Below are 72,089 nucleotides of genomic sequence, written 5' to 3' on the forward strand. Positions count from 1 at the left end.
TCTATTGCAAACACGACATCATAAGTACAAGCATTCGCCACGTTCACTTTTATCATTCATTAGTTACTTATTATTAAACTAGTTAAGTATGCATAAATTTACGATGACTTACACATAGACAGACTTAGTTAAAAAAAGGAATAGTTGCTTAATCGGGTTTTACAATCATTCACAACCTTCTACTGCAAGCATACACCCAGAGAACACACATGAGGAGATAGTTTATTCACAATTACAAATTTTACTACTTTAATGATGCTGGTTATTTAGTAGTATTAGCAGAAAGCCAAAGACATGATATTATTCATTTTGTTTCCCTAATATATAACTGCACTTGCTAACTGTTGATTAAGCTAAGCTACTTATTAGACCTTAACCAATTTAGTTCACTAACTTAGTGAGATGTGTACTACTTACTTATATATAACCTCAATTATATTAGTCACTATCATTATTACTCATGTTCAATTAAAACCCAAAACAAGCAAGCAGTCAACTCAAGACAGCTACAACAGAGTAGAGCAATCAATCACATTCAATATGTTTGTGACAGCAGCACAACAGTTGATTGTTTCAGTTATAACATACAAGACATTCATCCAAAAATAGTGATCAAATACTTTTTGGAAGGTTTATGGAATGCTCTACAACTTTGGTACTGTTATCTCAATTTGATTAGAAACTTAACAAGGTTAAATCGTGACAAACGATAGCTCTGTTCAGCTTTAGACACATTCAGACTTGCGACTTCAAAAATTTATAACTAGAGACTCAGGCATTCAAATCAATTGATCCTAGATTTTCTGGAAATCTAATGAAACATTCTACAAATTATTTATAAACATCTTAGGTTGATTTAAAGTGTATCAAGAGTAAAAGACACTATAAGGCTTTGCTGTCCAGATTTGGACAGATTCAGTCTTCACACTTCAAACATCTACAACTTAATCTTCAGATCATCAAAAGGAGTGATTCAAGACTTTTTGAAAAGCTCATCAAAAGCACTACACAACTTTTATAATTACCAAGAAGCGATTCTATCTTTAACCAAGTCAAACAATTCAGTTTTCGAAATCTGTTCTGACAGTGGACAGAACACAACAACCATTTTGTAAAATTCATAACTCTTAAACTATCAGGCCTGTGGTTATGAAATTTTAACACAAGCAAGATCAGAAAAGCATCTACAACTTTCTTATAACGACCATGAACAGATTGCAAAATTAAATTGAGCAAACAATGCAGTTTCTGAAATCTGTACAGAATTTGGACATATTTAGTTACTGAATTTGTGAACAGCATAACTCCTAAACTGTCAGACCTATGGTTGTCAAATTTTAACATCAGCAAGATAATAGAGTTTTCTACAACTCTTTTATATGCTTTTTCTATAGAAAACATGATTTAGTTCATCAAACAAACAGCACAACTAAAACAGTGCGTGCAGTCCAAAATAGCAACTATAAATTTTAGCTCCTTTTTACTTTAAGAATTGTCATGTTCTAGAGACTGAAATTACTCTAACACTTTACTATTTATTAGAGTTGAAACAAACAAATTAGGACCAACAAGTCACTTACAAATTTTATCCGAGTCATTTCGTGCGCTAGAGTTATTACCACACAATTAACAAACACATGCACCAAATAAAGTACTTCGGCACACATGTCCGACATCACACAAAATTGTGATGAAATACTAATATTTAACTTTATACTATCATGACATAACCATTTAAACTCTAATTGGTGTTAAGGTGTAACTCAAGCATTCCATGAAACATGCATGATTTTGTTTTCTCCTACTTTTCACTAACTCGTGTAATTATAAAAGGGGTGTTATTTTAGCACCATAAGAAACTATCTAATTTGGGGCTGGAATTTTTATGAGGCATAGTTAATAACAAATTATGACTAATGTATAAATTTCACATGCCCAGGTTTTATATTTTATTTACTACAAAAATAACAAATTGTTGATGCAATAAAGCATGTGAGACAAGGTTAAATCTAAAACTAATTATTTTCTGTGGATGCATAACCATATCAAGTTTTCTTAGGCTACTATAATATCATACAAGGACAGTGGAACATCATTTTCCATTTTTACATCCAAATATTGTAATACCCACTTTGTAAGAAAAAAAATCTAAAAGGAGAAATTACATTCCTTTATAGATATGTGTGTGTCATCTCTATCCATTATTTCATGTGGATACCTCACTTACACAGATAAATAATTAACAAAAGAACACTACTCAAATAAATCATGCATCATGCTCGGATTTTCTTTTGTGTGCATATTGTGACAAAATAACAATAATAATGCTAGTAGAAATAAAACAATGACTTGAGATGAAGTTTTAATCCTAAATGGAGAATTAGGGTTTGAAATAGAGAAGAAAAGAGAAAATATTACACAATACCAAAAATAAATTTATAAATGAATAAAGTTATTCCATAATAATTTATTCAAATCATATATTCATTAATTTGATTACAAGTTCGCCACAAAAGGTTTGAATTCAAATTGGAGATTTAAAAAGAGAAAAAGGGAATTCAAATAAGAAAGAAAAAGAAAGAAAGAAAAACTATAGGCCTGGGCCGGCGTTGTCCATTTTGGCCCATTCGCCTTTTACCCCGTGCGGCCCACTTACCCAGCACGCACCGCGCACCGTGCGTCGCTGCCGTGCGGGCCATTCGCGTCAGCCTCTCACCTCACGCGCCACTCACGCTGCTGACCGGTGGGCCTGCCTGTCGGACCAGCTACCGCCGCGGCCGCACCGCCGCACTCCCGTTGCCAGCCTCGGCTCCGCGCAGATCGCTGGCATTGCGGGCCCACACTGGCAGGGGGGAGCTTCTTCTTCCCCCAACTCAACTCCGCCATCCGCGCGCTGGTGGTCAAGATCCACTCGGCTACGTGACCGAATCGCGCCAGAATCCACCAATGTCACTCGCCCACGCGGCCAATGGACGGATGGGCTGCGTGTCAGTCGATGCATGCGCGCTCCTCTGCGTATGGCTCGCTGCCGCAACTGACTGCGCGGGTTCTGCGGCCATGAGCGACTTCGGTTGAGCTCCGCGCGATTCTTCCGGTCCCGGTAAAATCTCGCCGCCGTGGACTCATTCCTTAACCGTAAAACCTCCTCGCTTTCTTGACCATCTCACCCTGTACCGCCACGCGCCATCGGGACCCCATCCTCTTCCCCGTAAACCACATTGTCGTGAGCACCGAGCGGAAAGGGTAGCCGCCATAGTCGACCCGAGCGCTCTTCACCACCGCGTCCTTGGTGTCGTGCCTGGGGGCTTCACTGGAGCACGAGGATGGTGTACGTGGCTTCAGCAAGCGGGGATTGCGACTGGGGACCTCGGGATTCCTCACCGTCGCAGAAAATGCGCCGCGGTTCCGCCCTCCACCGTGGCCAGGACCTTCTGCGATACATCGAGGGGTATGTCTTGGTTCATCGCGTTCATATAACTTAGAGCATCGTGTAGCACTCTTCGAATTAGAGCTTGGTGCGTGGTGTCGAGATCTAGGTTAGGCCGACCATGGCGCCGCCGCTGGGGACCGGTTCGCCGTCGTTGGGCACGGTCGGAGGGGGGAGATGAACCTCCACCGTTGGATCCCAGCCGACGGTCCTGATTAGAACTTGAGTGTATCTCTTTGGGGATTGAACCAGAACCGTTGATCATGAATCGTGCGGGTCAGGGTGGATCCGAACGGTTTTAAATCTGCACCGTTGATCGCCGATCAAACGGCTATAGTATCGCACCGCTTCACTTTGGATAGGATCTAATCTGGACCCTCGGTTTTGGATCGAGCGGCCAGTAGTATTCCATACCCCTTCGGCCATAGCACTTTGCATAGGAGCCCCCGTAGTATTTAAGAATCAACCCGCCGTACACTGCATAGTATTCTGTGTCTTAGGAATTTTATCCCCGAGCCCCCTGCACTTTCTAGAAAATGAGGCCCAGTCCAGTGATCATTTAGTTTGAATAAATGAAATAGAAAATGGATTTTTAATATGAAAATAATTACTAGAACTTAATAAATTCATAGAAAATTCATACTAACTCCAAATTAATCCATTCCAGTTTCTAAAATTTTTTTAATTTTATTCTCTAACACTTAGAGTCTCTGTTTTGTCATGAAAACAGTAATAAAAATAATCTCTCATGTAATCCTATTTCAACCACATAAAATCTTTAGAAATTCATATCTCAAAATATATAACTCCAAAAATTATGATTCCTGTTCCTAGGATTTTATTTTAATATGTAGAATATTTCTGTGTATTTTGTTTATATGTTTGGTGTAATGTTAATTTCTCTATATGCACTGTGCTTGTTTGTATTGTGGCGAGTAGAAGAGCCCGTGACCGAGGATACTGGTGAGAAGCAGGTTGAAGTAGCTGAGCAGGAGCTCATTGAAGGCAAGTTGTGCCCTTGACCACTTTTTACCCAATAATGTTCTTTAATATCACTTATCCATGCATAGGTTAATTTTGATGGGACCCAATAGGTCACCCTAGATTGTTTATCTCATTACCTTGTTTACCCCTGAATCACTTGGGTAGTTTGCTATTGCTTTATATGGTTTTGGGATAATCATTTATCACCTCTATGTTCCAATTCTTGTTGTTATTCTGTTTATGTTCATGTTGTTATCATTAATGTTAATTGGAACATAGAGCTTAACTTGAGAACCACGTGCCACCACAAGGGTTTAATGGGACGCCCTTGGCTGATTAACTAGGAAAGCTAGTGGAAGACTACCTTACCCGAAAGGGGCAAGGGCAGTAGGGGAGAGGTCAGTGCGGGGAGGTCCCTGGTTGATTTTGCTGCGATGGCGGTCAGCCAGGAACCCTGTACTGGATCTTCCCATAAACTGTAGCGGGTTTTCGGAAGCTAGTGGAACTTTGTAAAGGCCTCGTAGTGTTGCCCTGCCGCGCTTCCTAGGTAGAGGTGTATGGGATTCGCGACCCCTTGGCAGATGGGTAACATGACTTGTGGGTAAAGGGTACAACCTCTGCAGAGTGTAAAACTGGTATACTAGCCGAGCTCACGGTCATGAGCAGCTCAGGACTCTCTGATGTTTAAATTATGGAACCTAAATTCAATTTTGTCATTTGCATTGCATGGGTTTATTATTAATTTTGTTCTATTACTTTATTTAAGGTTTGGTATTTACTTACACTTAGTAATTGCTAATAAAATTTTGACCAACATTAAAAGCAATGCTCAGCTTTAACCATTCTCATTGATAAGCCTTACACTCCATGAGCTCCCACCTTTGGTGAGTTCATGTCACATTATTCCCCACAACTTGTTGAGCGATGATCATGTGTGAGCTCACCCTTGCTGTCTCACACCCCCCCACAGGAGAAGAGCAGGTGGTTCAGGAGGAGCCACAAGGCGAGGAGTATGATCTGATCTAGGTGGCGTTTCTCAGTTGACATTGGCGCCAACGATCCTTAGTTCGTGTTATATTTATCTTTTATTTTTGTAAGTCTTCCGCTATGTAATAAATACTCTGATTATTGTGACATTTATCTCTATACACTCTGTTATTATATATGTTGTCTTCTTGGCGCATGTATGAGATGCACCTGGCTTTGTTCCCTAAAGCCGGGTGTGACAGAAGTGGTATCAGAGGAAATGTTGACTGTAGGACGAAACCTAGATAGAAATGGACAAAACCCTTATCTACTTACCTTACTCTGACTCATTCTATACGCATCTCATCTTGATCTTGTCTCACCTTTTGCTATTCTACTCTGATCATTCTTATCTTTTCTACTCTAAGACAAGATGGATTTCGCACCTTGCAATCCTACCACTATGATCTTTTTAAGAGATAGGGAACCCAAGACAAAATTTAAAACTATTTTCTTTATTTATTAAAAAAATGTTGGTTGATTGTGCTGATGATCAATGCCTGATTTGCTTCTTTGATTGATTGAAATAGTATAGACGGGCATCTTAGCATGTACCACCATAAGGTAATGAATTAGCTTTAGTAGGTGACACACTTAGCTAATAAATTCTCCAAAGTAACATGCTTCGTAATCACTGCCTTGTCTACAATCCTTTCTTTCGTCCCCTATGTTTCTAACCCAAATGGGCCTATAGTGTTAGAAGAGAGCACTATAGACGTGATCCTTGGTATGTCATGGTTAAGAAAGGCAAAGACAGTATATACACTATGCTAAGGGAACCGTAGAACTCACCAGTTCCAAAGGACAAAGATTTGAAGTTGGAGTTGCAGCAACTACCGCCATCAGACTAGTGGCATTCTTAGTAGATGAAAAGTTTGTGGGTGACAACATCCATGCAGTTAGGGATTTTCCGGATGTCTTTCCAGAGGAGTTATTAGGGATGCCACCAGATATGGAAGTTGAGTTTGTCATTAATCCCTTACCTAAGACTGCCCCTATTTCTAAACGACCATACATGATGTCCGTAGAAGAGCTAAATGAACTTAAGAAGCAATTAATGGAATTACAAGAGGCTGGGTACATTCGTTCGGATTCTTCACCTTATGGAGAGCCGGTTCTATTTGTACAGAAGAAAGAAGGATCGCAAGGGATGTATGTGGATTATAGGACCCTTAATGATGTCACCGTGAAGAACAAGTATCCATTACCCCGCATTGAAGATTTTTTTTGATCAGATGAGAGGTGCTAGAGTATTCTCGAAGATCGATCTCCGATCCGGTTACCATCAGATGAGGATTAGACCATCGGATATTCCCAAGACGGCTTTCTCGACTCGATATGGATTATATGAGTTTACTGTTATGTCGTTTGGATTAACCAATGCACCAGCTTATGAACTGGATGAATAAGGTGTTTATGGAGTATTCGGACAGATTCGTCGTAGTATTCATCGACGATATTCTTATCTATTCTAAGAGTGATAGCGATCATGAGGAACATCTGAGATTGGTGCTACAGAAGCTACGAGATAACTAGCTATATGCCAAGTTTAGCAAGTGCGAGTTTTGGATTGGCGAGGTGCCATTTCTTGGTCATATTATTTCTAATGGAGGAATATCAGTGGATCCTGCTAAAGTTAAGGAGATAATGGAGTGGAGAGTATCCACTACAGTTACCGAGATTCGGAGTTTCTTGGGACTAGCAGGATATTATCGGAGATTTATTGAAGGATTTTCTGAGATTGCTAAACCTATGACTTCACTTTTGGAGAAAGGAAGAGAATTTAAGTGGGATGAGAAGTGTCAAGATAGCTTTGATCAATTGAAGAAGAGATTGATGTCACCACCAGTATTGGTTATGCCAGACCTACAGAAAGGATTTGATATCTATTGTGATGCATGTGGCCAATGCTTAGGATGTGTGCTCATGCAAGAAGGACATGTGATTACCTATGCTTCTTGTCAGTTACGGAAACATGAATTGAACTACCCCACTCATGACTTGGAGTTGGCAGCCGTTGTGCATGCACTTAAGATTTGGAGGCATTACATTATGGGAACCAAGTGTCAAGTATACACGGATCATAAGAGTTTGAAGGATATATTCACTCAGAAGGATCTCAACCTTAGGCAACACCGTGGGTTGGAGCTTATTAAGGATTACGATTTGGAGATTCACTGTCACCCAGTCAAGGCAAATTTGGTTGCAGATGCCTTGAGTCGCAAGGAGCATGTTCATTCAGCTATTGTTGCCCAGCTACCTGATGAGATTGTTGAGGACTTCAGGAGACTTAACCTGGGGATAGTTGCTCATATTGAAGGAGTTACTATTGATGTGGAACCTACTTTGGAGCAAGAGATCCGCAAAGGACAAATTGGTGATGCTAAAATAAAAGAGATTAAGGATCTGATTACTGAAGGTCGAGTTCCGGAATTCACGGAAGATGAGCAAGGCACTGTATGGTTCAAGGACAGAATGTGTGTTCCTGATATTAAAAGCCTTCGAGAGACTATTTTAAAGGAGGCCCATGATTCGGATTATTCTATTCATCCTGGTAGTACTAAGATGTATCAGGATTTGAAACGGAAGTATTGGTGGTATGGATTGAAAAGAGATGTAGCTGCACATGTGGCTATGTGCGGCATATGTCAAAGAGTTAAGGCTGAACACCAGAGGCCAGCTGGATTGTTACATCCACTGAAGATACCCGAGTGGAAGTGGGAAGAGATTGGTATGGATTTCATTACTGGATTGCCTCGCACCCAGAAAGGATATAATGCTATATGGGTGATTGTGGATAGATTGACAAAAGTGGCTCACTTTATTCCTGTCAAGACTACATATAAAGGTTCTCAGCTAGCAGAGTTATATATGGCTCGAATTGTGTGTTTACATGGAGTACCAAAGAAGATCGTGTCTGATCGAGGTTCACAGTTTACCTCAAGATTTTGGAGAAGCTTTCATGAGAATATGAGTACGAAGTTGAATTTTAGTACGGCTTATCACCCTCAGACTGATGGACAGACTGAAAGGACAGATCAAGTATTGGAAGATATGTTGAGAGCATGTGCCCTTCAGCATGGAGGAAGTTGGGATAAGAGTCTACCATATGCTGAGTTCTCGTATAATAATAGTTACCAGGCCAGTCTGAAGATGTCTCCGTTAGAGGCTTTATATGGCAGGAAATGCAGGACTCCTCTATTTTTGGACCAGACTACAGGAAGACAGTTCTTTGGGCCTGAACTGATTCAAGAAGCGGAAGAACAAGTCCGTATAATTCAAGAGAATTGGAGGGTAGCTCAGACCAGACAAAAGAGCTATGCTGAAAATAGAAGAAGACCACTGGAATTTGAGAAAGGAGATTATGTGTACCTCAAGGTGTCACCACTTCGTGGAATGAGGAGATTCAAAGTTAAGGGCAAATTGTCCCCTCGCTACATTGGACCATTCTTGATCTTTAGGAGAGTTGGGGAGATGGCATACCAACTTGAGTTACCGGATAGTCTATCGGATGTGCATAATGGGTTCCACGTATCTCAACTGAAGAAGTGTCTCCGTGTTCCCGAGGAACAGTTACCAATGGAAGAGCTCAGTGTTCAGGGTGATTTGATTTACACGGAGTATCCGATCAAGATTCTTGACACATTGACTCGAGTTACAAGAAATAAGGTGATAAAGATGTGTAAAGTGCAATGGAGTCACCACGGAGAAGATGAAGCAACATGGGAAAGAGAAGAAGAGCTTCGCATAGATTTTCCCCACCTTTTCCCTAGATCTTCCTAAATCTCGAGGACGAGATTCTTTTTAAGGGGGGTAGGATTTGTAATACCCACTTTGTAAGAAAAAAAATCTAAAAGGAGAAATTACATTCCTTTATAGATATGTGTGTGTCATCTCTATCCATTATTTCATGTGGATACCTCACTTACACAGATAAATAATTAACAAAAGAACACTACTCAAATAAATCATGCATCATGCTCGGATTTTCTTTTGTGTGCATATTGTGACAAAATAACAATAATAATGCTAGTAGAAATAAAACAATGACTTGAGATGAAGTTTTAATCCTAAATGGAGAATTAGGGTTTGAAATAGAGAAGAAAAGAGAAAATATTACACAATACCAAAAATAAATTTATAAATGAATAAAGTTATTCCATAATAATTTATTCAAATCATATATTCATTAATTTGATTACAAGTTCGCCACAAAAGGTTTGAATTCAAATTGGAGATTTAAAAAGAGAAAAAGGGAATTCAAATAAGAAAGAAAAAGAAAGAAAGAAAAACTATAGGCCTGGGCCGGCGTTGTCCATTTTGGCCCATTCGCCTTTTACCCCGTGCGGCCCACTTACCCAGCACGCACCGCGCACCGTGCGTCGCTGCCGTGCGGGCCATTCGCGTCAGCCTCTCACCTCACGCGCCACTCACGCTGCTGACCGGTGGGCCTGCCTGTCGGACCAGCTACCGCCGCGGCCGCACCGCCGCACTCCCGTTGCCAGCCTCGGCTCCGCGCAGATCGCTGGCATTGCGGGCCCACACTGGCAGGGGGGAGCTTCTTCTTCCCCCAACTCAACTCCGCCATCCGCGCGCTGGTGGTCAAGATCCACTCGGCTACGTGACCGAATCGCGCCAGAATCCACCAATGTCACTCGCCCACGCGGCCAATGGACGGATGGGCTGCGTGTCAGTCGATGCATGCGCGCTCCTCTGCGTATGGCTCGCTGCCGCAACTGACTGCGCGGGTTCTGCGGCCATGAGCGACTTCGGTTGAGCTCCGCGCGATTCTTCCGGTCCCGGTAAAATCTCGCCGCCGTGGACTCATTCCTTAACCGTAAAACCTCCTCGCTTTCTTGACCATCTCACCCTGTACCGCCACGCGCCATCGGGACCCCATCCTCTTCCCCGTAAACCACATTGTCGTGAGCACCGAGCGGAAAGGGTAGCCGCCATAGTCGACCCGAGCGCTCTTCACCACCGCGTCCTTGGTGTCGTGCCTGGGGGCTTCACTGGAGCACGAGGATGGTGTACGTGGCTTCAGCAAGCGGGGATTGCGACTGGGGACCTCGGGATTCCTCACCGTCGCAGAAAATGCGCCGCGGTTCCGCCCTCCACCGTGGCCAGGACCTTCTGCGATACATCGAGGGGTATGTCTTGGTTCATCGCGTTCATATAACTTAGAGCATCGTGTAGCACTCTTCGAATTAGAGCTTGGTGCGTGGTGTCGAGATCTAGGTTAGGCCGACCATGGCGCCGCCGCTGGGGACCGGTTCGCCGTCGTTGGGCACGGTCGGAGGGGGGAGATGAACCTCCACCGTTGGATCCCAGCCGACGGTCCTGATTAGAACTTGAGTGTATCTCTTTGGGGATTGAACCAGAACCGTTGATCATGAATCGTGCGGGTCAGGGTGGATCCAAACGGTTTTAAATCTGCACCGTTGATCGCCGATCAAACGGCTATAGTATCGCACCGCTTCACTTTGGATAGGATCTAATCTGGGCCCTCGGTTTTGGATCGAGCGGCCAGTAGTATTCCATACCCCTTCGGCCATAGCACTTTGCATAGGAGCCCCCGTAGTATTTAAGAATCAACCCGCCGTACACTGCATAGTATTCTGTGTCTTAGGAATTTTATCCCCGAGCCCCCTGCACTTTCTAGAAAATGAGGCCCAGTCCAGTGATCATTTAGTTTGAATAAATGAAATAGAAAATGGATTTTTAATATGAAAATAATTACTAGAACTTAATAAATTCATAGAAAATTCATACTAACTCCAAATTAATCCATTCCAGTTTCTAAAATTTTTTAATTTTATTCTCTAACACTTAGAGTCTCTGTTTTGTCATGAAAACAGTAATAAAAATAATCTCTCATGTAATCCTATTTCAACCACATAAAATCTTTAGAAATTCATATCTCAAAATATATAACTCCAAAAATTATGATTCCTGTTCCTAGGATTTTATTTTAATATGTAGAATATTTCTGTGTATTTTGTTTATATGTTTGGTGTAATGTTAATTTCTCTATATGCACTGTGCTTGTTTGTATTGTGGCGAGTAGAAGAGCCCGTGACCGAGGATACTGGTGAGAAGCAGGTTGAAGTAGCTGAGCAGGAGCTCATTGAAGGCAAGTTGTGCCCTTGACCACTTTTTACCCAATAATGTTCTTTAATATCACTTATCCATGCATAGGTTAATTTTGATGGGACCCAATAGGTCACCCTAGATTGTTTATCTCATTACCTTGTTTACCCCTGAATCACTTGGGTAGTTTGCTATTGCTTTATATGGTTTTGGGATAATCATTTATCACCTCTATGTTCCAATTCTTGTTGTTATTCTGTTTATGTTCATGTTGTTATCATTAATGTTAATTGGAACATAGAGCTTAACTTGAGAACCACGTGCCACCACAAGGGTTTAATGGGACGCCCTTGGCTGATTAACTAGGAAAGCTAGTGGAAGACTACCTTACCCGAAAGGGGCAAGGGCAGTAGGGGAGAGGTCAGTGCGGGGAGGTCCCTGGTTGATTTTGCTGCGATGGCGGTCAGCCAGGAACCCTGTACTGGATCTTCCCATAAACTGTAGCGGGTTTTCGGAAGCTAGTGGAACTTTGTAAAGGCCTCGTAGTGTTGCCCTGCCGCGCTTCCTAGGTAGAGGTGTATGGGATTCGCGACCCCTTGGCAGATGGGTAACATGACTTGTGGGTAAAGGGTACAACCTCTGCAGAGTGTAAAACTGGTATACTAGCCGAGCTCACGGTCATGAGCAGCTCAGGACTCTCTGATGTTTAAATTATGGAACCTAAATTCAATTTTGTCATTTGCATTGCATGGGTTTATTATTAATTTTGTTCTATTACTTTATTTAAGGTTTGGTATTTACTTACACTTAGTAATTGCTAATAAAATTTTGACCAACATTAAAAGCAATGCTCAGCTTTAACCATTCTCATTGATAAGCCTTACACTCCATGAGCTCCCACCTTTGGTGAGTTCATGTCACATTATTCCCCACAACTTGTTGAGCGATGATCATGTGTGAGCTCACCCTTGCTGTCTCACACCCCCCCACAGGAGAAGAGCAGGTGGTTCAGGAGGAGCCACAAGGCGAGGAGTATGATCTGATCTAGGTGGCGTTTCTCAGTTGACATTGGCGCCAACGATCCTTAGTTCGTGTTATATTTATCTTTTATTTTTGTAAGTCTTCCGCTATGTAATAAATACTCTGATTATTGTGACATTTATCTCTATACACTCTGTTATTATATATGTTGTCTTCTTGGCGCATGTATGAGATGCACCTGGCTTTGTTCCCTAAAGCCGGGTGTGACAAATATTTTTTATAAATCATTTAAAACTACTTAAGGTGCATTAAACACGTTAAATCACTAACTTAATCATACATGCACAATAATTCATGAAATTTTTACCAGTCACCAAGCATCACAACAAGAGTCTACTGTAAACATTTGAATCCATTTGGAGTACTAGAGCTACAGATCTAAAAATAACAAGCAAAACAATCATCTTTTTCCTATTTAACATGTTTTAATTAACACACCAAGAAAACAGTAAACAACCTACAAGTTTTATATTTTTCTTAGATGGAGTATGACAGCATCTAACTAACAAAACAAGTTTCATAATTTTTGGATTTTTATAAATAAAACTATGGAGAGAAGCAAGTTCATTTATTTTGTAAACCAGTTTTTAAATACGAATTTCTACAGAAAAACTTTTCCACTAAACCATACCAACATATAGATCCAATAGTTAGAGAATTTCATAAGGAAGCCAACAAAACAAGTTTCACGATTTTAGGAGCTCTAAAACTCGAGATATTAATATTTGAAGAAAGAGAACAAATCTGCAATTTTGTGTGTTTGGCCTTGGGCCCACTCGTCATAGGCACAGGGAGGTCTTCTTCAACCTCCAGCCATCTCCACGCAAGGGAGCAGAGAAGGGGCCGGGCTGGGAGGTGAGGGAGGGGAGACGGCCATGGATGGGGGAGGGCGCCATGGGGAAGAAGGAGGAGCTCCCTGCTCAGCCAAAACAGAGAAGGGAAGGGAGTGGTGTGTGGGAGAAGAGAGAGGGTGGGCTGCCATTTATAGAGCCAAGCTCTGGACATGTCAGACTTCACCAGCAGATGGCAGGTGATGGCAGAGCGACTTTGGGCGCCCATTTTCGTCGTTTTCCCCTTGGAATCGGATCAAGGTTACTGTAGGAAATATCTTCCTTGATGTACACTCTACAAATCTTGTACAGCACTTGAGGTAATTCGAGCAGTGGTTAGAGAGATAAAGACCCACGAAAATTGGTTTGTCAGTGGGTTAGAAAACAGTGGAAACTCGTGAAAATTGAATGTCAAAGCATGTCAAACGGAATCGGATGAATGCCATATTTTAATATGTTGTGCCCCTATTAGTTATTAACAACTTTTATATTTGGAAAAACTTGAGTTGTTCAATAATAATTTGGGAACGCGGGACGTCAACCCGAACGATGCTGATTTCAGACTTAGAAGAATTCGAATTCAGAAATCAGATTTTTATTCTGTCTTGATGGCACTGTTTGAGATACTTAGAAATTGAATCAAGGCATAGTTTACATATAAAACTTGTTGTATTACACAGGTTCTACAATGTTTATTAAAGGTCAATCCTCATATCTTGAATATAAATTAAAGTTTCACTTTGGTCAATGTAGTATCATTATAAAGCTCTCAATTATATTTTTAAGGCAATCAGACTATTTTCTTGATATTTTTTTGGCATTTTCTCTACATGAACCCTCAATAACTTTTGTTGTAGAGTTGATTTAGAGTGTTTTGGGAAAGTTTCCTTAACTTGATTGAATTTATAAATTTGCTTTTATTTAATCGAGCAGTCTCAAGCAAGCGTAGGATTTATAATTTCACACGAATATTTGGTTCAAACTTTAAGAAATCTTTAGAATACACTTGATAGATAGAGATGAATGATGACATAAAGATAACAAGATGATTTGCATAAGAATTAATTAGAGGTCGACACAAAGAGATCCTGCGGGAGAATGTGGATTCGGATTAAGTATTTGGACATAGACTGACTATCGAGAAAGCGGATTCGGACATAGATTAGATAACATCACAATTGTCGAGAGTCCGAATAAATGAGTCTGGACAGAAGTTGCGAGACGATATTGACTTTCGAATTTGCATTTGCTTCGAGAAATAAAAGTTTTAACAGGCTCCAAATTTGGCTGTTCTTGAGATCGAATAAATTCAGAAATTGGTGAAACCTTCACAAGTAACTTGATAAATGGAGATAAATATGATAAAGAGATAGAAATTTTCACTAAGCATCCAAGCTTAGGACAAATCTCCCGATATAACGCGAAACTGACACCTGGGGTGTCACAACAAGAACGCTGACTATATCATTCGTCACACTTCGGGAAAGGAACTATCCCAAGAAGAAATATTAGAAGCAAGACACTATGCCTAAAGATTGAAATATCCGAAAGGGACCTTAGTGTTCAATGGTAGTAACGAAGATGATTTTCTGTACTGTCTCTCGGATAACAAAGAAATATCCGTTTGCCGGGAAATAGGTAAGAGCATAGGATTCCCGAAGCTGGAAGATGACCTTTCGCTTTTGTCGAAGGATGAACTTGCTTACAGTCTAGCATACAACAGTATAAAGGTATAGAAGTTAACTTTGAATTTTAGAATGGAGTATTTTATTTGCTATGCTCAATTCTTTCCTACTCTTTGCAGGGCTTAATTCTTAGTAATGCCCTGAGGGCGTAGAAGAATATTGAAGACGAAAGCTATACAATGGCCCTTAATAACCTTTGTTCAGAAGTGATTGAACTGAGAAACGAAGGTCTGGAAAAAGACAAAATCTTAATTTCACTAGTAAACAAAGTAAAGGAAGACGAAGCTAACTTCAAGGATCAGGCCGAAGCCCAGAAAACTGAAATTGAAGACCTTCGGAGACAACTAGGCAAAGCTAAGGAAAACTGCGCGCTCGCTCAGGCTAATCAAGAAATCAGCGAATATTGGAAAAATCATCTAGAGAAAATGTTGAAGAACTTCGCAAATCCAAGGAAAGGTGCTTCGAGAAATCCTTGGATTGCGTGAAGAAATTGAAAACTAGCTTCGCCAAAGTGGGTGCCTACTCTGCTGAAGGAAACTTTATACGAGGCGACCCTGAGGGCGTTGTTGAATGGATAAATGGAGAGGCCGAAGCCTTCGAAGAAATTTTGAGTGATCGCGGGGATGTTTGTGCGTTTTCCGGTGCGCAAGGAATTTCAGCCATCTTGGAGAAGGCTGGATGCTACCATGTTAAAACCATGGCCCAGGCCAAAGCTGCCTTCTCCGTAGATGATACGAAGGATCCTTCAGCTGAAGCAACCTTGATGGGCGGAAAATTCTACAATGATGTCTGGGTGAATGGTGGCCGAGAGATGGCCCATGAGATTATAAAAAAGAGTGAAAAAGACACCCATGGCGCCAGAGCAGAAGCATAGCGAGCTGAAGAAGCTGCAGAACGCGAAAGGCGTATAGGTATTATTTTTTGGTTTTTTAGCTTCGGTACTTGCTTTGTGGCTTCAAACTAACCAATTTTTTCCTACTTCAGCTGAACTATCTCCGCCACCAGAACCGTACGATCCCCTAGCTGATCCAAAAATGAAAGAAGCGCTGGACATCATAAACATGGCTGAATCCATTGTCGACGAAGTTGTTAACAAATTACTGAACGAAGTTGCAGAGAAAGTTCTTAAAGAGGAATAGATTTTATTGTAATAATAGCTGGAATGTACGGAACAATTTAAGTAAGATTAAGCTTCTATTGTAACAAAACTATGTGACATTTGATGTATGTAACATTGAATCAAATATGTAAATTATTGTAATTTATTTCTTTACGATGTATGAAACTTACACACATACCGTTTTTGAGCCTTCGGCGAAAAAAAACACCTTCCCTTCTTTTCATGCTTCATAAAGAAAGAGATCCCTTCTTGTGACAACGCCGATAAATCTGTAATTCCCGAAGCTTACTTCGTGCCTTAGCACATTTTCATTTTGTCGAAGCATATGCCGAAGATTGGCTTCGTATTCAATTCTTGTGTCGTTGATGCAATATGATGTATGATGTAATGTTATGCAAAATGATGTGATGATATGATGCAAAATGATGAGAATGCCGAAGACACACACCCACATGCCCACACTGGAACACACACAAGCTCTACATCCCCTTAGGAACGACTTTTGAGCTTCTTCACCTTCTATTTCGGTGATATAAGTTCTGCATCCCCTTCGGAAAGTCTTTTAAACTTCTTCGCCTTCTATTTCGGCGGTATAAGTTCTGCATCTCCTTAGGAATGACTTTTGAACTTCTTCGCCTTATATTTCGGCGGTATTTGGCTCTGCATTCCCTTTGGAATGACTTTTGAGCAGAAAACTTACGTTGCGCTCCCTTAGGAACGACTTTTTGTAGCTTCGGCAATTTTAGCTCTGCATTCCCTTAGTAACGACTTTTGAGCACAAAACTTACGCTGCGCTCCCTTAGGAACGACTTTTGTAGCTTCGTTTATGTTGGCTCTGCATTCCCTTGGGAACGACTTTTGAGCTTCGTAAATATGTGAAGAAGATATATTTCATTCTGATAGAAGCAAAATCATTACAAGAAATTAAAACTAAGTTTTCATTGCTTATTCCTTATTCAAAAAACGAAATAGCCTAGAATATAAAAGTATTTAAGAAGCAGGATATAGCTCAGTATATGTGCTTTGATTCTGGTACAGTACTATTGACTGTACGAGCTTCGGACTCCTCCCTGAAGTCACGTTGTTGTTGGGAGTGTTGGCGCCCTTCTGGCTGCTGGCTTCGGGAATAAGTAGGTTGCAGTGGTGGTGGTGGTGGAAGCTGAGGCCAAGAAGCCTGTGAATGGCTTGCCGAAGCAACAGAGGCTACAGGTTGATTGCCCACGTATTCTGGTATATAAGGAGAGTGGCACGAAGTAGTGTCTAAGACCTGCTTCGGCTGATTCTGCCGAGCTTCTGCTTCGGCAATCTCCTTTTGCTTCAGAATAGTAATTTGACACGTTCTTATAGTGTGGCCCTTGTCCTCACCACAGAATAGACAATAAATTTTTCTAGGCTGATCCCCATATCTTCCTCCGAAGCCCCTACTGCCTCTACCCCTTGGAGCTGGTGGCCTGAAGGAACTTTGCTGCTGTCCCAAAGACTGTGAGGTATGCCGTGGCCTCTGAAGCTGGCTTCCTTTGTCATCATTCGGACTGGAGCTGTGGATTGATCTGAAATGCCTAGGGTGAATTCTCCCTCTGAAGCCCCTAGTCATCTCAGAGAATCTATAAGCTTCCTGCCTTCTTTGGCAGAAGTTGTTGTCAGCCTGGATGTACTCATCCATTTTCTGAAGCAGCTTCTCCAGAGTTTGGGGGGCTTCCTGGCGAAGTATTGAGTCATAGGCCTTGGCCAAAGACCTTTGATCATGGCCTCATTGACGATTTCATTGGGCATTGTAGGCGCTTGTGCTCTCAGGCGCAAGAACCTTCGGACATATGCCTGAAGGTACTCCTCATGGTCTTGAGTGCACTAAAACAAGGCCTGAGCAGTGACTTGCTTCGTCTGAAACACTTGAAAACTGGTGACCAGCATGTCCTTAAGCTTATGCCATGACGTAATTGTTCCTAGCCAAAGAGAGGAGTACCATGTCTGGGCCACATTCTGAACTGTCATGACAAAGGACTTTGCCATGACTGCAGTATTGCCCCCGTACGAAGATATAGTTGCTTCGTAGCTCATCAGGAACTGCTTCAGATCTGAGTGCCCATCATACATGGGGAGCTAAGGGGGCTTGTATGATGAGGGCCATGGGGTAGCCTGCAGTTCTGCTGATAGAGGAGAAGCATCATCAAAAGCAAAATTTCCATGATGGAAATCGTCATACCAATCATCATCATTGTAGGAATTAGCTTGATGAAGCTCTCTCTGTGGAGATCTTCGGTCCTGGTCATCTTGAGTAAGATGACATATTTCTTCAGCAGCTTCATCGATCTTCTTCTGAAGATCGGAAAGACAAAGCATCTTCTCTCTCTTCCTTTCGACGTGCTGATGTATAGCTTCGAGATCCCTTATCTCCTGGTCCAGCTCCTCCTCTTGGGGTTGGACTTGTAGCCTTCCTCTTTTGAGTTCGGGCTTCGTGCAGCGTGTCCTGGTTGACGTCTAGTGGCTGCAGTGCAGCCCGTAGCCCTGAAGCTTTCTTTGGCGGCATGACGAAGGTCACAGCTTGCCAAAGGTGGTCGAATGAGTTCACTGGAGGTGGGCGCCAATGTTGGGGACTTGTTCTCAAATACTATGAATTAAGAACAAGGCAACACAAAAATAAGTTAATGGTTAATGCCCTTTGTCCTTCGAAGCATTATTTCCCTTAGGATATAACGATCTTCGGACGAAGGTCATGAAGGACGTACCTTCATCATCGCAGTATATGTTAATGAAAGACGAAGCATATGAAACATGAGAAATAACATGAATAATAATATGACATTATTAATATACCTTTATTATATCATCATGGATGAATAAGAACAATATTGAATTACATTTGTACCTTCGTCTTGACAGAAGGCAAAAAGTCCAAGCGTGACGCACGAGTGAATACAAGTCAGCGTGAACAGTACGGGGGTACTGTTCATCTATTTATAGGCACAGGGCGCAACCTGTGTAAAATTACATTCATGCCCCTTATGTTTACTATTGACTTAATGACAATCCAACGAGGACTAGATAGCCTTTTCCCCTTTAAGTCGGTTCCTTTTTCTGCCGTTGAGCCGAAGCTTCCTTGCGCATATCTTTGGAACTAATTCAACCTTCGTCCTGACCATGCTTTTCATATTGTGTACAACTTTATTCCAAGTTCGAAGGTTCCTGTACATATATTACACTTGGGAAATATTGTTAGTCATGTTTTTGAGGACCTTCGGAAGACGAAGGCCCCCAACAGGTATCTTTTCAGTTTTTAATCAACCTGCATTAATTCTGTTTGATTCTGGTGCATCACATAGCTTCATTAGCCAGAAGTTTAGTGCTAAATGTCAATTGCCTTTCTGTCATACCCGAGGGTCTTTTATGATCGCAACGCTAGGAGGCAAGGTTGCAACAAACAAATTAAATCAAAGCATGCCTATCTGGCTGGGGAGCCACATTGTCAAAACCACCCTCCTTATTCTAGGATTGGAAAATGTGGACATTATTTTGGGAGCCAATTGGATGACCCAGCACCAAGTGGTGCTAGATATGCCCGACCGCATCGTTGAAATCAAATCCCCAATCTGTGGGAGTTTCACCTTATTTCTGCCCAGCCAAGATTCTACTCAATCATGTGCTTTTGCTATGATAGAGTTGCCCTTGAAGAAGATTCCAGTGGTCTATGAGTATGCAGATGTCTTTCTTGATGAATTTCCAGGAATGCCACTAGACCGGGATATTGAATTCGCCATCAAGTTGCAACCGGGAACGACACTGTTGGGGGCCTTCGTCTTCCGAAGGTCCTCAAAAACATGATTTAACAACGTTCCTGGAGTATAATACATGAATAGGTACCTTCGGACTTGGATCAGAACCACAATATGAAGAAGTGCGAAGAATGCGAAGGTTGGCGCAGAGCCGAAGCTATGCTTAGGGGACCTTCGGTGTGATATCAGAAAAAGGGAACTGACTTAAAAGGGAAAAGGATATTCAGACCGCGATGGATTACTATAGAGTCATTAGCAAATGTAAAGGGCATAAGTGTAATTTTACATGGGCTGCGTCCCATGCCTATTAATAGATGAACAGTGTCCCCGTACTGTTCACGCTGACTTGGCATTTTCTTTTGTGTCACGCTTATACTCTTACCTTCTTTCGAGTCGAAGGTACATTTGTAATTTGATATCATTTCTATTTTTCCATAATAATAAAATAGAAATGAGTTGATGATAGTACATAATTGTTCATGTTATCTTTTATATTTCGTATGGTTCCTTCTTCATTATTATATGTGCTGATGAAGGTATGTCCTTCATAACCTTCGTCTGAAAATCATTATATCCCAAGGGGAATAATGCTTCGAAGGACGAAGGACTTTAACGTTTAATATTCCTTGTGTTGCCTTGTTCTTAACTCATAGAATTTGAAAACAAGTCCCCAACATTGGCGTCCACCTTCGGTGAACTCTTTTCGACCACCTTCGACAAGCACTGACCTTCGTCATGCCACCGAAGAAAGCTTCAGCGACAGGGGCTGCCGCTCTGCAGCCGCTGGACCCAAACCAGGAGACCCTTTCTCTTCGAGAGGCCCAAAGCCAGAAGAGGAAGGCCAGTAGTCCAACACCCCAGGAGGACGAGTTGAACCAAGAAATCAGGAACATGGAGATGCTTAATCAACAAGTACAAAGGAAGAAGGAGAAGATGGCCCGACTAGCCGACCTTCAGAGGCAGATTGACGAAGCCACTGAAGAAGTACGCCATCTTGCTCAAGATGAGCAAGAACGAAGGCCCCAACACAGGGAGCTTCATCAAGAAGGCTTCTTCAACGAGGATGAATGGTATGAGGATTTCCATCATGGAAATTTTGCTTTTGATGATGCTTCTCCTCTGTCAGCAGAACTGCAGGCTACACCTTGGCCCCCATCTTACAAGCCACCCCAGCTCCCCATGTATGACGGGCACTCAGATCCGAAGCAGTTTCTGATGAGCTACGAAGCAACCATATCTTCATATGGAGGCAATACCGCAGTCATGGCGAAATCTTTCGTCATGGCAGTCAAGAATGTTGCGCAAACCTGGTACTCCTCTCTTTGGCCAGGAACAATCACATCATGGCAGAAGCTGAAGGACATGCTGATCACCAGTTTCCAAGGGTTTCAGACGAAGCCGGTTACCGCTCAAGCTTTGTTCCAGTGCACGCAAGATCACAAAAGAATACCTCCAGGCGTATGTCCGAAGGTTCTTATGTCTGAGGGCACAAGCGCCAACAGTGCCCAATGAAATTGTCATTGAGGCCATGATCAAGGGGCTTCGGCTAGGACCTACGGCCCAATACTTCGCCAGGAAACCCCCTCAGACCCTGGAGAAATTGCTCCAAAAGATGGATGAATACATCCGCGCTGATAATGACTTTCGTCAAAGAAGGGAGGAAGCCTACAGGTTCTCTATGATGACCAGGGGCTTCGGAGGGAGAATCCACCCAAGGCACGTCAGATCAATCCACTCCACCTAGAATGACGACAGAGGAAGTCAGCAACAGAGGCCACAATATTCCTCGCAAGCTTCGGGGCAGCAACAAAGCTATCTTCGGCCGCCAGCTCCAAGGGGCAGAGGCGCCAGGGGCTTCGGAGGAAGGTTTGGGGATCAGCCTAGGAAAATTTATTGCCTAATCTGTGGTGAGGACAAGGGCCATACTACAAGGATGTGCCATGTCACCATTCAGAAACAGAAGGAAATAGCAGAAGCTGCAGCTCAGCAGAACCAGCCAAAGCAGGTCATGCATACTGCTTCGTATCACTCACCCTACATACCAGAGTATGTAGGTAACCATCCTGCAGCGTCTGTTGCTTCGACTAGTCAGCCACAGGCATCCTAGCCACAGCCCCCACCTCCGCCACCACTACAACCTGCATATTCACGCGGCCAACAGCCAGAAGGGAGTCAATAGACCCATCAGCAGAGAGACTTCAGGGAGGAGTCCGAAGCTCGCATAGTCAACAGTACTGTGCCAGAATTGAAGCATATCTATTAAAGAGATATCCTACTCCTAAAACAGTTTTTACATTCATTGTCATTTTCTTTCTTACTAAGGACCAATTTTTGAAAACTTACTTTTCTCGTCGCTTTCAATTCCTTGTAATAGCTTCATTTTTGCCACAGTGAAAATATATTTTCTCCACAAACTTACGGAGTCTAAAAAGTCGCCGAAGCACGAAAAGTCATTCCTAAGAGAACGCGCGGCTAAAAAAGTACATCACAAGAATCTCCGAAGCTACAAAAAGTCGTTCTACGGAACGCAGTGTAAGTTTGCCGAAGCTACAAAAAGTCGTTCTTAAAGGAGCGCAGTGTAAGTTTTCTGCTCAAAAGTCGTTCCAAAGGGAATGCAGAGCCAAATACCGCCAAAATATAAGGCAAAGCGCGAAAAGTCAACGAGAATACCGCCGAAATAGAAGGCGAAGAAGTTCAAAAGACGTTCCTAAGGGAATGCAGAACTTACAGCGAAAAGTCAGCGCTGATACACCAAAAAATAAGCGGTGAAGCCAAAAAATAAACGGCAAAGAGATTGTGTATTCCATTGTGGGGATGTGTGTGTGTCTTCGGCACAAATATCATCTTGCACAACATAACATCATCACATCATTTGCATAACATAACATCATACATCATGTTGCATCAATGGCACAAGAAGGGGGTACAATGTCAACCTTCGGAGAATGCTTCGAAAAAGTGAAATTGTGCTAAGGCACAAAATAAGTTTTGAAGAGCTACAGATTTATCAGCTCTGAAGTGGAGGAAAAAGTGTATTGTTGACGAAGCATCAGTGTTATGGCGACGCTTGAAGCATTTTTATGAAGTACTCTGATATCGAGGAAGAAAGTCTATTATTGACGAAGCATTAATGTCCCTGCGGCGATTGGAGGATTTTTCGCGAAGCATAAAAACTCTTTTGTACGAAGCATGAAAAGAAGGGAAGGCGTTTTTTCGCCGAAGTCTCAAAAACGGTATGTACAATAAAAGTTTCATGCATCGCAAAGAAATGAATTACAAAGCCATTTATACACTACATTAAAAACTCATGAGCGCCAAATATTACAAGTATAGTCCAGCAAATGTTACATTAATATTCTAACAATGTTTTTACAATATCTATTATTCTTCCTTCAAAACTTTGTCTGCAGCTTCGGTCAGCAGTTGAGTAACAACTTCGTCCAAAATGCTTTCGGCCATGTTAATAATTTTGTTGGTTCCTTTGCCTCTGGCTCGATCAATGACTCGAAGGGTTCTGGGGGAGGAGATAGTTCGGCTGTGGTAGAAAACGTAGATAAGTTCGAAATCATAAAAATAAAAAATAAAGTTAAAAGCTATTAAGCAATACCTATCCGCCTTTCGAGTTCCGCAGCTTTTTCAGCTGCCTTCGTTGCTTCCCTTGCATCGTGAGTATCTTTTTCGTTCTTTTTTATTATTTCGTGGGCCATCCCTCGGTCGCCATTTTCCCAGATGTCAGTAAAGAATTTTCCAACAACTAAGCTCGCTTCGGCCGAGGGGTCCTTCGTGTCATCAATAGATAAAGTAGCTTCGGCTTGGGCCAAAGCTTTCACATGATCGCAACCTAACTTCTCCAAAATAGCCGCAATTCCCCTCGCACCTGAGAAGGCGCAGACGTCCCCACGGTCATTTAAAATCTCCTCAAAGGCTTCGGCCTTGCTGCTAATCCACTCAATTGGCCCCTCGGGATCACCCCGTACGAAGTTGTCTTCACTTGAATATGCGCCAACATTGGCGAAGCTAGTTTTTATTTTTCCCACACATTCTATGGATTTTTCATAACATCTTTCTTTTGAAGAGTGAAGTTCTACAACTGTTTTCTCCCAATAATTTTTCCAGTAATCACTGGCGTCTCGGTCAGCTTCGGCAATAGCACATTTTAATTTTTCTTCAGCCAGTTGTTTCCGAAGTTCCTCAATTTCGCATTTCTAGGCTTCAGCTTGGGCTTTGGAAGTAGCTTCGTCTTCTTTTATTTTGTTCACCAATGAGTTTAATATTTTATCTTTTTCAAGACCTTCGTTCCTTAGTTCAATTACTTCGGAACGAAGGTTGTTCAAAGCTATAGTGCATCCTTCGTCTTCGACACTTTTCTACGCCCTGAGGGCGTTGCTAAGAATGAGGCCCTGCGAAAGGAGTGCGATATTAAGTATAAGCAAATAAAAAATCTTTTGTTTTTAAGTACAAAAAGCTCATTATCGTACCTTTAAACTATTATATGCTAAGTTGTTGGCCAATTCATCTTTTGATAGCACCGAAAGCCCGTCTTCTAGTGTCGGGAATCCGAAGCTTATGCTCATCTCCCGGCAGACAGAAATCTCCTTGCTGTCTAGGAGACAATACAAGAAATCTTCTTCTCCGCTGCCGTTGAATATCAATGCCCCCTTTGGATATTTCAGTTTCCGGGCATAGTATTGAGCTTCTCGTTTTTCTTCTTCAGATAACCTTTTCCCTGAATCATGTCGTACAATATAATCAAGTACTTCGGAAGATGCCTCGGGAGTAGGAGTGGCAGTTTTTTCAGGCAAAATTTGTTCTGTAGCTTCTTTTTCCGTTTCTTTTTCTCCGATTTCCAAGGATTTCTCCTTGGTGGGCTCTGAAGGCCCAGCTTCGGTCTCGACCTGGCTCTTTGCAGCTTCGGCTTCGGTTAGTCTTGTCTCAGACTGCGTCTTTGGAGCTTCCGCAATTTTCCTTGGAGTAGAGCTTGTCTTTATTGTCTCCAGCGCATCTAGTACATTGACAATTCTTTTCCTCTTAGGGGTTGCTGTAAGACCTTTTTGTGCCTTCGGCACTGTCAATTCTGCCGAAGGGCTTATAACTTCTAATGACTTTGTTCCTTCGACCACTATCTCTTCAATATTATCGGACTTCGGCTCAGCTAATTTGACCGAGGATGCCTTCGGCTTTGTAGCCGACACTTCAATCCTCTGCGTAAGCGCAAGTTCTTTGGCTTCAATAGCCGAAGAGGTCTCACCGCCAAATTCAGGCACTGCGGCCGGTTCAATATAGCGCGGTCGGTGAGTAAGAACCTTCACCTTTTTCCTCTTCGGTGCGGGTTCGCTTGGAGCAGCTGGAGCATCATCCTTCCCGGAAGTTGCACTCTTTCTTTTCTGACCCTGTGACGGGTAGCGGTAGTCAGGGTACATGAACCCGATAGCATCAAAAACTGTATTTAGCCTCTTCTTTTTTCGGCTCCCGAAGGCCGCAGATAGTGCGTTATCTTCAGACTTGGAGTAGGCTCCAAGTAGTTCATCCCTAGTGTTTTCAACACACTTCAGCCAGTCATCATCTGGTTCGATAAATTGGTCTCCAAACCTGAAGGTATATTTCAGTCGAACCAAACCATCTTCATTTGGGTTGCTGATGGTTTCTTTTGGCATCTCCCAGTTGACTACCAATGGTCATATCCTGTTGGCCACGTGCTCTTGGACTAAGTCCCTTGTCCCGATGAAAGAACAAACTATGCCAAAGGCCCTTCGGTATTCTCCGGCTGCTTCATCAATCTCTACCTTCAGTTTCCGAAGGCCGAAGCGAGACCAGATGGGGCGCATGATGATCTCTTTAATATCTTCTCTCGCCTTTATATCATTTTTCACATAGAACCATTCTTTCATCCAGTCTCCAGGCCACCTCTTCCGAAAGGTTGGCACTGGGAAGCTTGAGCCTGAACGAGCAACGAAGCTGTAGCAACCAAAATTGTTGTGATACTGCTCCTTACCCCAGGGCTTCGTCTCATATAAAAATTCGTGCATGCTACAGAAACTTTTTGCACTTGGTTCCAAACCTTGACTCCTCACGGCCCATACGAAGATTCCCATTCTTATGATGGCTTCGGGAGTAATCTGGTGAAGAAAAATCTGGTATATCTTTAAAACTTCAACCACAAAACTGCTTAGGGGGAACCGAACCCCAGCCTTGAAGAAGCTTCGGTAGATTACGACTTCATTCTCTTCAGGAACAGGAACAGTCCTGTCTCCGTTGTCAGCCCTCACGATGGATATGTCTTGAAAATACCTTCCTCTCATGTTATCAAGATGACTTTGCCTGATAGTCGATTTTCCGAAGACTGCGTGACTTGGTCGCCAGGGCCGATCTTCAGAGTCTTCACCCCCACTTTCCACATCATAACTATCGTTGTCATCGGTATCTTCAGATAAGCCTTCTAGAATTTCTTTTGTAATCTTTTCTATGTTGGTGTTTGCAATTGACTCGATGAATCCAGCAGTTTTTTCCTTAAGAAGCTTCTCCTCTTCGGTTAGCTTCGCTTCAGCAACTTTTTTGTCTTGAGACATTTTATCTTCGGAACTGACGAAAATATGTCCTTCAAATCCAAAGCTTAGAAAACTTAAGAAACAAAGCAACTGTTGGAAAGCAAGAGCTAAGAAATCAAGCAAAGCAAAGTAGGCGTATCAAATGTGCTCGGGGTGAGTTCCTATTTATACGCCCAGCGCGCTCCAAGTTGGAGGGCCCCGGCTGTCATTGACTATTGCTATTCTAGCAAAGGGAAGGTGTTGTTTTGGACCTTCGGCTTAGGGCCTTCGTCCATATCGCAATCTGAATTCATCATTCTAACAAATTAACCTTGCGAGGGGCTACTGTTGGGGGCCTTCGTCTTCCGAAGGTCCTCAAAAACATGATTTAACAACGTTACTGGAGTATAATACATGAACAGGTACCTTCGGACTTGGATCAAAACCACAATATGAAGAAGTGCAAAGAATGCGAAGGTTGGTGCAGAGCCGAAGCTATGCTCAGGGGACCTTCGGCGTGATATCAGAAAAAGGGAACCGACTTAAAAGGGAAAATGCTATTCAGACCCCGATGGATTACTATAGAGTCATTAGCAAATGTAAAGGGCATAAGTGTAATTTTACATGGGCTGCGTCCCGTGCCTATAAATAGATGAACAGTGTCTCCGTACTGTTCACGCTGACTTGGCATTTGCTTTTGCGTCACGCTTGTACTCTTACCTTCTTTCGAGTTGAAGGTACATTTGTAATTTGATATCATTTCTATTTTTCCATAATAATAAAATAGAAATGAGTTGATGATAGTACATAATTGTTCATGTTATCTTTTATATTTCGTATGGTTCCTTCTTCATTATTATATGTGCTGATGAAGGTATGTCCTTCATAACCTTCATCCGAAAATCATTATATCCCAAGGGGAATAATGCTTCGAAGGACGAAGGACTTTAACGTTTAACATTCCTTGTGTTGCCTTGTTCTTAACTCATAGAATTTGAGAACAAGTCCCCAACAGACACCTATTTCCAAGAGGCCTTACCGGATGCCACCTGCTGAATTGGCAGAATTGAAGAAGCAATTGCAAAAGTTGTTAGACAAGGGTTTCATCTGCCCAAGTACACCTTGGGGATGTTTGGCCTTGTTTGTGAAAAAGAAGGATGAAAGCTTGAGATTGTGTATAGATTACCGCCCACTTAATGCGGTGACTATCAAGAACAAGTATCCTTTGCCTCGTATTGATGTTCTTTTCGATCAATTGGTCGGAGCCAAAGTGTTTTCCGAAATAGACCTTCACTCCGACTATCATCAGATCAAGATACGAGCAAGTGATGTTCCGAAGCCTGCCTTCTCAACCAGATATGGGCTGCATGAATATTTGGTAATGTCGTTTGGGCTGACTAATGCGCCAGCATACTTCATGTATCTGATGAATTTTGTCTTCATGCCTAAACTAGACAAGTTCGTGGTGGTTTTCATCGATGATATCTTGGTGTACTCAAAGAACGAAGAACAGCATGTCGGTCATTTGCATGTAGTGCTTCAACGTCTGTGAGAACATAGTCTTTATGCCAAATTGTCAAAATGTGATTTTTGGATAAAGGAAATCAAATTCTTGGGTTACACTATCTCTCAGGCAGGCATAGCTGTTGATCCGGATAAGGTGCAAGAAATGATGAACTGGAAGCCACCAACAATTGTCCGTCAGATTCGAAGTTTTCTGGGATTGGCCGGTTATTATCGAAGATTCATCCCGGACTTCTCTCGAATTGCGAAGCCCATGACTAAATTGTTGAAGAAAGGAGCCAAGTTTGTTTGGGGTCAGAAGTGCAAAGATGCTTTCCACACCTTGAGGCAGCATCTGACCATAGCACCAGTGTTAGCGCAACCAGACAACAACAAGCCATTTGACGTGTACTGTGATGCCTCTAGCACTGGACTGGGTTGTGTTTTGATGCAAGACAACAGAGTCATTGCCTACGCATCAAGAGCACTCAGGCCTCACGAGCAAAATTATCCCACTCATGACTTGGAGTTAGCAGACGTGGTTCATGCATTAAAGATGTGGAGACACTATTTGATGGGAACCCACTGCAACATCTTCACAGATCATAAGAGCCTCAAGTATATCTTTACTCAGGCTGATCTCAACATGAGGCAGAGAAGATGGCTAGAGCTGATCAAAGACTATGACCTGGAGGTACACTACCACCCAGGGAAAGCCAATGTAGTAGCTGATGCCTTGAGTCGGAAATCGCAATCCAACTGTGTTATGATGGATACTCGCATCAACACCCTGTGTGATGAGTTCAGCAAAATGAAGATTGAAGTGATTCCTTCTGGTGCTTTGTCTCACATTTCCGTTGAGCCAAGTTTGCGAGACCAGATAATCATGGCCCAACTCAGTGACAAGGGAGTGCAAATCATTAAAGAGAACCACCATCAGAAGACAAAGAAGTATAAGTGTTTCCACCAAGATGGGAAGGGTATATTGTGGTTTGAAAGCAGATTGGTGGTTCCTAAAAATAAGGATCTCAAGAAGAAAATCTTGGATGAAGCTCATCTCTCCAAATTCTCCATGCATCCAGGAAGCACCAAAATGTACCATGATCTGCAGCCCTTGTATTGGTGGACCAGAATGAAGAGGGAGATAGCCCAATATGTATCAGAATGTGATACATGTCAGAGGATAAAGGCAAGCCACTTGAAATCAGCTGGTGCCTTGCAACCCCTATCAATACCTTCATGGAAATGGGATGACATCAGCATGGATTTTATTGTGGGTCTTCCCAACACCTCCTGACATCATGATTCGATATGGGTCATTGTGTACCGATTGACAAAAGTGGCACATTTTCTTCCAGTGCACACCACTGATAAGGCTCAAAAGTATGCAGAGTTGTATATTGATCAAATCATGTGTTTGCATGGATTACCCCGGACCATTGTCTCTAACCGAGGAGCCCAATTCGTTGCCAGATTTTGGGAACAACTGCAAGAGTCTTTGGGAAACAAGCTAATAAGGAGTTCAGCTTACCACCCACAGACTGATGGTTAGACCGAAAGGGTAAATCAAATTCTTGAAGATATGCAAAGGGCTTGTGCGATCGATTGTGGCAAGAACTGGGATAAGTACCTCTCCTTGGCAGAGTTTGCTTATAACAACAGTTATCAATCCAGCCTAAAGATGGCACCTTTCAAAGCCCTATATGGAAGAAGGTGTCGAACACCCCTCAATTGGTCTCAGCCTGGAGAAAGAGAAATTTTTGGACCTGACTTAGTGACTGAAGCCGAAAGGAAAGTCAAACTAATCAGGAAAAATCTAGAAGCTGCTTAGGCCACGCAAAAGAGTTACCATGATAAGACGAGAAAACCTCTCCAGTTTGAAGTGGGAGATTTCGTATATCCGAAAGTATCACCCACCAATGGAGTGCAGAGGTTTGGGATCAAAGGCAAGTTAGCCCCTCGCTACATTGGACCTTATGAGATCAGGGAAGCATGTGGACCTGTCACATACAAATTGAAGCTACCTCCAAAAATGTCTGCCATCCACAATGTATTCCATGTATCCCAACTAAAGAAATGTGTTCGATTGCCGGCCAAGATCATAGCAGAACCAGAAGTGGATATAGAGCCAGATCTATCGTACCAAGAGTACCCTTCTAAGGTTCTAGATTGCAAAGAAAGATCAACTCGGGCTAAATCGATCAAAATGTATAAGATCCAATGGAGTAATCACTCATAGGAAGAGGCTACTTGGGAGACTGAGGAATTTCTACGTTCGAACTTCCCCGATTGTCTACCTGAGGGAATCGGTACGTAACCATACCCAACCCATCCCCTTGCCCTTTGAATCTAAATATAATAAAAATGGCCTTAACATAAAAGGAGCAAATTGTAAGACTAAAACTAAGAGGACTTCCTTCTGAAGTTGCAAAGAAGATGACATTCGAAGAGCAGTTTACTAAAGAACCTTACTACACAAACCAACCCCAAGGGATCAAGCCATAAAAATTTCTCTTCACCCCGGAGGACTCCGACCCGAATCTCGGGATGAGATTCCTTTAAGGCGGGAAGGCTATAACACCCCAGGGTTACCTAGGGTACTTCTCAGTGCTAACTCAAGATCATTATCACATGTGAATCCAATTGAGCAAAAGACACCAAAAACTTAGGAGCAAACTCAACTAAGTCTTTTTATCTTAAGGATCATGCCTAAATCATATCATGCATTCAAAAAGGGAAAAATGTTAAAACCCTAGAACAACCCTAATTAGGCCATTTAAGTGGAAAGGAAGAAATGGGTAAAAAGACCATGAAAAACATGGAATCATGACTTAGGCCAATTATAAAAGTTGAAATACACTAACTAAGCTACAATAAGTGTTATAAAAATTTGGCAAAAATAGTTTATTAAAAACCCCAAATAGGACATTCAATTGGAGGCTTTCTAGAGAAATTTGAAATTCAGATTTTTGAATTTCAGCCCCTAACTCAAACCCGAGCGTGTTCACCTTAATCCCTATCTCAAAACCCTAAGCTCCCATTAACAAAAATGTGCTAAACTAATCCCTCTACCACATATCTGAAGATGGCATTGGGATTCGAACCCTAGACACGACAAAACCGAAGATTTGCCTCGGGCTCGGGCTGAGAGAAAGACCCGACTTGGGAGCTCCATATCTTTGGAACCATTAGGCCAAATCCTTTGACCCCCACACAAGATCGGTAGCTTATAGGGAGGAGAAGAGGTTTTGTGCACTGACCAAGGCAAGAGCAGGCACGGATGAGTGACTACACGCGCCAGAACTCGGGCAGAAGAAACGCGCACACGTGTTCGACCCTGGTCGGCACGCCGGCGTTCGCCCAACCCGCGCGCTCGCTCGCCCAGTGCACGGTCAAGTCTGTCACGCGCCCTTGCCCACGTCGTGCTTATAAAGCAGCCCCAGGGCCTCGGCCGTACTCCCCGCATGCTCACAGTCCTGCCCAAGCCAGAGTTCGCCGGACTTTGCCTTGAGCACGATGTGCCACCGCCCGCTAAGCCACCCGAGCTTCGGCTACCATGGCCAGCTCACCCCAGCCATCCCCAGTCTGCACCAGCAGTTCAGTTAGCTTCGCCAGAGACCCGTGAAGCTCCCTAAGCCCTCAGATCCGGCAGAGCCTCACCGGAGACCCCAATTCACCCTCGTCGGACTTCTTTCGCTCACTGGTGAACGTGGACCGGGTAAGTCTCTGCGCCATTCTCAAATTCTTTCTGTGTACCACCTCTATGTCACCTGGTCAAGCCTTCCAAGCTAACCAATTGGACTATCGCGCTGTGAGCAGGCCGGAATACTCGCCGCTGCCGAATTCACCCGCCTGCGCACGTGGACCGGCCTACTCCGACCATCCCCGGAGACGATCCGCACATCGACGTGACCGTCACGACCTCCCCTACACCCTCGGCCACTTCACCGGAGCAATCTCACCACCGGTAAGCCCCTCCACCTTTTCCTCTGCCACGGTTACTGTTTCATTAGGGGAAGGACTGCTGAGTTAATTTAGAATCACCCTAGGGGGTTTTCTGCGTAGTCAGAGACTCATGTGAATAGTAACCCGAGGACTAGTCTGCAAGGAAACTGAGAAACTTTCGCCAGGGACCCCGATGCAAGTTAGTTTTCCATTTAACCATTTCTGAATATCCTTTTTAATGAACAGAAAACTTAGGAAATTCATAACTCAAGAAATAATTAACAAATTTTAGTTAAACCAATTTTGCTAGATTCCAAATAATATGAACTATTGAACAAAAATACTGAACCCTATGGTTTCTGTATTAATTTTTAGAGTTTGGAATTAAATAGGGAAACTTCCCAAACCTTATTAAAATTAGGAAAAATAGTTATGCTTCTGTACTAGACATAAGAAAATTTATAGAGATACATACCCAACTTAGGCACTGTTTAAAAATACTGAACACCCCAGTATACAAGGTTCACTCAAGATTTTCTATTAAAAACTATATCTGCCCAAAACTTAGGAAATTAAGAAAGGCAATAGAAATTAATGAATAGAGGATGAACATATTTTTTCTAGTCTACTTAAGTAATGAGGAACCTAGGAAAAATGCAGAGGACCCTAGTCCAAGACTAATTCAGGGTTAAATAATTTATTAGGCAACAAGGAACCAAGGAAAACCATGATTAAAAATATAAGAACCAATTCAAAAATGGTAAGAAAAATTCAGTAGACTCCTAACTACTAGAACACCACTACAAAAATAATAAACACCCCAACCCATCATAACAAGTGGGTTGAACAGTTAAAACTTGATTTTTAGCCATGTTCTAATTAAATCCTAAGAAAGTCTAAACTTTTGCAACAATAGGCAAATTAATTTTTACCCAACTATTGATGAAGTAGAACACCAGAGAAAAATACAAAACCTATTCAAAAATATAAGGTAACACCCATCACCCCCTACCCATGAAAAAGATCATATACTCCAAGAATTTCTACCCCCTCTTTCCTTAAACAAAAAGTTGCCAAATGATAGAATGATTGCTCTTGCACAAAGAAGAATATAGGAAAAATTAGAAATCTGTTGTTTGATATTTTTCAAGTATAGTGGTAGTAGAAAGCACCCCTTTTGCCTAAAACTTTAGAAAACCACAGTAAAATGCCCAATAAGTATTAATAGCTAAAATTTGGTACAAAGTCATGTTATTACACCTAAATGCCAGAAAAAATAAACCTTAGGAAATAATTCACTGTTAAAGGAGAGTTGTAGTTCAAAGCACCCCCTCTGCCCTAAAATTTGATAATTTTGTATAGGGAGAACCCTTAACTTTTTAAGCCCCAATTTTTGAGATAGAGAGTTATACACCAGTGAAAATCCACTTTAATTTTTGCAGAAGTTTTGGAAATTTATAAAACTAGACTGTAGTTCAAACCCACCCTAAAATATAAGAAAAAAGGGAAAGAAGAAAGAAATTGGGAAAGAATATTAAATCTCACCCCAATGAATTCAGCTAGGAATCTTATTAAAATTTCACTAAAACATAAAAAGGAAAGTCAGTGGAACACTAAAATAATCTGACCATTCAGCTTAACCAAACTTGACCCTAATTTGCTAAGTATATCACAAAAATATCCGGTAGTAAGATTAAGCTCTACCTTATTAATTTAATCTTTCACCATCCAATTATAATTGCTAAATTGCATATCATGCCATGCATGTATCTTACTCATTGCATTCATTAGATTGCAACCTCGCTGACGGAGAGTACGTGCTCATTCCTGAGCAAGGAGCTATCCACGAGGAAGATCAGGAGCCAGCTCCCGAGTCTTGCATCGAGGATCTCCCCGCAGCCCCAGCATTTGAAGGCAAGCCCCGATTTTATGCATAACCAGTTTATATATATGTTATTTTACTACACTTAATGTTTGTAGGCTTGCAATGTGCACTTAAGTGTAGGAGTTGCTTGAAACCCTTAGTTGCATTAACTCAGGATTCCTTTTTGAGATGGATACTAGTATGCTAGGTCGAGTAGCTGCTTTGCTATTTAAGATCTCGGTAGAAGTCAAGTGATTTTTCTAGCACTCGCGCGAGGTCAGGAACTGATTGTATTCATCTTGATGACGGGATCTATGTTGGTCTATGGACTTGGATCCAAGGTGGATGCCTTGCCCATGAGACGGGAAAAGGAACTAAGGATTAATGTGTGGATACCTGAGTCAAGCGTTTGAACGTACTAAACACATGTCGGGAAATATGGTAACCGGTAAGCCTAGTACCTGAGTGAAGCTGGGCGCGGACTTACCCCTCACTCGTCCTGAGACTGGGTCTCCCATGCTAGCTATGGTGGGTGCAAGTGCGGTCACTGCACAGCGGCAGCCGGGGTCAATGGAGCATTGTATGCCAAGGCAGTGAGTCCTGGCCGTGAACGTGGAATCGATGGGGACGGTTGATATGTGTGGGGACGGAGTGCCCCTACATGTCGTGTGTTTAGGTTTACCTGGCAAGGTTAAAACTCGATTCGAATCGTCTGCCTCTCGTACCTAATGAGACTGCTTGACCCCTTGTACTACATTGAGTAAGAAGTGAAATGAGGTTTTACTTGAGATAACATGTTGATTGTAATAAATGATTGTTACCATGTATGCTTAGAAGGAGCAAACTTAGCTAAAATTTATGATACTAGAATTGGAAAAGCTAAAATTGATCTTAGACTCAGCTAGTGCTTTGGCAAACGAAACCCTCAGCCAAACAGCTGCATGGTCTAGAGGTAGAGGAGTAGAATCCTCACACCGGGTAAGTCTAGCTGAGTATTAGTATACTCAGCCTTGATGTGGCATAATTTTTGCAGGTACGCTTCAGGATATGGTTGATGGTGTGACTTGACCTACCACTCTGCCACCGGGTTGGACGGTCGAGTGGGATGCTGCTCCAGCAGGAGAGGAGCAGGAGTAGAGGGCTAGGCCTTGCCCTATTCCTCGTCTTTCGATGATATCGACCATCCGCTTCAAGTCGCCACGTCCTACTCGGGGGGCTAGAGGATGTGTGCCCAAGTCCATCAACCGCCTCGCGAACGTATCGACGACACAAAAGATCCTAGCGGTCGCAGCTACGATGAAATTGGAATGACGGCCCTAAGCTGAGCGCAACATCTAAAGAAAAATAGAAGCAACTTTACCAACCAAAAGCAAGGCGTTCATCTGCTTGGTCCCATTTTTTCAAGACGTATATTACAAAGACGCTGAAATAAAAACGCCACCTAAATACAAGTGGATTGCTCCAGACTCTAGGGGTCCGTTAGGAGAATCTTTGCGTCAACCCAGCTCATGATCGACCGAGTGTGAGGGCGCACCTGCTTTTCGATATTGTCTAGCTCCACGTCGCTTCAGCCGGCAGCATAGCCCTCTATGATCACGGCAGCATCAATCTCATCGAAGTGGGAGACCATGTACCCTAAGGCCATGCTGCTCCCGTGATACGCCCCTTCGAGGACCACACGCTGCACTTGACCGAGCAATGCCTGCAATCGGTCGACCAACGGCACCCCAGGCGGTGGTAGAGGGGAGAGGTGGTCGCACCCGCACCTGTGGCCAAGCGGAGCTCCTGTAGTTCGGTGCCACGCTCCTTCAGCGAAGTTTGCACCTAGACCTGCTCGGCGATGGTGCCATTGCACGCAAGCGAGAGCTTATGCACTTCATCCTCCGCCGCCTTACTCACCTCCTCGGCTGCCTTCATAGCATCACGGGCCTCGGAAAACTTTTCTGAAGCTCTGCAAAGGAAAAATCACGAACGGACCTAAGCACCAAAAAAGTTACAAAAGCACACAGTCAAGAAAGGACTTACCCCCGGCTGCCCTGCACTCTCACAAAAGGACCGAGTTCGCCTCCTCCAAACGAGTGTTTGCCACCCACAAAGTTGATTCAGCCTCCTCGGCCCGCTAGCTCGCCTCACAAAGGTCCCCGAGGAGTTGGGACCTCTCCCCTCGGAGGTGCTTTGCATCACTCCTCGCCTCGTCACACCCCGTGCGGAGGCACACCGCTTCACACCGGAGGTGATTTGCATCACTCCTCGCCTCGTCACACCCCATGCGGAACCTGAAAATTATAAAATTTGAACACAAACTTCACCCGGGGTTAGGATTAGAAATGAGTAATAATGAAAATAGAGTGTGGAAGAGAGTTCTTCTTGTTAAGAGTTGCTCAATCAATGCGGATGACTTTGGAAGCTAACTCAAAAGATTGTAAGCAAGAGAACTTAGAGAGAGAGAGGGGAGAGGAAGAATCAAATCGTAAGATAATGATCAACACAAATGAACACAAAGATTTGTTTCCCGATGTTTGGTTCCGAAGAACCTACTCCCCATTGAGGAGGCCACATAGGTCTGGTCTGTTTCAACCATTTCCCTCTCTCAAACGATCACTTAGACCCCGCAAGGATCACCACACACTTAGGTGTCTCTTGCTAGCTTTACAAGTTACTTGAGAGTTTAGAAGGAGATGAAGAAAACCAAACAAGAAGAACGACAAATGAAACACCGTTTCACACTCTCTCTAGACTTTCCAAGGCATTAGATACTAATGATCACTAGTCACAATTATGGCACTTAGAGAGACTTGGAAGCTTTGAATGTGTCTTGGAATTAGGGATGAAAACGGTCGGAAACGGTATTTATTCGGTAATCAGTTTTTTAGTCGTTTTTCTTTGATTGCGAATAAATAGGATATATAATATACAATACAAATTTGTATTCTTGTTTTTAACATCCAGCTTGTTAAGATTCATAAAAGGTAAACCTCAAATCCATCCTATATTTTCTCAAATAATAGATATAAAATTCGGTATGGATTCGGAAACAAATTCAGTAATTTTTTCAACTTTTTGTGTTGTAGGGAGCAAATAATACATAAAACAATTTATGTAATATTTTATTCATATTTGTACTAATGTGCTTGATAACATAAGAAAAGATCAACATCAAATTTTATACATATCTATTTTAAAACATTAAATTTGTTCAAACAGTTCGGATTACCACTTTCATCCCTACTTGGAATGTAGTGCTTGCTCTTGTATTGAATGTGAGTGAATGGGATGCTTGGATGGATTGAATGGAGGTGGTTGGGTTTGTATTTGTAGCCACTAACCACTTTCTAGTCGTTGCCTCCTTTCTACCAACTGCGGACGGTCCGCACCCTTAGTCCGGACGATCCGCCCCCTTAGTCCGGATGGTCCACCCCTCCACATCAATGGCTGAAATCGCAACGGTCAGCAGTAACAGCTATATCAACGGCTACAAGTGCATTAAATGTGTCGTTAGATGTTAGATAAAGCAGTCCCGGACAGTCCGGCCATGCACCCCGGACGGTCCGCGAGGACGCTAAAAATGCATTTTACCGAACCTGTCACCTTCGGGTTCTTCTGGGTTTTCTACGAGCGGACGGTCCGCGCCTGAGGCCGGACGGTCCGAGCTTAGTCCAAGACGGTGATCTCTTCTCCTTCGGATAGTCCGTAGTGTAAATATGAGTTTTGCATAGTTTCTGTCTGAGGCACACCTTGGTGTCGCGGACGGTCCGCTGGAAGGGCCCGAATGGTCCGCTCAAAGGTGAATTTTCCAAAAAGCTTCTCATGTCGAGAATAATCTACGGTATCCCAGACAGTTGACTTAGAATTGATATTTATGGACTTATGCACCTGAGAAATGGTCAACTAGACAATCTAGTTAGTTCAAAAGATTTGTGATGGTCGTCAAGCACCAAAATCGACTATAGAAAATGATTAAGGTCATTTCCCTTTCAATCTCCCCCTTTTTGGTGATTGATGCCAACACAAACCAAAGCAAATATAAAGTGTAGAAATGTAGCTAGTTTGCATTTTGATAGATGTGCATAAGTTACTTTGAAATCAAAGTAGTTCTAAGTATATATGAATGTTTTGATATAGCTAAAATTTTGGACCACATTTGCACCACTTAGCTTGTTTTTGCAAATATCTTGGAAAAGTCTTTTTAAATCCTTTTGCAATTAGTCAATGGTATAAGAATATAATTTCCAAAGGAATTTTTAAGTTTTGAAAGATTCCCCCTTTTTCAAATGCTTTTCCTTTGACTAAATAAAAGCTCCCCCTGAAAAAGTTCTCCCCATAGCTGTCAAGAGGGTTTTTGCAAACGCAATAGTTCCAATTTGGAAGAAAAAAGTTTTCAGAAAACAAGGTGGTGGTGCGGTCCTTTTGCTTTGGCCTAGTAATTTCTCCCCCTTTGGCATTAAGCGCCAAAAATGATGAAATATAGAGTGTAATGCCCAAAATTACTAGAAAAAACAATAAAGTAAATAAATAAATATATTTAAGATAGTGTTTTAGGGATTTTTGAAACCTTTGGATATTATTGGGTTTCTCATGCTTTTGAATGTTCAATTGAATAGAATTAAGCTAGCCAAATAACAAAATAAATAGATAGAGAAATATGAACCCCATGGTGGAGTTCTTGCATTTCTACCTTTGTACTCAAAATTTTGAGACAAGTTTAAGTTTGAAAAGTAGAATTTGTAACACCCTAGAGTACAATCTTGTGAAAACAAGAAAAATTCCACAAAGATTTTAAAACAAAACACCGTACCTAAAGAATATTCGTACTTCGAAGTCATTGCTCCCAAAATGTAGGTATTCTCTAAACAAAGGACTAAAATAAAAGATACCAAGGTGAACTAAATTACCCTTGCGTGGATTATATAGAAGAATTATAATTAAACTAATCCTTAAGATATAATCTATAATAAAAATTATATCTCCCTAAAATTAATAAGTGGTGAACTATTCACTACTACATGAATGGAAGCATGTATACAGGAACTAAAATAAACACAAATATATAAAGTATATTTTTGCATTTATATTGGGGAGTTTAAACTATACATTTCAAATGTGTTCGAGATCCAAAAAGTACTTAATTTGAAAATGGAAACATGACATAGAAATCAGAAAGGAAAAGAGAAAATAAAAAGAGTCATACGAGGTCGGGTTTCCCGTTTTTGGTCCATCTGGACTTCACTGTCGCGCGGCCCAGTCACCTGATCCTCGTGCGTCCCGTGCGGCTGGCACGGAGGCCCACCTGTCATCCCTTGTGCCGCCGCGGCAACAAACCCGCTCGTGGACCACGGCGACCCCCTCCTTTTTCGTCGGTGCCGTTGCTAATCGACTCGCCTGGTTGGGGCTATAAGCCAAGCGCAGAGCACCTTTCCTTTCCCGTTGGTTCACCTCTCCAGACCTTTATCCGCCACTGGCGAGGGACGAGAACTCGAGCCGCCCTACTGTGGGGTAGTGCAGCCGCGGGGGACGGGGTGAATCGGCGTTTCCCAGTCCTCGGCTGGTTGCCCCGGGGAGTCTTCAGGACGCGGGCAAGCCTTGGACGCCACCAATTCAACGAATTATCGACGGGGGTGTGTGGAATTGTTCACCGGAGCAAGCTCTCCACCGCCGAACAACCATTCACTGTGTGCAGCGCACGCTAGCGTCCGACTCCTGGTAATAACCTGGCCCTCAAATGCATGTTTACCTCTGCATCGTTTAGAGTCGGGACGTTTGTGATTCACGCTCGAGAACACTGGGGCTCGGCTCGACGACATTCTCCATCACGGGGGGGGGGGGGGGGGGAGCTGCGCCTGATTCCAGTCGGGAGGTAGGAGATGGGGTGATGGCCATTGATTTCAGAACAAGCGATCCAGATTAGATAGCGTGCATACCCTTTAGTGATCGAATCTGTGCCGTTGGATTATCTATGGATGGACTGGATGGGATGATAGGGTATTTTAATGAGGGCCATGGATCGCCAATCTGATGGCCATAATAGCGTACCGGTTCATGTGAGATTGATTTAATCTAGGCCATCTGTGTGGGATCGGATGGTCGGGAATCGTGTGTACCCCTTGGGCGGCGCCAAATTGCAAAAGAACCTCTGGCTTTAATGGAAAACAACCCGTCGTCCACACTGTGTGTTAAGTAGTTACAAAAAGGCCCTGATTTCTTTGATTTAGACCCCTAAACTTTTCTGTAATTGTGGCCGCAGTCCAAGTAACTCAGAAATATATCAAATTAAATACAGAAATCCTTTTTAATGCAAAATAATGTCTCAAACTTAGGAAATTCATAACTTGATGAATTTAGCTCCAGATTGATCCATTCCAGTTGCAATAATTTTGTTTTAATATTGTTCATCATCTAGTACCTCTGTTTAGCCATGAAACTTGAATTAAATTATTCACTGGAATTACTCTATTCTAGGTACCAAATAACTTTGGAAAATCATAACTAATTCATTTTTAACTCTGATTCAATCCGTTCAAGTTGCGTTAGCTTCATATAAATATTTACTACGCAGTAGCAATAATGATTATATGTAATCCCATACTTTTATAATTAGGTAACTAATTTGATTAATCCATGTTTATTGGATTAGCTTTTCTATTACTAATATAATACTATGATCCTATGGTTATAATTGGACTAAAAGATGATTTTTAATCAAGTAATGACTTAAATTAAGGTTGACTTAATTAATTATAGAATAGTCTCTCATATGATATACACTAACCAATTCATAATATAGTTTAATATTTATGTCACATAGATCTTCCATAACTCACAACTTGGTAACCGTAGCTCCGAATTTAGTGGTTCTCGAAACCACGATCTCGTAGCAACGGGTAGATTATTATTATGAAGTTTATTCTTATGTTTGGTGTGATGTTAATTGTCTATACCATGTTTGTTTGTATTGCTACGACTAGCGCGAGGTAACGAGTCACCTGAAGATCATCCTGGTACCTGGAATCTCAAGTCCTAGGCAAGTTGTGCCCTTGATCACTTTTATTTACCCAATAATGTTCTTTATAATCATTTTATCATGCATAGGTTTAATTTTGATGGGACCCAATAGGTCACCCTAGTTTGGTTAGCTTTACACCTTGTTTACCCCTGAACTATTTGGGTAGTTTTTGTTATTGCTCTATATGGTTTTGGGTTTAATATTACATTATGTTCATGTTCCAATTATACTGTTATTTTATTATTGTTCATGTCAAGATCATTATTTTTAATTGGAACATGGAGCTTAACTTGAGAAACACGTGCCACCACAAGGGTGGAATGGGACGCCCTTGACTGACTAATTAGGAAAGCTAGTGGAAGACTACCTTACCCGAAATGGGCAAGGACATTAGGGGAGTAGGCGTGTAGGGAGGTTCTCGGGTTGATTTTGCTACGATGGCGGTGAGACGAGGGATTCCTACATTGCTCTTCCTAGAAACTGTAGCGGGATTTCGGAAGCTAGTTGAACTTTGTAAAGGCCACATAGTGGATCCCTAGCCATTCACCTTGGAAGTTGTCACACCCGGTTTTAAGGAACAAAGCCGGGTGCATCTCATACATGCGCCAAGAAGACAACATATATAATAACATAGTGTATAGAGATAAATGTCATAAAACATCAGAGTATTTATTACATAGCGGAAGAATAAAATAAAAAAATATAAAACGAACTAAGGAACATCGGCGCCAATGTCAACTGAGAAACGCCACCTAGATCAGATCATACTCCTCGCCTTGTGGCTCCTCCTGAACCACCTGTTCTTCTCCTGTGAGGGGGTGTGAGACAACAAGAGTGAGCTCACACATGTTCATCGCTCAACAAGTTGTGGGGAATAATGTGACATGAACTCACCAAAGCTGGGAGTTCATGAAGTGTAAGGCTGATCAATGAAATAAAGGCTGAAGCTGAGCATTGCTTTTATAAGTTGGCAAAATTTTATTAGCAATTACTAAGTATAAGTAAATACCAAAACTTAGAAATAATAAATAAAAGTAATAATAAAATAATCCCAAATGCAATAAAATGACAGATTAAGTTTAAGTTCCATAAATTAATCATGTGAGTGTCCGAGCCGCTCATGACCGTGAGCACGGCTAGTATACCAGTTTTACACTCTGCAGAGGTTGCGCATCTTTACCCACAAGTCATGTTACCCATTTGCCACAGAGTTGATCAGACTCCATACACCTCTACCAAGGAAGCGAGGCAGGGTACCACTACGAGGCCTTTACAAAGTTCCACTAGCTTCAGAAAACCCGCTACAGTTTATAGGAAGCTCCAATGCAGGAATCCCTCACCTGACCGCCATCGCAGCAAAATCAACCCAAGGACCTCCCTACACTGACCACTCCCCTACTGCCCTTGCCCCTTTCGGGTAAGGTAGTCATCCACTAGCTTTCCTAGTTAATCAGCCAAGGGTGTCCCATTAAACCCTTATGGTAGCAGTGTTTTCCCGGGTGGTTCTCCATGTTCCCATTAACATAATGATCTTATCATGAACAGTAAATAAACAGATAATAAAGAGTATAAAAATGAGTGATGAATATCTTTATACCCAAAGCCACATAAAAGCAATAGCATGTACTACCCAGAAATTTAGTGGTAAAACCAATGGTGAAACAAGGTATAAAGATAGTCAAAATCTAGGGTAACCTATTGGGTCCCATCAAAATTAACCTATGCAGATCATTATGATTAATAAGAACATGAATGGGTAAAAGAAGTGATCAAGGGCACAACTTGCCTTAAATGAGCTCCTGCTCAGCTATCTCTACTTGCTGAACCTCAGATTCCACAGTGGCTTGCTCGTCTACTCGCATCAACACAATACATACATAGCATAGCATAAATTAACATCACATCAAACATGCAAATAAAATATATACAGTAAAAATCTACACATTAAAATGAGATCATAGGAACTGGAATTATTAATTTTGGAGGTATAGATTTTAAGTTATGATTTTTCCTAGGTTTTATGTATTTAAAACAAGATTAAGTGCTAGATAAATTTTAAATCATCTTTCATTTTAAAACAGAGGCACTAATGGTTAGACAATAATATTATAAAAATTTAGGAACTGGAATGGACCAAATTGGAGATCATATGCATTTTCTATGAATTAAACAAGTTTCTGCAATTAAATTTGTACTAAAAACTATTTTCTAAATGATTTTCCTGGTTTTATTAATTATTTGGACTGGGCGTCATTTTCTGGTAAGCGCAGGGGGTCTGGCGCAAGATTTCCACAGACTTAGGGCAGTCACAGGAACGGACTGCGGGTTTAATACAGTATTTCTTAGGGTCTCATACGCAAACGTTCACTTGCGAAGGGGTAAGTTCATATCTCAACCACACGATCCACAATGGGTGGCCCAGATTAGACTGCACCCACACCGAAACGGTAAGCGAGGATGGCCCTTGGATCACGATCTAACGACCTAGGTTTAATGAATCCTAGCCTACTCACCGCCCTCCGATCCCGATCGGACGGCCCATCTCGCTTTCGGCTGGGCAGGTCACCGCGAGCCGATCTCAGCCACACGCAGCCGATCAGACGGCCACAAGGTCATCCCCCACCAGACACTGTGCCGGCGGCGCCGCACAGTACCCCGACGGCGGAAGCCATGGCCGGAAATTACCAACCACCGATCCCGCGCTAGAATCTCCAATCCGAACAGTGTTTCACGTAAATGATAGTATGGCTAACAATCCAGGAGGGTACTCACCGGCGGTGGAGATGACGACAGGGCAGGCCACGATGAAGGGCGGAATTGCGGTGGTTCCTCCACTTCGGCGAGAAATTCCGCAGCCACCGCGGACCTTCCGATCCTCCCGATGCCGCGGCTACTTCCGCCACGCGCTGATGATATCTCCTGACCACCGCAATCGACCGAGCAGCGACGAGACGTGGTTTTGGCTTGGCGCACGGGGTTTAAGCGCGGCGGCGAATTGGATTTCGGGCCTATGACGGCGCAAAAGGGGGTGGATGAGGGAAGAAAAGGAGCCGGGGACGATCCTACTTATCTCCCCGAGGACTCGGTTCCACGCAGTGGTTGCAACGGCGCCTGAGAAGCACGCGGAGCTCGCGGCGAGTTCGTGCGGTCGCGAGGGAGAGGAAAGCGCTGACACGACGGACCGACCCGTCAGTCAACGCGTGAGCGCGTTTCAGAGGAAGAGCAGCGGGCCACTCGACAGCGAGAAGGGGAATCGCGTGCGCGCGTGGAGGAGACTGACAGATGGACCCCAGGTGTCGGCGCCCGCCTGATGACTTGGGTCGTGCGGTTGTGTTAGGGTAAATGGGCCGATTTGCGCGAAGTTGGCCCAGTGCGACAGCTTCCCTGTTCTTTTTATTTTCTGTTTTTATTTTCCTTTCATTTCCCATTCAAATTAGTTCTAAATCCAAATTCAAATGTTTTGTGGCAAATTTTATCCACAGATTATATTATGTCATGACAAGTTCTAATTTGGGGATATATTTATGTATATTACTTATATTTTTAATTCACATGATATTTGTTTGCTTATCTTTTCTAAACTTTAGAATCTCTTTTGAGTTTTAAATTCCACTTTGGATTTTTTTACTATATTCCTTGTCACATTATTATTTTATACTGTCACAATATGCACACAAATAATACCTCAGCATGATGCATAAATTAATGGTACGTCTTTTATTATTTAGTTGTTTCTAATGTGGTGTTCACATGTGTAAATGAATAGAGGCAATACCTATGAGGGAAATAATATCATTTTCTATGCTTTTACAAATCGGGTATTACAAATCCTACCCCCCTTAAAAAGAATCTCGTCCTCGAGATTTAGGAAGGACTAGGGAAAAGATAGGGAAAATCTATGCGAAGCTCTTCTTCTCGCTCCCAAGTAGCTTCATCTTCTCCGTGGTGACTCCATTGCACTTTGCACATCTTTATAACCTTATTTCTCGTGACACGAGTCAATGTATCAAGAATCTTGATAGGGTACTCCGTATAAGTCAAATCATCTTGAACACTAAGATCCTCCATGGGTAGCTGCTCCTCAGGTACCCTGAGGCACTTCTTTAATTGAAATACGTGAAAGACATCATGTACATCTGACAGATGATCGGGTAACTCCAGTTGATATGCAACTTCTCCCACTCGCTTTAAAATCAAGAAAGGTCCAATGAAGCGAGGGGACAATTTTCCTTTAACTTTAATCCTCCTCATGCCCCGGATCGGTGACACCTTCAGATACACGTGATCACCCTCCTTAAACTCCAGTAGTCTTCTTCGGGTATCAGCATAGCTCATCTGCCTTGATTGCGCAATTCTCAAATTCTCTCTTATGACTCGCACTTGTTCTTCTGCCCCTTGTATAAGTTCAGGTCCAAAGAACTGTCTTTCTCCAGTCTGATCCCAATATAGAGGAGTCCTGCATTTCCTGCCATACAGAGTCTCGAACGATGGCATCTTCAAACTTGCCTGGTAGCTATTATTATAAGAGAACTCCGCATATGGCAAGCTCTTATCCCAACTTCCACCATGCTTAAGAGCACAAGCTTTTAACATATCCTCCAGCACTTGGTTAGTCCTCTCTGTCTGCCCATCAGTCTGAGGGTGTTAGGCCCAACTGAAATTCAACTGTGTATCCAAGCTCTCATGCAACTTTTTCCAAAATCGAGAAGTAAACTGTGATCCTCGATCAGACACGATCTTCTTAGGCACTCCATGTAGACAAACTATCCGAGTCATATACAATTCTGCTAGCTTGGCTCCCGTGTAATTAGTCCTCACAGGTATGAAATGAGCCACTTTTGTCAATCTGTCCACAATTACCCAAATAGAATCGTATCCTGCTGGAGTGCGGGGTAATCCAACAATGAAATCCATACCAATTTCTTCCCATTTCCACTTGGGTATCTTCAATGGGTGCAATAATCCAGCTGGTTTCTGATGTTCGGCCTTTACTCTTTGACATACATCACACTTAGCCACATGAGCAGCAACATCTCTTTTCATTCCATACCACCAATACTTTTGCTTCAAATCCTGATACATCTTAGTGCTACCAGGGTGGATAGAGTAGTCAGAATCATGAGCTTCTTTCAATATAGTCTCACGAAGGCTATCAATCTCCGGAACACATATCCGATCCTTGAACCATATAGTACCTTGCTCATCCTCCGTGAATTCCAGAACTCTACCTTCCGTAATCAGATCCTTAATCTCTTGAATTTTAGCATCACCCACTTGACCTTTACGAATTTCTCGCTCCAAGGTAGGTTCCAATTCGATGGTAACTCCTTTAGTGTGTGTAACAATTCCCAAGTTGAGTCTCTCAAAGTCCTTTGCTAATTTGTCAGGTAGCTGGACAACAAAAGCGGAGTGAACATGCTCTTTCCGACTCAAGGCATCTGCAACCAAATTCGCCTTGCCTGGATGATAGTGAATCTCCAAATCATAATCCTTAATGAGCTCCAACCAACGGCGTTGCCTAAGGTTGAGATCCTTCTGAGTGAATATATACTTCAAACTCTTATGATCCGTGTACACTTGACACTTAGTTCCCATAATATAATGTCTCCAAATCTTAAGCGCATGCACAACGGCTGCCAGTTCTAAGTCATGAGTGGGGTAGTTCAACTCGTGTTTCCGTAACTGACGAGACGCATAGGCGATCACATGTCCTTCTTGCATGAGCACACATCCCAAGCCTTGGCCACATGCATCACAATAAATGTCAAATCCCTTCTACAGATCTGGCATAACCAACGCTAGTGGTGAGATCAATATTTCCTTTAATTGATCAAAGCTTTCTTGGCACTTCTCATCCCACTTAAATTCTTTTCCTTTCTCCAGAAGTGAGGTCACAGACTTAGCAATGTTAGAAAATCCTTCAATAAATCTCCGATAATATCCTGCAAGTCCCAAGAAACTCCGGACCTCAGTAACTGTAGTGGGTATGCTTCACGCCATTATCTCCTCGACTTTAGCAGGATCCACTGATATTCCTCCATTAGATATGATATTTCCAAGAAATGACACCTTGTCAATCCAAAACTCGCATTTGCTAAACTTGGCGTAGAGTTGATTATCTCGTAGCTTTTGTAGCACCAATTTCAGGTGTTCCTCATGATCACTTTCACTCTTAGAATAGATAAGAATATCGTCGATGAACACCACGACGAATCTGTCCAAATACTCCATAAACACCTTATTCATCAAATTCATAAAATAAGCTGGTGCATTGGTTAATCCAAACAACATAACAGTGAACTCATATAATTCATATCGGGTCGAGAATGCTGTTTTGGGAATATCTGATGGTCTAATCTTCATTTGATGGTAACCCGATCAGAGATCAATCTTCGAGCATCTCTCATCTAATCAAATAAATCTTCAATGCGGGGTAACGAGTACTTGTTCTTCACAGTAACATCATTAAGGGACCTTTAATCCACGCACATCCCTTGCAATCCATCTTTCTTCTGTACAAACAAAACCGGTGCTCTCCAAGGTGAAGACTCAGACGAATGTACACAGCCTCTTGCAACTCTGTTAAGTGCTTCTTGAGTTCTTTTAACTCTTCTACAGACATCCTGTAAGTCCGTTTAGAAATAGGGGCAGTCTCAGGTAAGGGATCAATGACAAACTCAACTTCCCTATATGTTGGCATCCCTGGTAACTCTTCTGGGAAGACATCCGGAAAATCTCTGACCACACGGATGTTGTCACCAACAAACTTCCCATCGACTAAGAATGCCGCTAGTTCGGTGGCGGTAGTTACTGCAATTCCAACTTCAAATCTTTTCCCTTTGGAACTGGTGAGTTCTATGGTTCCTTTACCACTAGTGTATAAACTGCCTTTACCTTTCTTAACCACGACATACCAAGGATCACGTCTATAGTGCTCTCTTCTAACACTATAGGGGTACCCCATCTGGGTTAGAAACACAGGGTAAGAAAGAAAGAAAGAATTGTAGACAAGGCGAGTAATTACGAGGAATGTTACTGCGGGGGGTTTATTAGCTAAGTAGATTAGTGTGTCACCTACTAAAGCTAATACTTTAACTTATGGTGGTACATGCTAAGATGCCCGTCTATACTATTTCAATCAATCAAAGAAGCAAATCAGGCATTAATCATCAGAACAATCAACCAACTTTTTTTAAGTAGAGAAAATTGTATTAATTTCATCTTAGGTTCTGTTGGGTCTATGCTTCGTCGCCGAAGGTCTTATAGGAAGAAGTGGTCCTCGGCTGAAGCTGTTTGTATAAGATAGCCGAAGGTTCTTCTTCGGGAAGCTTCGGTATTACAAACCGACTTAAAGATAGAATGACCTTTTAGTCCATAAAGGTCTGAGTCAATGTTGTAAGCTTTTATAAGGGGCATATTTGTAATTCCTCACAGGCTGCGTCCTGTGCCTATAAATAGTGAACAGTATTCCGTTACTGTTCACGCTTTCGAGTAATTGCAATCGCATCTTCCGGAATCCAACCTTTTGCCAAGGCAAAGCATTTGAGAACAAGTCCCCAACATTGGCGCCCACCTCCGGTGAACTCACTTCCACTTTTTGAGCTAATGACTTCGTTCAACGACCAAGCTGGAGCTACTTCAGACCCGAAGCTGGTGCTCCCGATCACAGGTGGTTCGTCCTCAGAGCCAGCTAACAAGAAACAAAAGAAGGAAGCACAGAGAAGGGTACAGCATGTTGGGGTGCAAGGACCCTTCATCAAGTCAAGATGGTCTCACATTCCTATTACTTTCTCCCAAGAGGACCTTCAGCTCAAAGATTACCCACACAACGATGCCATGGTTATCTCTTGTGTTATCAAAGGATTTCTGGTCCACAATGTCTTGGTTGACACAGGCAGTGCAGCTGACATCATATTTGCTAAGGCCTTCAGACAAATGCAAGAGCCAGAAGATAAGATTCATGATGCTACACATCCTCTCTGTGGCTTCGGAGGAAGACAGATTGTAGCACTGGGCAAGATCACCATGTCAGTGACCTTCGGGTTCATCAACAACACTAGAACTGAGCAAGTTGTGTTTGACATTGTTGACATGGAATACCCTTACAATGCAATTATTCGTCGTGGTACCCTCAATGCCTTCGAAGCAATCCTTCATCCTGCCTATCTTTGCATGAAGATACCTTCGGATCAGGGACCCATTGCTATCCATGGAAGTCAGGAAGCTGCAAGAAGGGCCGAAGGCAATTGGACTGACTCAAAAGCAATCCATAACATAGATGGAGCTGAAGCTTGTGAACAGTACAAATTCAGAAGGGAAAAAGCAGCTTCAGCAGATCAGCCGAAGCCTATGCTCTTATGTGAGGACATAGCAGAGCAGAAGGTGCTGTTAGGCTCTCAATTATCCGAAGAGCAGGAGAAAACCTTGATAAGGTTTTTGTTCAACAACAAAGATGTTTTTGCATGGTCAGCTAATGATCTTTGCGGAGTAAATAGGGATGTTATTGAACACTCGCTCAATGTTGATCCATCCTTCAGAGCCAGAAAGCAGAGGCTTCGGAAAATGTCAGATGATAAGGCCGAAGGTGCTCGTAACGAAGTTAAAAGACTCCTCAGTGCAGGAGTCATCAGAGAAGTAAAGTACCCAGAATGGCTGGCTAACACTGTTATGGTAAAAAAGGCCAATGGCAAATGGCGAATGTGTATCGATTTTACAGATCTCAACAAGGCGTGTCCGAAGGACGAGTTTCCATTGCCAAGGATAGACTCTTTAGTAGATGCAGCAGCTTCTTCCGAGCTCATGAGTCTGCTAGACTGTTACTCAGGCTATCACCAAATTTGGATGAAGAAGGAAGATGAGCCGAAGACTAGCTTCATAACTCCAAGTGGCACATATTGCTATCTTCGGATGCCTGAGGGGCTCAAAAACGCTGGAGGAAGTTTCAGCCGAATGACTGCGAAGGTTCTCCAATCTCAAATAGGCAGAAATGTGCTAACTTATGTTGATGACATCTTTGTAAAAAGCACGAAACAGGAGAATCATATTGCTGATCTGCAGGAGACCTTCGCCAGTTTCAGGCAAGCTGGTTTAAAGTTAAATCCAGAAAAATGCGTCTTCGGAGTAAAGAAGGGGAAATTTCTTGGATGCTTGGTTTCAACAAAGGGAATTGAAGCTAATCCAAGTAAAATTGAAGCTATACTTCGGATGGAGCCACCAACTACGAAGAAGGGGGCACAAAGATTGACAGGAAGATTGGCATCTCTCAATAGATTCATATCCAGATCAGCAGAGAGAAACTTACCATTCTTCGAAGTGCTGAAATCAGCCGAAGTCTTTCAATGGGGACCAATCCAGCAGAAGGCTTTTGAAGAGCTGAAACAGTATTTGATAGATCTAACAACATTGACTCCACCAATGCCAGGGGCTCCTTTGTTATTATATGTGGCAGCTTCGCACTCAGCGGTAAGTGCAGCGCTTGTCCAGGAGAAGCTTGATGGTCAAATCAAGAGGCAGGCCCCAATATATTTTGTATCCGAGGTTCTTAGTTTATCAAAGAAAAATTATACAGAGTTGGAGAAGGTACTGTATGCTGTCTTGATGGCCTCCAGGAAGCTTCGGCACTATTTCCAAGCTTACAACATAATTGTTCCTTCTTCACAACCTCTGAAGGATATTATGAGGAACCGAGAAGCTACTGGAAGGATTGGAAAATGGGCTGCAGAGCTCAATGAATTTTGTATTGAATATGTTCATAGATCTTCGATTCAGTCCCAGGCGTTGGCAGAATTCATTGCTGACTGGACGCCAGGGGCTCAGGAGGAAGAAACGAATAAAGACAACGAAGCATGGACAGTGTTTTGCGATGGATCTTGGGGAACCTTCGGAGCGGGAGCGGCTGCTGTGTTGCTTTCACCTTCCAAAGTCAAAACTTGTTATGCGGCAAAACTAGATTTTAGTTGCACAAATAACATTGCCGAGTACGAAGCGTTGCTTCTAGGTCTTCGGAAGTTAAAAGCAATGGGAATCAGAAGGGCCATACTTAAAACTGATTCCGAGGTTGTTTCGGGTCATATTGACAAGAGTTGCAAGGCTAAGGATCCGAAGCTTGAAAAATATCTGGATATGGTTCGAAGAGTTGAGGCTTCCTTCGAAGGGTTTTCTGTCAAAAATATCCCTCGAGGGCAAAATGAGCATGCTGATTTGTTAGCTAAGTCAGCAGCACAGGGGCTGCCCTTACCTTCGGATGTGTTCTTCGAAACAATAAAAGCACCTTCGGTGGAACTTCTTGAAAGAGCAGTCCTCAGCATATCTCCTGTTTATAGCGAAGATTGGAGAACTGAGATCATCTCTTATCTTCAGGGAAAATTCCTTTCAGATGACGAAGCTTATAACAGGAGGATAGAGGCAAGAGCTCGTCCATATGTCATGATAGAAGGAGAGTTGTACAAGCATGGAGTTTGTGCTCCGCTACTCAAGTGTTTATCCAGAACCGAAGGTATAGAGTTGATGAAAGAAATACATGCAGGCCTCTGTGGATCTCACATTGGATCCAGGCCGTTACTTGGAAAAATTTTCCGCCAAGGATTTTATTGGCCGAAGGCAGCTTCGGATGCAGCGGAATTAGTTCAAAAGTGCGAAGGTTGTCAGAAGTGTGCACGAGATCAAAAACAACCTTCGTCCCTAACACAACTCATACAACCCATTTGGCCATTGCAAAGGTGGGGCCTTGACTTGTTAGGTCCATTACCACCAGCCCAAGGGAACCTAAGATATGTTGTAGTGGCAGTGGAATATTTTTCTAAATGGATTGAAGCAAGGCCTTTAGCCACAATAACTTCGGCCACCGTCCAAAAGTTTTTCTGGCAGAATATTGTTTGTCGTTTCGGGGTACCAAAGGCTATTACTGTGGATAATGGAACACAGTTTGATTCCGAAGCTTTTAGGGATTTCTGTGATCAGATTGGTACGAAGATCCATTTTGCATCAGTCAGACATCCGGAGTCAAATGGACTCGTTGAAAGAGCCAATGGCATTATAATGACAGGAATAATGAAGTTAATCTTCAATCAACCCAGGGGAAAATGGCCAGATCAGTTAACCAAAGTGGTGTGGAGCCACAATACAACAACATCAAGGTCTACAGGCTTTACTCCATTCAAGTTATTATTCGGTGACGAAGCAATAACTCCGGAGGAAGCTAAAACCGGATCAATAAGGGTAATAGCTTCGGCAGAATCAGGTTCCGAAGCTGCTTATTCTGTGGAAAAAGATGCTTTAGAAGGGATCAGGCTGCAAGCCGTGGAGAACATCAATAAATATCAAGCCGAAACAATTAAATGGCGAGATAGAAAGGTTCGGTTAAAGAATATTGAGCCAGGGCACTTGGTGCTTCGGAGAGTGGCCAACCCAGAAACAGTGGGCAAGTTGCAGTTGAAATGGGATGGACCTTTCTTAGTAGCATCTTCGTCAAGACCCGGTTCATACAGGTTGAAGGATATGAACGGCAACGACATTCCTAGGTCTTGGAATGCGGATGAGCTTCGGCGATATTATGTATAACTCGATGTAATTTTTCATATTTTTTATTTTTCTTTCATGGCACCCTTTTCCTTTCCGAAGGGGGAGAAAGGTTTTTAATGGGGCCAGCACATGTAATTTTCTTTTTTAGTTCTATAAGAGCAAAATCCCCCAAGGAATGTAAATGTAAAAGCTGAGAACGCACCATCGAGTGCCAAAAAGTAAAGGCGAAGAAGCTCCAAAGTCGTTCCTAAGGGAAGGCAGAGCTTACAGCGAAAAGTCAACGCTGATTCCGCCAAAATTAAAGGCGAAGAAGCTCCAAAGTCGTTCCTAAGGGAATGCAGAGCTTACAGCGAAAAGTCAACGCTGATTCCGCCAAAAGTAAAGGCGAAGAAGCTCCAAAGTCGTTCCTAAGGGAATGTAGAGCTGAGGTGCGATTGTTTTTAAGAAAATAATGGCTATGAATATGGTTTCGGATACGTGTTTGGCCATTCATTTGCACATCACATTACATCATAGCATTTGCATTCATAAACATTCATCTAGGCATATGTAGGATAATCATCTTCATGGCACAAAGGGTTGCTTCGGCAAAAAGAGGAAAAAGAAGGGGAAGAAAGAGCTTTGTGTACAAAAGGAGAGCTTCGGAAAAAAGGAAAATGTTGTTTTCTATGCTTCGCTGCGTACGAAAAGAAGGGAAGGTGTTTTTTCGCCTTCGGCTCAAAAGAAAATTTTGTCCACATCAAAGCATTTCTCATACATCAATGGAAGGTTAAGGGTATATAACAAGGTATGAACAGAATTCATTAAAGACAAGTTTTAGTTACATTTACAAAAGTTATCTCAAAAGTTTCTCAAGTACTGTCTACAGTCTACTATCTAATCTCCAAGGAGCTTCGGCTTCGGCGTCATTCTTGATCATCGGCTTCGGCTTCGTCATCCTACATGAATAAGGTCGTTGTAAGTCAAAATCAAGCTTACAGGAAAAGGTAAGCACAAGGTATGGTTTCTTACCGGTTCAAGGTGGCTTCGAGCTTCGTCTCCAGCCTTTTCTCGCCCACCTTTTGTCCATATCATTTTTATAAATCTATTCGAGATACTTCGGGCGAGATCAGGAATGTCATCCAGGATTGATGGTGATAAAGTGAAATTTGGCCTATTGACAATCTTTCCATGATCGCAACCAGCCTTCAGGAAAGCTGCAGCAGTGCCTCGAGAAGCCACCCAGGCACAGAAGTCACCATGCCCAGCTATGACTTCGTCGAGCTCGTCAATCTCCCCCTCAATATGTTCGAAGGTTTTCGGTAGATCTTCGGCTGAGGGGGTGAATTTTTCACTGCTGGCTCCAACTGAGTAAAAAATCTTTCTTAATCGTTGAATGCATTTGTTGCTAAATTCCAAGCATTTTTCTTGAAGACTTGTCAGTAGTTTTCGCAAATCTGAATTTTGTTGAGCTTCGGCTTCAAGTTTTGCATTAAGATCTTGTTTTTCTCGTTCGAACTGCTCAGACTGGCGAAGAAGCTTCGTGTTCAGTTCTGTTATTTTTGCTTCAGCTTCCACCAATAAACCTTCGGTTGCCTGGAGCTCAAAGTTCTTTTTCTCGAAAGCATCTGATTGCTCCTTTATTCTGCTTTCCAAATTTTCAATTATAACTTCGTGCTTCTTATCTTCAAAATCTTGCTGCATTTGCAAGGCTTTGCTCAACAGCATACTCTGCATGAAAACAACCTTCGTCAGACATGTTTTTATTATTAGAAACAATAAAAATTAAGGGACAAGTAGTTCACCTTGAAGTTGGAATAAAATAAACTACCAACGACATGTTGTCGTCGGTAGCGGCTGATGTCTGTTTCTAGCTTCGGGAAGCCGATACTCTTGGACAAAGTACTGATAACTTTGGCTCCTGTTTGATCTCGAATACAATCTAATTTTTCATCATCAACGCCTCCGAAGAGGAGTGCCCCAGGTTTGTATCCACAGGATTTAGCATACTCTCTAAGCTCTTCTATTTCAGCTTTTGATAGTTGTTCTCCAACTAAATTCTGGAGCATGAAGGCTTCGTTTTCTGAAGCTTCATCAGCAATTTCTTTTCCTTTCCCCGACGCTGCGGTCACGGCCTCTTCGGCGGCGGTGGTAGCTTCTTCTGCAGCCATGTCTAGCAGTATTTGGTCAATGTGTTCAATTGTGCTCTCCAGGTTCAAATCTTCAGCTGAGGCAGCTTCGGCAGCTGCGGCCTCCGAAGGTGCAATTTCAATATCTGTCCCCTCTGCAGCCGCTGGTGTTCTCTGGGCTGAAGCTCTTGGCGGCGTCTTGTCAATTACCTCTGTCACAGTGATAACTCTTTGTTTCTTTGCCTTGATTGTTTTCTTCGGTTTTTCGGGCTCCTTGTCCTTCTGAAAAAACTTTGTCAGTTGAGGGCTCAGTGGACTTAGCTTCGCAGGTAAGGATTCAGTCATTACCTTCAGAATTTCCTCAACGACAGCAGCAGAAGGTGATGCGGGGGTTTCTTCTGCTTCGGATATTTGTTGCTTCGGAGAAGAAGCTTTCCTCTTCTTTGGAATTTTCTTCTTTAATGGTTCTTTTTCTTCATTCATGGCCTCAGTTATCCTTTTTCTTTTTTGGCCCCCAGCACCTTTGTTCAGATTTTCATAATCAGGGTAATCAAAGCCCAAGGCGTCCAACACTCGATTTAGCCTTCGCTTCGGACGGGTGCCGAAGGCTGCGGTCATCAATTGATCTTCTTTTTTGGAATAATTGCCAAGTATTTCATTGCACATTACTTCAATTGAATCTAGCCACTCTTGGCAAGGTGTTTTAAAGTACTTTTTAAACTTGAAATAGTAAGGTAAACGTACAAGTTCGCCTTCTTTCTTTTCCCCCTGTAGCTTCGGCATTTCCCATTCTTTCAAACTGGGAAAAACTTTGAAAGCCAAAAATTCCTGAACCAGGTCCCTTGTACTAATATGCTCTGCAATAATTCTGAATTCATTCATTGCTTGTTGTGTTGGACCTTCGGGTGTCATGTTGCAGCGAGGCCGGGTTTCTCCGAAGATTAGCTCGAGTGGACTTTGCACAAGCTTTTCCTTGTCATCATCAACCTTGACATAGAACCACTCTGATTTCCAGCCTGCTGCCCACTTGCTTCGGTAGCTAATTACAGGAAACTTTGTAGTTTTCCGATAGGCGAAGTTATAACAACCAAAATTGTCGTGCAATCCATCCTTTCTAGCCTTTGTTTGATAATGCAACTCGTGAACCCGGCAAAAGCTGTCCGCAAATGGTTCCACTGCTTGGCTTCGGAGTGCCCAGATATAAACAATAAGTCTAACGATAGCGTTAGGGGTCAGCTGATGAAAATAAATACCGAACCTATTCAGTACCTCTGCAATAATCCCATGTAGGGGGAACCTTAATCCAGCCTTTAGAAAGCTTTTGAAAATAACAATTTCATCTTTCTCCGGCTTTGGGGTAGTCTCTTCTCCCCCGAAGCGCAAAAGCTTCTTCTGATTTTCAGTAAAAAAGCCCGATTTTACCATCTTGGACAGATCAGCCTTCGAAACAGTAGATTTCCCGAAGTCCAAGTGGCTGGGTTTGCTTGGCATGGCAATGCGATAATCATCTTCGGGATCAGTTTCCTCAATATCTTCTTCCTCTGCTTCAGCGATTGCTTGTTCTGCATCATCACTAGGAATCTTTTCCGAAGTCACTAGCCCGGATCGTTGCATGGCTTCGGAGATAGGGACAGTCTCCGAAGCTTCAGTTTCGTCCCCCTCACGCTCAACCCTGGCGGTAGAGCGGACTCTGGCCATTTAATTATGAACTTGTGAAACTTTAATACTTTCTTCCTCCGAAGCAGGCTTCAAGCTGGAGTTTCGTTCGATTCCGACAGACAAGCTTCGGCGATGGTTAAAAATTTTGGCAGAAAAACAGTGCAAATAGCAATGAATGCTGTGGTAACTTCACACCTACTCGTCTGTTTATATAGTGCTGCAGGTAAGAAGGCAAAGCGCCAGAATTTTTACACCAGGCGGACACCCGTCCGCACTGGCTGCGTGGTGGACCGCAGAGACCGAACAGTAACTCTGCAAGGTGGGGCCGCTACACGCTGGGAGATTGAATCGCTTTCCGACAACGAGCTCAGGGAAGGTGTTTTTTAGACCTTCGGCGCTCCGAAGCTTAAGAGACTTTTTTCACGGATCAAGCTCGTTACGAAAAACGATCTAGCACCGCGAAAGGGGCTACTGTTGGGTCTATGCTTCGTCGCCGAAGGTCTTATAGGAAGAAGTGGTTCCCTATCTCTTAAAAATGTCGTAAATGTAGGATTCCAAGGTGTGAAATCCATCTTGTCTTGGAGTGGAAAAGGTAAGAATGATCAGAGTAGAACAGTATAAGGTGAGACATGATCAAGATAAATATAGAGAGAATCAGAGTAAGGTAAGCATAGAATGAATCAGAATAAGATAAGTAGGTAAGGGTTTTGTCCATTTTTATCTAGGTTTCGTCCTACAGTCAACATTTCCTCTGATACCACTTCTGTCACACCCGGTTTTAAGGAACAAAGCCGGGTGCATCTCATACATGCGCCAAGAAGACAACATATATAATAACAGAGTGTATAGAGATAAATGTCATAAAACATCAGAGTATTTATTACATAGCGGAAGAATAAAAAAAATATAAAACAAACTAAGGATCGTCTGCGCCAATGTCAACTGAGAAACGCCACCTAGATCAGATCATACTCCTCGCCTTGTGGCTCCTCCTAAACCACCTGTTCTTCTCCTGTGAGGGGGTGTGAGACAACAAGAGTGAGCTCACACATGTTCATCGCTCAACAAGTTGTGGGGAATAATGTGACATGAACTCACCAAAGGTGGGAGTTCATGAAGTGTAAGGCTGATCAATGAAATAAAGGCTGAAGCTGAGCATTGCTTTTATAAGTTGGCAAAATTTTATTAGCAATTACTAAGTATAAGTAAATACCAAACCTTAGAAATAATAAATAAAAGTAATGATAAAATAATCCCAAATGCAATGAAATGATAGATTAAGTTTAAGTTCCATAAATTAATCATGTGAGTGTCCGAGCCGCTCATGACCGTGAGCACGGCTAGTATACCAGTTTTACACTCTGCAGAGGTTGCGCATGTTTACCCACAAGTCGTGTTACCCATTTGCCATAGAGTTGATCAGACTCCATACACCTCTACCAAGGAAGCGAGGCAGGGTACCACTACGAGGCCTTTACAAAGTTCCACTAGCTTCAGAAAACCTGCTACAGTTTATAGGAAGCTCCAGTGCAGGAATCCCTCGCCTGACCGCCATCGCAACAAAATCAACCAAAGGACCTCCCTACACTGACCACTCCCCTACTGCCCTTGCCCCTTTCGGGTAAGGTAGTCATCCACTAGCTTTCCTAGTTAATCAGTCAAGGGCGTCCCATTAAACCCTTGTGGTAGCACTGTTTTCCCGGGTGGTTCTCCATGTTCCCATTAACATAATGATCTTATCATGAATAGTAAATAAACAGATAATAAAGAGTATAAAAATGAGTGATGAATATCTTTATACCCAAAGCCACATAAAAGCAATAGCATGTACTACCCAGAAATTTAGTGGTAAAACCAGTGGTGAAACAAGGTATAAAGATAGTCAAAATCTAGGGTAACCTATTGGGTCCCATCAAAATTAACCTATGCAGATCATTATGATTAATAAGAACATGAATGGGTAAAAGAAGTGATCAAGGGCACAACTTGCCTTAAATGAGCTCCTGCTCAGCTATCTCTACTTGCTGAACCTCAGATTCCACAGTGGCTTGCTCGTCTACTCGCATCAACACAATACATACATAGCATAGTATAAATTAACATCACATCAAACATGCAAATAAAATATACAGTAAAAATCTACACATTAAAATGAGATCATAGGAACTGGAATTATTAATTTTGGAGGTATAGATTTTAAGTTATGATTTTTCCTAGGTTTTATGTATTTAAAACAAGATTAAGTGCTAGATAAATTTTAAATCATCTTTCATGTTAAAACAGAGACACTAATGGTTAGACAATAATATTATAAAAATTTAGGAACTGGAATGGACCAAATTGGAGATCATATGCATTTTCTATGAATTAAACAAGTTTCTGCAATTAAATTTGTACTAAAAACTATTTTCTAAATGATTGTCCTGGTTTTATTAATTATTTGGACTGGGCGTCATTTTCTGGTAAGCGCAGGGGGTCTGGCGCAAGATTTCCACAGACTCAGGGCAGTCACAGGAACGGACTGCGGGTTTAGTACAGTATTTCTTAGGGTCTCATACGCAAACGTTCACTCGCGAAGGGGTAAGTTCATATCTCAGCAACACGATCCACAATGGGTGCCCAGATTAGACTGCACCCACACCGAAACGGTAAGCGAGGATGGCCCTCGGATCACGATCTTACGACCTAGGTTTAATGAATCCTAGCCTACTCACCGCCCTCCGATCCTGATCGGATGGCCCATCTCGCTTTCGGCTGGGCAGGTCACCGCGAGCCGATCTCAGCCACACACAGCCGATCAGACGGCCACAAGGTCATCCCCCACCAGACACTGCGCCGGCGGCGCCGCACAGTACCCCGACGGCGGAAGCCATGGCCGGAAATTACCAACCACCGATCCCGTGCTAGAATCTCCAATCCGAGAACAGTGTTTCACGTAAAGGATAGTATGGCTGACAATCCAGGAGGGTACTCACCGGCGGTGGAGATGACGACAGGGCAGGCCACGATGAAGGGCGGAATTGCGGTGGTTCCTCCACTTCGGCGAGAAATTCCGTGGCCACCGCGGACCTTCCAATCCTCCCGATGCCGCGGCTACTTCCACCACGCGCTGATGATATCTCCTGACCACCGCAATCGACCGAGCAGCGACGAGACGTGGTTTCGGCGTGGCGCACGGGGTTTAAGCGCGGCGACGAATTGGATTTCGGGCCTATGACGGCGCAAAAGGGGGTGGATAAGGGAAGAAAAGGAGCCGGGGACGATCCTACTTATCTCCCCGAGGACTCGGTTCCACGTAGTGGTTGCAACGGCGCCCGAGAAGCACGCGGAGCTCGCGGCGAGTTCGTGCGGTCGCGAGGGAGAGGAAAGCGCTGACACGACGGACCCACCCGTCAGTCAACGCGTGAGCGCGTTTCAGAGGAAGAGCAGCGGGCCACTCGACAGCGAGAAGGGGAATCGCGTGCGCGCGTGGAGGAGACTGACAGATGGACCCCAGGTGTCGGCGCCCGCCTGACGACTTGGGCCATGCGGTTGTGTTAGGGTAAATGGGCCGATTTGTGTGAAGTTGGCCCAGTGCGACAACTTCCCTGTTCTTTTTATTTTCTGTTTTTATTTTCCTTTCATTTCCCATTCAAATTAGTTCTAAATCCAAATTCAAATGTTTTGTGGCAAATTTTATCCACAGATTATATTATGTCATGACAAGTTCTAATTTGGGGATATATTTATGTATATTACTTATATTTTTAATTCACATGATATTTGTTTGCTTATCTTTTCTAAACTTTAGAATCTCTTTTGAGTTTTAAATTCCACTTTGGATTTTTTTTACTATATTCCTTGTCACATTATTATTTTATACTGTCACAATATGCACACAAATAATACCTCAGCATGATGCATAAATTAATGGTACGTCTTTTATTATTTAGTTGTTTCTAATGTGGTGTTCACATGTGTAAATGAATATAGGCAATACATATGAGGGAAATAATATCATTTTCTATGCTTTTACAAATCGGGTATTACAGAAGTGTCTAAGGGCCTTGCAAACCCTGGAGACATGGGATACACGACTTGTGGGTACAAGGTACAACCTCTGTACAGTGTAAAACTGGTATACTAGCCATGCTCGCGGTCATGAGCAGCTCAGGACTCTCGCATGATTAAATTATGGAACTAAATTCAATTTGTCATTTGCATTGCATGAGATTTATTATTAATTTTGTTCTATTATTATTATGGTTTGGTATTTACTTACATTTAGTAACTGCTAATAAAATTTGACCAACTTATTAATAGCAATGCTCAGCTTTAACCCCCTATTATTGATCAGCCTTACACATCATGTGAACTCCCACCTTTGGTGAGTTCATGCACATTATTCCCCACAACTTGTTGAGCATGAACATATGTGAGCTCACCTTGCTGTCTCACACCCCCACAGGTCAAGAACAGGTACCATAGGATGAGGCGTATGGAGGATGCTGCGATGTGTTCGTGAGAGGTCTAGGCCGTCGTCTCCCAGTCAACTTTGGGTTGCTGGATCGTTGTCTCCTTACGATGTAATTATTTATTTATTTTGTACAGAACTCCTATTATATAGTAAAGTTGTAACATTCATTTCTGTACAATGATTCATCATATGTGTGAGACTTGGTCCCAGCACACCTGGTGATTATGTTCGCGCCCGAGTCCCTAAAACCCTGGTGTGACAGAAGTGGTATGAGAGGAATGTAGACTGTAAGACGCAACCTAGATTGAACTGGACAACCAATACTTACTTACCTTTGCTACTCTGATCCTTTCTAAGCTTTTCTTAATCTTTTCTCATCTATTTCCGCTTTACTCTGATTATTCTTACCTTTTCCTTCTAAAGACAAATGTGGATTTCACACTTTGAAATCCTGTGCCTAAAGTGACCTTTAGGAATAGGAGACCTACTCTTAGGGACAATATAAAAACTAATTTTGTAAATATTTGTGTGCTTGAACGTTTGTTCTTGTGGTACATGTCTGATTTGGATCTTTGATTGAGTGTGATGAGTTGTGGAGTAATGTCCACAATTACATCTGCATATACATATAGGCATAAATATAAATAAATAAAATTCATAAGATAACTAAACAACCTAGATTATCCTCCATTAAAATGTATCTATTTTAAATAGATCCCTTTCAACTTAAAGGATTCTATCTTATCCTAACAGGTTCATCTTATGTAAAAAAACCTTATCCTCATAAATTGTTTATAAGATAAACTAGACCATCTAAGAATACCCCACTAGAATATATCAAATAAATCCGTCTTATCTTAAAAGACTCTCTCTTATCTTAATAGATTCATCTTACCTTGAAGGATTCATATTATCCAAACCACCTGACTTATCCCACCATGGTCATGATCTAAACCAAATTAAGTACATCTGATCTAGGCTCAACTAGTACTACCAATCTAACCTAGATATGATCTAAGGTGATAGATTAATCTAACCTAACGAAGGTTAACTTCAAGTTGAGCTAGTCTAATGTAAGTTGCTTAACAAAAAGGTAATACTGATGAAATTAATGAGACTCTACTCCTATAAAATATGTTTTAATTTAATTCACTCTGCACGACCAACTCGGCCTCATGCAACTACCTTAACCACCCGACGGTTGCATAATCCTTCTATTTTAACCCATCAGAGATTCTGACTTAACTACACCATATAATTCATCCTATCTCAAAAGATTATAACATACCCTAATAATATTTATTCTACCCTAGTAGATCTATCTAACATAAACTAGTCTATTCTAGTCATACCCAATCCTATCTAATCTATTATGATCAAACCTAATGTGAGTCACTCAAACATGATTAGCTAATGTTGAGGAAATACATTAGACCCTACTCCTATAAACAAGTTTGAGATCTTAGATCAACCTGACCCTACCCAATAACTTGACCTACAAAAGCAGGTTACATAACTAATCCCATCTAGCATATAGCTACCTACTAAACCCTCTACCCATCTGTTACCTACAGATCTATCTTGACCTCTTGTCCCAAACCCGAAGGGTGACACCCAAGCTCAAGAAGGGAGAGATCAATCTCATTAAAGAAGAATAGGAATCAAGCTAGACCCCCAAAGGAAGCTCGATTATGCCATAGTACACTCATTCTATGTCAACACTCACCTAATAGTTAAACCTGATGTACCCTTGTTTTCTATGCCACACATGCTAATAACATGAAAATTTTAGGTGTATAAAAAATATCTAATTGGAAGTTCCACTTAGAAAAAAAATACTAGAATTGCATAAAGATAAAGTCAGCTTGATATGCTCAACTAAATGGTATTCTTAAATAGGATTATAGAATCTAATGTGATCTAATCTAGTGTGATCTAATCTAATGTGATCTCGCGCGCTCCCTCTCTCTCTCTCTGTCTCGCGGACCCGGTCCGCCAGTCGCCGAGTCGTTGCCCCGCGCGTCCCTATTCTCTCTCTGCGCCGTGGGCCTGCCCTGTCAGTTCCACCCCCTCCGCGCTCGCCGTGGACCAGTGCATGCGCACTCACGCACGTCGCCGGATTTCTCGGCCATGACGCCCACCCACGCGTCCAGCTCCCTTCTTAGAGCCCCGCCAGTGCCCCGCGTACACCCCTCACCTCATTTCGCGCAGCTTCGCCCTTTCTCGCGCTCTGCCCACGCCGCCAGTCGCCGCCGGAGACCCGTGCCCGCGTTCCCGGCCATCCGGCTCGCCGGAGACCGCTCCAAGCCTCCCGAGCTCCGCCCCGAGGTGAGACACCCGTCCCCATGCCCAATTTCCCTTATTGCGCCCTGTGCTCGGCCAATTTTGCCTTCGTCGGTGCTCGGCCGCGGCGGTCCATCGTGCTCGCACGGTGGCCGACTGATTTAGCCCGGTCTAGTTCCCCAGAGTAGGTCCCTGTGTCACCCCTGCCTCTGCTGAAGCTAGCCCAGGCCTTAGCGCGCCTTAAGTCCCCTCCCCGTGGCCGAAATGGCTCACCGAAGTTACTCCGGCCCGCCCGACACTTTCTCACCTTCGTTCTCCCCCTCTCTGCCCGTGGATTCATGGTCCCTTCCCCGCCATTGAGTTCATCGTGGCACCCTCTTCCTATCTGCCAAATCCCGGTGACCCTGGACCCCCCCTAGCTCACGCCAGCCTACACTCTGGCGACCTCCCCGCCGCGGAGAGGAGCGGCACTGCCCGCAGCCGTTCACCCCTCCCTTGTCTGATCCCCTCCGTCCGATTCAGATCGAATGGCTCGGACCGCGGGTACCGCTTCGCGCACGTGCGCCTAACGCCCTGGCCCACCTGTCAGCGCCACCCACAGTCGTCTGTCCCCCCTGGTCTGATCCCCTCCGGCCGATTCAGATAGAACGGCTCGGACCATGGATAACGCTTCGCTCACGCGTGCCCTGACGCCCTAGCGCGCCTGTCAGCGCCCAAGTCCTCTGGCGCTGGGCCCGCTCGGTCAGTTCGCCCCCCCTCGGTCGCTGACGCCCCTGGCCCGCCTGTGAGCGCTCGCCCGCCCGCGCGTGCGCCCACACGATCTAATCTCAGCCGTCGGTTTCTGATCCAACGGTTGAGGGAGCCCGATACCCCTTCGCGTGGCTGTTTTGCTTAAGAAACCCCCTGGTTTTAGGAAATCAACCCGTCATCCTCTGTTTTAGCGCATAGGTCCCTGGTTTGTTTTAATTAAACCCCTGGACTTTTATTTAATCACAGATTTAGCCCTAATTTCATATTTCAAACTTCAAAACTTGTTTATTTCATATCTTTTTCATATGAACTCCAAATTTAGTGGTTCAAATTGCAAAATGTTCACCAAATTATTCTCCGTTCAAGTAAAATATGACCAACTGTAATATGTACACTTTAATGTTTACACTTAGAATATAGAAGTAAAGTATATGTTGATTTATTTATTTAATGAAATAAATAAAAGGAGAAACCTAGGAATAAGGTATATTCAATCTTGTGAGATTAGTGTTATGCATTACTTGGATTTATTTTTTGGCTTAACCTCTAGGCCTTAATGACATAAATAGAATTAGGAATGTAATTATGGATAATACTTAAAAGATAATCAAATTTTTAAATGAGAGTAGTTTATCTTATAATTCTAGCTTTCATTTGTTTTAATCACTACTTAACCTTTTTGAGCTATGTTCCAAACATTTAGAGAGTAATCCATTCCCCAATTAGGATTAGTCCATTTTTGTAACTTGACCTCATTCCTCTGTACTTAATACTGTACCTTCTTGAGTTGTGTGCTAATATTTGTACATGTGTGATGTGATGTTCATTTTTACCTTCCAAATATATTGAATGTATGCTCGCTTTACTTAGACAACGAGCAGCTCGTGGTTCCTCAGTGTGTTGCTGAAGATCCCTCTGAGCAACAACCTGGTGAAGGCAAGTGTCCTCAGACCTGTCATGTCCTACTATACTTTATAATTCATTGTCCCGCATTACTTTATTGAAACCTAAGGATTGATTCCCTTACCCTTGTTTACCTTTTTGGGTTAATCATGGTTAGCTTATGCTATTGCTTAAACTTAATCAATGAACATGATGTGATCTTTTATGATACGATGATGTTATCCCAATGGGGTCCTTGTGAATACTTTAGGGGGCTCAGGCTCTTTCATGAGTGCCCCTCCGTAAGGACCTGTTTGGGGAGTGACAACCCGGGATAACAGTGCAACCATGAGGGTGGAATGGGACGCCCTTAGCTGATTAATTAGAGGAACTAGAGGAGTAGTTGGCTTCGCCGTAGGGCCGTTAATGGGGTCCGGGCACAGTACTTGCTCTGCCGAGGTTGGTTGCAGTGGTTCTTTGATTTGGTTTTGTTAGTCACCCTTCCTTTGGGGGAGATGTACTGTGTTTATCAAACTGGAGAAACCTAACGGGCGGCTATGACCTCTGGGAAATCTTTGTAAAGGCTACATAGTGAGACCCTGCTAGGTCACCTTGGTAGTGATCAATGGGGAGGCTAGAACCCCGGGCAGAATGGGAATCATGACTTGTGGGTAAAGTGTGCAACCTCTACAGAGTGTTAGAAACTGGTATATCAGTCGTGCTCACGGTTATGAGCAGCCTTGGGATCCTCTTCGATTAGAAGAACAATGGTTACTTTTATGATGATGATTAACAATGGTGATTATAATCCTGATCTCTGGTATTTCCTCTTGGAGGGAGTGCCTCTGGGTAATAACTAGGTTATTACTAAAATTTGGCTCTACTTATAATAATAAAACTTGACCAACTAAAAGAAACTACTTGACCTCAACACCATATACAACTAGTCCACTTTAGCCAAACGGGACATTTGCTGAGTACGTTGATGTGTACTCACCCTTGCTTTACAAACCACCCCACCCCAGGTTGTCCCCACTGTTCTCAATGCTCAGGAGGTGAAGTTGGCAACATGGATGACTTCGAGGAGTTCCTGGAATACGACGAGTTCTAGTTTACTTTAGTGGCAAACCCCCAGTTCACTGCATGTGTTGGCTTACATTCTATGTTTCGTTACTCCGCACTTTGATGTTATTGTTAAACACTATGTTTATGTAATAGACTCTGTGGATGTCTCAGACATCTTGATGTAACTAAGTACCTTTCCGCTACTTAATTCAAGCATTGTGTGATGATGTCCAATTATGTAATCGTTGTGTACGTGAGTTCTGATCCTGGCACGTACATGGTTCGCATTCGGTTTACCTTCCGAAACCAGGTGTGACAACTACCTCCACCACCACCGCCAGCTCCACCAAGATACATATATATATATATATATATTACTATTTGTAAGACCTAAATGTTACTTTAGTTGGTAGCTAGTATTTTACTATTTTAGGAATAACAATAAGGTCTATTTGACCCTATGTGTTGCTAATAAGTTATGCATCATGCTGAGAATTTTGCTTGTACATATGTGTTGAGACAATATGAGTATACATCCTTTTTCTTACAAATCTCGAGGACGAGATTTTTGTTAAGGGGTGTAGGATTTGTAATGCCCAAAATTACGAGAAAAACAATAAAGTAAATAAATAAATATATTTAAGATAGTGTTTTAGGGATTTTTGAAACCTTTGGATATTATTGGGTTTCTCATGCTTTTGAATGTTCAATTGAATAGAATTAAGCTAGCCAAATAACAAAATAAATAGATAGAGAAATATGCAACCCATGGTGGAGTTCTTGCATTTCTACCTTTGTACTCAAAATTTTGAGACAAGTTTAAGTTTGAAAAGTAGAATTTGTAACACCCTAGAGTACAATCTTGTGAAAACAAGAAAAATTCCACAAAGATTTTAAAACAATACACCCTACCTAAAGAATATTCGTACTTCGAAGTCACTTCTCCCAAAATGTAGGTATTCTGTAAACAAAGGACTAAAATAAAAGATACCAAGATGAACTAAATTACCCTTGTGTGGATTATATAGAAGAATTATAATTAAACTAATCCTTAAAATATAATATATAATAAAAATTATATCTCCCTAAAATTAATAAGAGGTGAACTATTCACTACTACATGAATTGAAGCATGTATACAAGAACTAAAATAAACACAAATATATAAAGTATATTTTTGCATTTATACTGGGGAGTTTAAACTCTACATTTCAAATGAGTTTGAGATCCAAAAATTCATTTGAAACTTAATTTGAAAATGGAAACATGACATAGAAATCATAAAGGAAAAGAGAAAATAAAAAGAGTCATACCAGGTCGGGTTTCACGTTTTTGGCCGATCTGGACTTCACTGTCGCGCGGCCCAGTCACCCAATCCTCGTGCATCCCGTGCGGCTGGCACGGGGGCCCACCTGTCATCCCTTGTCCCTCCGCGGCAACAAACCCACGCGTGGACCACGGCAACCCCCTCCTTTTTTGTAGGGTCGTTGCTAATCGACTTGCCTGGTTGGGGCTATAAGCCAAGCGCAGAGCACCTTTCCTTTCCCATTAGTTCACCTCTCCAGACCTTTATCCGCCACTAGCGAGGGACAAGAACCCGAGCCGCCATACTGTGGGGTAGTGCAGCTGCAGGGGACCGGGTGAATCGGCACTTCTCAGTCCTCGGCTGGTTGCCCAGGGAGTCGTCAGGACGCGGGCAAGCCTTGGACGCCACCAATTCTACGAATTATCGATGGGGGTCTGTGGAATTGCTCACCGGAGCAAGCTCTCCACTGCCGAACAACCATTCGCTCGCACGCTAGCGTCCGACTCCTGGTAATAACCTGCCCTTCCAATTCATGTTTACCTCCGCATCGTGTAGAGTCGGGACGATTTGTGATTCACGCTCGAGAACACCGGGGCTCGGCTAGTCGGCGTTCTCCATCGCGGGGGGGGGGGGGAGCTGCGCATGATTCCAGTCGGGAGGTAGGAGATGGGGTGATGGCCATTGATTTCAGAACAAGCGATCCAGATTAGATAGCGTGCATACCCTTTAGTGATCGAATCTGTGCCGTTGGATTATCTATGGATGGACCAGATGGGATGATCGGGTATTTTAATGAGGGCCATGGATCTCCAATCTGACGGCCATAATAGTGTACCTATTCGTGTGAGATTGATTTAATCTGGGTCGTCCGCGTGGGATCGGATGGTCGGGAATCGTGCGTAGCCCTTGGGCGGCGCCAAATTGCAAAAGAACCCCTGGCTTTAATGGAAAATAACCCGTCGTCCACACTGTGTGTTAAGTAGTTACAGAAAGGTCCCAATTTCTTTGATTTAGACCCTTGAACTTTTCTGTAATTGTGGCCACAGTCCAAGTAACTCAAAAATCTATTAAATTAAATACATAAATCCTTTTAAATGCAAAATAATGTCCCAAACTTATGAAATTCATAACTTGAAGAATTTAGCTCCAAATTGATCCATTCTGGTTGCAATAATTTTGTTTTAATATTGTTCTACATCTAGTACCTCTGTTTAGCCATGAAACTTGAATTAAAATTATTCACTTGAATTACTCTATTCTTGGTACCAAATAACTTCAGAAAATCATAACTAATTCATTTTAAATTTGTTTCAATCCGTTCAAGTTGTGTTAGCTTCGTATAAATATTTACTACGCAGTAGCAACATTGATTATGTGATATCCCATACTTTTATAATTAGGTAACTAATTTGATTAATCCATGTTTATTGGATTAGCTTTTCTAATACTAATATAGTACTGTGATCTTATGGTTATAATTGGACTAAAAGATGATTTTTAATCAAGTAATGACTTAAATTAAGGTTGAATTAATTATTTATAGAATAGTCTCTCATATGATATACACTAACCAATTCATAATATAGTTTAATATTTATATCACATAGATCTTCCATAACTCACAACTTTGTAATCGTAGCTCCAAATTTAGTGGTTCTCGAAACCACGATCCCATAGCAACGCATAGATTATTATTATGCAGTTTATTCTTATGTTTGGTGTGATGTTAATTTTGTCTATACCATGTTTGTTTGTATTGCTATGACTAGCGCGAGGTCACGAGTCACCTGAAGAATATCCTGGTACCTGGAATCTCAAGTCCCAGACAAGTTGTGCCCTTGATCACTTTTATTTACCCAATAATGTTCTTTATAATCATTTTATCATGCATAGGTTTAATTTTGATGGGATCCAATAGGTCACCCTAGTTTGGTTATCTTTACACCTTGTTTATCCCTGGACTATTTGGGTAGTTTTTGCTATTGCTCTATATGGTTTTGGGTTTAATAATACATTATGTTCATGTTCCAATTATACTGTTATTTTATTTATTGTTCATGTCAAGATCATTATTTTTAATTGGAACATGGAGCTTAACTTGAGACACACGTGCCACCACAAGGGTGGAATGAGACGCCCTTGGCTGACTAATTAGGAAAGCTAGTGGAAGACTACCTTACCCGAAAGGGGCAAGGTCAGTAGGGGAGTACGCGTGTAGGGAGGTTCTCAAGTTGATTTTGCTGCGATGGCGGTCAGATGAGGGATTCATACATTGCTCTTCCTAGAAACTGTAGCGGGTTTTCGGAAGCTAGTGGAACTTTGTAAAGGCCTCATAGTGGATCCCTTGCCATTCACCTTGGAAGTGTCTAAGGGCCTTGCAAACCCTGGCGACATGGGATACACGACTTGTGGGTACAGGGTACAACCTCTGTAGAGTGTAAAACTGGTATACTAGCCGTGCTCGCGGTCATGAGCAGCTCAGGACTCTCGCATGATTAAATTATGGAACTAAATTCAATTTGTCATTTGCATTGCATGAGATTTATTATTAATTTTGTTATATTATTATTATGGTTTGTTATTTACTTACATTTAGTAACTGCTAATAAAATTTGACCAACTTATTCAAAGCAATGCTCAGCTTTAACCCCTATTATTGATCAGCCTTACACATCACATGAACTCCCACCTTTGGTGAGTTCATGCACATTATTCCCCACAACTTGTTGAGCGATGAATATATGTGAGCTCACCCTTGCTGTCTCACACCCCCACAGGTCAAGAACAGGTACCACAGGATGAGGCGCATGGAGGATGCAGCGATTTGTTCGTGAGAGGTCTAGACCGTCGTCTCCCAGACAACTTTGGGTTGTTGGATCGTTGTCACCTTACGATGTAATTATTTATTTATTTTGTACAGAACTGCTATTATATAGTAAAGTTGTAACATTCGTTTCTGTACCATGATTCATCATATGTGTGGGACTTGGTCCCAGCACACCTGGTGATTATGTTCACGCCCGGGTCCCTAAAACCCGGGTGTGACATAGAGGCCTTTAACAAGAAAGATATGAATGTAAATACATGAGTAGAGCAAAGAGTATATGATACTAACGAAAATGTAGTGGAAGCCTTGCCTTTGCCTACAACTCCTTTTCCCTTTCAATCTAAGACTAAGTATAGAAATACACTTGGAAGCACATTAGTCTTTGCTTTGGCACAAGAAGAATAAGAAATATGTATTTGTACCAAATGAAAGAGACCTGCTATGATCAAAGGTATAAAATGAGCAATGTGTGCAAGATTTCAATCAAAGTTCCGAGAATCTAGGACATTTAGTTCATTCCTAAGCTTACTAAAAGTTTTTCATCTAGGGGCTTGGTGAAGATATTGGCTAACTGGTTGTGGGTGCTAACATATTCAATTGCAATATCTCCCCGTTGTTGGTGATCTCTCAGGAAATGATACTGGATGTCTATGTGCTTTGTGCGGCTGTGTTCAACAGGATTGCTGCCATGCGGATTGAACTCTCATTGTCACATAGGAGAGGGACTTTGCTCAATTTGTAGCCGTAGTCCCTAAGAGTTTGTCTCATCCAGAGTAATTGTGCACAATAGTGTCCTGCATCAATATACTCGGCTTCGGCGATGGATTGAGCTACTGAATTTTGTTTCTTTGAAGCCCAAGACACCAGGGATCTCCCCAGAAACTGACAAGTCCCTGATGAGTCCCTTGTGTACTCTTTCTATCAATTTTACATCCAGCATAATCATCATCAGAATACCCGATTAGATCAAAGGTAGTTCCCTTGGGCTACCATAGCCCAAACCTAGGAGTATAAACTAAATATCTCATGATTCTTTTCATGGCCCTTAGGTGGATTTCCTTAGGGTCAGCTTGAAATCGAGCACACATGCATATAGAAAGCATAATATCCGGTCGTGAAGCACATAAATAGAGTAAAGATCCTTTCATCGACCGGTATACCTTTTGATATACAGATTTACCTCCAGTGTCGAGGTCGAGATGCCCATTTGTTCCCATAGGAGTCTTGATGGGCTTGGCATTCTTCATTCCAAACTTCTTGAGAATGTCTTGAGTGTACTTTGTTTGGCTGATGAAGGTGCCCTCTTGGAGTTGCTTTATTTGGAATCGAAGAAAATACTTGAACTCCCCCATCATGGACATCTCAAATTTCTATATTATAATTCTACTAAACTCTTCATAGGATGACTTGTTACTAGACCCAAAGATAATATCATCAACATAAATTTGTCATATAAACAAGTCTTTGACAATTGTTTTAGTGAAGAGAGTAGGGTCAGCTTTTCTTACTTTAAAACCATTGGTAATAAGAAAGTCTCTCAGGCATTCATACCATGCTCTTAGGGCTTGTGTGAGCCCATAAAGCGCCTTTAAGAGCTTATAGACATGTGATGGATACTCACTATCTTCAAAGTCAGGAGGTTGCTCAACATACACCTCTTCCTTGATAGGTCCATTGAGGAAGGCACTTTTCACATCCATTTGATACAACTTAAAGCCATGATAAGTAGCATATGCAAGTAATATTCAAATTGACTCAAGCCTAGCTATGGGTGCATAGGTTTCATCGAAATCCAAACCTTCAACTTGTGAATACCCCTTGGCCACAAGTCGGGCTTTATTCCTAGTCACCACACCATGCTCATCTTGTTTGTTGTGAAATACCCACTTGGTACCTACAACATTTTGGTTAGGACGTGGAACTAAATGCCAGACCTCATTCCTCATGAAGTTGTTGATCTCCTCTTGCATTGCCACCACCCAATCTGGATCTCTAAGTGCATCCTCTATCCTATATGGATCAATAGAAGACACAAAAGAGTAATGTTCACAAAAATGAGCAACTCGAGGGCGAGTGGTTACCCCCTTTTGAATGTCACCAATGATGGAGTTGATAGGGTGATCTCGTTGAATTGCTTAGTGGACTCTTGGGTGAGGTGGTCTTTGATATTGAATCTCTTGTTCATCCTCCTTTTCTTGATCAACTTCACCTCCTCCTTGATCGATGCCTTCTTGAGGTGGCTCATTGTCTTGAACCGGATTTTCTTCTTCTTTATCTAGTTCCTCATCTTGAGTTTGTGGAGATGCTTGTATGGAAGATGATGATTGATCTTGTATTTCTAGAGGCTCTTCGGGTTCTTGTGGACACACATCTCCAATGGTCATGTTCCTTAGCACGATGCATGGAGCCTCTTCATCATCAACT

The sequence above is a fragment of the Zea mays genome, chromosome 3 (genome assembly GCF_902167145.1).
Source record: "Zea mays cultivar B73 chromosome 3, Zm-B73-REFERENCE-NAM-5.0, whole genome shotgun sequence".
NCBI lineage: Eukaryota > Viridiplantae > Streptophyta > Magnoliopsida > Poales > Poaceae > Zea > Zea mays.